The sequence below is a fragment of the Thalia democratica genome, chromosome 6 (assembly GCF_965202585.1).
Source record: "Thalia democratica chromosome 6, ktThaDemo2.hap1.1, whole genome shotgun sequence".
NCBI classification, from domain to species: domain Eukaryota; kingdom Metazoa; phylum Chordata; class Thaliacea; order Salpida; family Salpidae; genus Thalia; species Thalia democratica.
Window position 1 is genome coordinate 4635924 of NC_139170.1, and position 72089 is coordinate 4708012.

A 72089-nucleotide genomic window follows, 5' to 3' on the forward strand; every position below is an offset into this window, starting at 1 on the left:
CCTCTTAAGAGATCATAAAAGAACATATTAGTTTGACACACACTTAAAGAACATCGATGTTAAAGTATGCAATAAATTTATACGAGTCTTAAAAGCTACTGTTTGCGACCAAAACTACATGACGTCATTACGAGATTTAAATATAGATTTCAAAATGCGTCGTTTAAATTTTATTTTAATGCATTTTAGTTAATGCAAGATTTTTTTTTTAAGTAGTTTATAAAAATAAAATTCTAATAATACTCATCAGAGATATATAAAATTTTATATTTAAATTAAAGCTGTTTAAACTTCCTAGAAAGTTGTTTTCGCATTTCGTTGTTGAAATATTATAGACTTAATCGCGCCGCGCAATAGTGTCCCAATGTGCACAAGTGATCTTATGTGCAAAAGTGTCCCCTTGTGCTAAAAAGATGCTGTAAAAGAGTCGGCGTGAAAAGTCCCATCCATTTCAGAAAGTTCTTGTAAAAAAAAAATTCTGTAAGATTTTTTTCTAAATAATATATAATTTACCTTATAAGTAAGTTTAAAGCTTTCAAATTGACAATAAACCAAGTTTACTAAATAGATTTTTATAAAACTTTATATTAATAAGTGAATTAAACTAACTAAGTAAATTCCATGGAGCTAGACTATTTTTTGTAATTATATTAGTTTTGTAAAGCCTCTTTTTGAGACCATAAAAGAATATATAAAGTTGACACACACTGAAACAAGTGCAATGTTGAGGTTTGCTTAAAATTTATACAAGTATTAAAAGCTCCTGTTTGCGACCAAAGGTACATGACGTCATTACGAGATTTGAACTTTGATTCTAAAATGCGTCGTTTAAATTTTATTCTAATGCATTTTAGTTATTGAAAGTAGTTTTTTTAAATGTCGTTTAGCAAACTAAAGTTCAAGAATATTCATCAGAACTATACAAATTTAGTGTTTGATATTAATATGTCTAAAACAGAGAAGTAGTAACTAATATTTGACTTAAATAAATATATAAAAAAAATTAAGTAGTATCGACATTATCATAAAGATTTTTTATATAACTATCATTAAAAAAATAGACATTATTTTCAAATTATTATTAAACAAATGTTAATAAATAAGAATTAATACATGTTCAAAGATATCAACAAAAAAATATATAAACAAAATATGTTCAAAGTCTAAGGAATAAATGTTGCACTTTGTCAGATATTAAACGCGTTTTAAAACACACAATTGCGTATCAACTGTAAGTTCAAGTGACGTAAAAAAGTTTTAAAGATCTAGTTTACAATCAAAGCATTTTAGATTGTTGGTTCGACAAAAACCTTAAATCTTTAACTATAAATTGAATTCATTAATGCTTAACTTAGAATAAAATTCATGAAACTTTTTTATCGTGTATAAAAATCTAACAAACTCATTTGAGATATTTAACTTATTTGTAACAAAATATCGTTTTATAATAAACGTTTATAACAGGTGGTATACTATCAAAATCCACCCGCGTTCAAAATCCACCCGATCAAAATCCACCCGGTTCAAAATCCACCCGATCAAAATCCACCCGGGTCAAAATCCACCCGATCAAAATCCACCCGAGTCAAAATCTACCCGATCAAAACCAACCCGAGTCAAAATCCACCCGATCAAAATCAACCCGATCAAAATCCATCCGATCAAAATCCACCCGATCAAAATCCACCCGAGTTAAAATCCATCCGATTAAAATCCACCTGGTTCGAAATTCACCCGATCAAAATCAACCCGACTCTAAATCCACCCGTTTCAAAATCCACCCGATCAAAATCCACCCGATCAAAATCCACCCGGTTCAAAATCCACCCGATCAAAATCAACCCGACTTTAAATCCACCCGTTTCAAAATCCACCCGATCAAAATCCACCCGATCAAAATCCACCCGGTTCAAAATCCAACCGATCAAAATCAACCCGACTCTAAATCCACCCGATCAAAATCCACCCGATTCAAAATCCACCCGATCAAAATCAACCCGACTCTAAATCCACCCGTTTCAAAATCTACCCGATCAAACTCCACCCGGTTTAAAATCCACCCGATCAAAATCAACCCGAGTCAAAATCCACCCGATCAAAATCCACCCGATCAAAATTCATCCGAGTTAAAATCAACCCGAGTCAAAATCCTACCGACACAAAATCAACCAAAGTCAAAATCCAACCGAATCGAAACAAGCACCTTTTTTATTTATTTCTTTTTAAATCAAGTATCATTTACACAATCTCACCACTCTAAAGTACCAATCTTAAACAAGTTTTATTTAAAAAACACTTATAAAATCTTGTATTTTTGTCCCTTATAAATTGACCTAAGAATATAAAAACTGTACTACAGATTGAACTTATTTTGTGAGGTTTTTTGAGTTGTTATTTGGTATTTTTGCTTATTATAAGGAATTTTTGACAAAAATATTTTTGTTTTTTTGATTGCTGAATATAATTTTGAATAGCTACAGCCGGCAAGCAGCTTTTAAAGGAACTGTTGTTTTTGATATAAGTATAACTATAAGAGCTAATAAAAGTTAAACAACGTCAGGATAAATAAATTAAAATTTTACTATACAAATATGACTATGTTAAAACTTTTAGAAAACTAAAGGATGTGCCAGAAAAAAATAATCTTGTATTATCTCAATCACAATTACCCGACAATCAATTATAATTTACTGTTTCTAAGAATAAAATTTAATATTTTAGAACTTTTAAGTAATTTTTAAACAAATACGTCACACGATATAATTTTTATAAAAACTAAGTATTACAAGTGAAAGCTACCATTTATACTACAATTTAATCCATTTAATTTAGGGGTCAGCAAACTGCGGCCCTCGAAGTGTAAATATGTGGCCCTCGAGCATGTAAATTTGGTCCGCTGAACAAAATAAAATTTAAATTGAAATTTTCAAAAAAAAAATATATATATAATAGTTTGTTTTTAAGTTCCTGAATATTATGCTTAAGCCTTAGATGTGAAAAAAGACAGATAGTAAATCTAGAAGTTTTTCTTTAAAGTTTAGACTTTACTTTTCCTTTTAAACAACAAAAGTTTACATACTTAAATAAATTACTTATATAATATTGCAAAGTTTTTTTAATTGGCAATTTTACATGTTTTTAACTTTTAAAAACACGGTAACTGGGTTGAAGTAACTGTTGTACTTTTTTTGTTTCAAAAAGTTGCAACCCGAAAAACTTTAGATAGATTATTAAGGTATTTAAAGGTTTTAAAATAAAAACTTACACTGTTTAAAATGAAAGTATTAATATTTGTTTATATTTTAACTAGTTTAACAAAATCACTAAAATTTTAAATACGTGATATGCTGTGCATAAAATAAAAAAAGATTTTTTTTTAACTACTAAAAAGAAAATACAAATAAAATAATAGAAATTGATTATAAAAAGTGTACATAATGATCTACACCTGTTTTTTAAGCTTAGTTATTTTCAGATGTCACTGAGAGTTTCTTGTAAATGACAACCTGAAATGGCTATCAACAAAATGCAAAAGACTGAAACAAAAATAAAAATCAACACTTTATGAAACCGAACCAGAAGAGGAAATGGATATCAAATTTTATTAATCGCATTATTGCATCACTGTGTTGTTGTGTACCGTGTTGTTTTCTGAAACACAAAACGTTTCATAGATTGCTTTCTTAATTATTAAACAGATAAGTGGTCATGAAAACTAAAAATTTGTTATTTAATTTAAATAACCTTGTAAATAATGATAGAAATATTAATATGACACAAGTTTTTTAAAAAAATAGTTTTCGACTTTAGAAAAAAATATACATTTTAAATATGCCAGGCCTGATCACTATAAGTAGATAAACGTGACTAAAACAGATTAAAAAAAAATTGAATAAAACAACGGCTCGCGGAAAAAATTGAAACATGAAATTTGGCCCGAGATAAACAATTGTCTGCCGACTCTGATTAAATCCAACTGCATCTTCGTTACTTTTAATTACAAAAAAGTAAAAGGCAAACGTTTAAAATTCATTTAGTTTGGGTTTTTTTTTAATATAATTTTTTTATGTGAAAGGTCTTAACAAGATATTTATCTATAAAAGTATTTTATTTAGTCTTAGCTATAAAAATAATTAATTGTTAATTAAATGACAACTTTGGCGAAAGCCGGTAGAAATAGTTCAGAAAATCTTGTGCCGTGAGGCAAGCTCTGTTTTACATAAAGGTTTGATTATACCTATTCAATCATCAAACCACAAACACTTGTTAGACTCAGATCGGGTCTCAGTCTACCAAGTGCTTGTGGTCTGATGATCTAATTGGTATGATCACCACTTTATGTTAATTATTATTGTAAGTTTATTGTCATACGAAGGACCCAGGCATCAAAACCTAGGCACTTATACTTTAATTAGTTTCTTTGTGAACTATATTTGGAATAAAATAAGCTAAGCTAATTTAAAACTTAAAGTTTGATTTTGAAAAACAGTAAAGTTGTTATTAATTAGACATGAAGTTTTTAAATGTCTTTTTATACCATTTTTAGAAACTATAGTACAAAAAAAAGTTTTGTAAAATTTTTAGATCATACAAATACACACTCTTTTGTGTCATGTCGTATTTATCTATTACTGAAAACTTCAAGATCTTAACGTTTTACATATATAAAAATTTAATAATTTTTTAAGCTGTTTTAATCTTGAAAAGTTATGGTCATGTTAGTTAGACTATGCTTCTAAGCTTTTAATAAAGTTGTAATAACTTACCAAAATTTTACACTACTTGATATTAATTTATCAATATTAAAAATGATATTATAAATATAGTTACTAAGTTTAGATTTAAATCTAATAGGTGTAATATACTATATTAGTTGTTATGCAACATAACATATTAAAGAATTTAATAACGAACGAAAACAAAACTGGTACTGGTATTAGCAAACTGAAGTTGTCTGCTTAAATGCCTAGAAAAAAAACATAATGAATACTATATAAATCTTTAAAATGTTAGTGGCAAAAATGTTTTTTCTAAATCTTCAAAAGAACTTAATTATACATAACACTAAATTTAAATCTTTATGACATACAAATAAACCAAATTAAACATAACAGGTATATTAAGTTATTTGTTGTAAATATATAAATGCAATTAATTATGCATAAAACAAATACTTTAAAATATATTAGTTGTTTGTATTTAATTGAACGTTTAGAAGCATGAAACTTAAGATCGTAGTGACTGATACAAATTTGAAATAATATTTTACATTAGTGATTGATAAATGTTAACTGAATATTTATGTATCATTATTTATTAAAACATAAAAAGTGGGTACTTCAAGCTATACATAAAATAGTGTTAATTGAAATATGTTCAACTGCTCACTACAGTTTGTAATAGCTTTTAAATGTTTGTAAAATTGCTTAATTAAAGAAATCTATTTTTAATTGGCGTATTTATTTTAGTTTTATTTATTAACTTTATCAACTGTTTTATGTGTTGTTTTAAAACATAAGTCTTATTTCTTAAGATAAACTTACAAGCTAAAAATATGTTATGAAGTTTTAATTAAACTTAAAAGAATTAAAATTTACCAAAAAATAAATATTTATTTTCAAATTTAAGGATGTCTGAGATGATTTAACAATGATAAAAGGTATATAAGTTTTGTAAGTTGTAATAAAACAGTATTTAGTTTTACTATATACATAAAACTTTTATATTTTATATCTAAATGCTAACATAACAAATTTTCAAGACAATAAGTAGCTTCAGTCAATTTTTTACAATGAGCTCAACTGTAAGTGACAAAAGTAGATTTAGGTACCTAGTGCTCTATGCCCAGTGTTATAGCTATATTTTTAAATAAAAAGTAGCAAAAAGTTTTTAAAGTTTAAGTTAAACGTTTAAGTCAAAGTTAAAAGCCTTTTGCTATAAACAGTAAAAAATAATCAGTTATAAAAAAGTCATGAACTTCGACAAGTTAAATGTATGTTATTTATCTTCAGCTAACGATTAGAACTGAGCAGTGAAGTAAAATATATTATTAGAATAAGCAAAATAATTTAAATTTAAAATCTTTAGTTTGTGGGATAAAGGTTACTCAACTTTAAATAACTTTTTGCAAGTTACTTTTGAAATTTATGTTTTGTACTAATTTTATCCGTTAGTTAAAAAAATTAATAAAATACTGAGAGTAATCATGAAATGTTAAGTAAATGATTTAGAATCTTACATTGAAAGATTTAAACTTACATAAAACAAATTATTATATATTTACCTACTCACTTTTTTAAATATTTATTTAAAAATGTTACTTGCTGACAACTAGTCTTAAAAATATAAATAACTAATTTGAAGTAGAAGTTCATAGATATGGATGAATAGTATTTTGTTTGGATATATTTACATCTACTAAAAATAAACTTGATCTACTAGAAGTATTACATTTTTTCAAAACAAAAATTGATAAGTACTAATCCATTTATACGATGACTTATTATAAACTACAACATTTCATATATACAACTTTAATTTTTTTTTTTGCTTTTTAAAGTCTTATTTAAATTTATTTAAATTTTAACCAACTTATTTGGTTTGTAAACTTAATTTTTTATTTTTTTTAAATGTTTTTTGTGGTTAAAACAATTTTCTACTACAACTAATGTTTTGAAACAAAACCATAAGATGCAAATATTTTTTCTTTTAGTTTTAATGCTAACTCACAAAAATTTAAACCTTAACCGAATTTAAGATATATATTGAAAAATTTCAAGGTGTTTACTTATACATTTATTATAGAGATGCTAAAAAGCAATTTCCTTAAAGTACAATTATAACATTTTACAACCTAATTGCTTTATAAAAAGTAATCCGTGGTAAACTAGGATCTCAGTTAAACAGAGTTCTGAAAACTTAAACACATAACAGAAAAAAGAAAAAAAAAGATAGATGTATCTCAAAATTAAATTACTGTTGATGATTAAAGTAAAATTTAATTATAAAACTGGCAAACATAATTTTATAAATAAATTCTCTAATTTACATATAAATTAACACTTCTTATGTCATATACTTTTACATCAATTTAAAATTTTACCTGTATTAAACAGAAGCTTCACTTTTTATGAGTTGTTATGTAAACTATTAGCATTTTACAGTTGTGCTTTTATTACGCCTTATTTAAGGCTCAAAATATTGCAAAAAAAAAACCGCATTCCTTTATAAAACTAGTAAACATATAATCAAGCCTCGTAATCTAAAACTTGTGTGAAATTTCTTGTGATGTTATTTCGCTTCAAAAGTAAGTTTGTTTTAATTTTAAATTATTGTATTTGTACAACACCGTTTTTCCATACAACTTCTTCAAACTAGTAATTTTACGTATAAACAGCAGGGGCGTCGCGCGGGGTGTTGCACTGCCGCAACTGCACCACCTTGAAATTTTCTAAGAAAAAAACTAAGTATCTATAACGTTTTCGTTATTTTTTTGAACGAAATCTCTTTTAAAACTTCAATTTTGAAAACGACCATTTTGCCCACTTCACTGCCGCAAACTCTTAGCTGACTGCCGCAAATGAACTTAAAAAACGAGCATAAAGTTATTGTTATAGGAAAATTTATTAATTTTTCAAAAAACATAAAACTTTAATGTCAATTATTTTCCTTATCTTAAAAGCTATCTAAAAATTTTTTTTTATTATAGAGAACGCACCTTTGCCTTTAATTTAAAAAAAAAAATTTTTAATTTGGGGTTGGAATTATTTCATGGGGTCCCTCCAAAAATAAAGGTTTTTTTTCGTTTTTTTTCATCAAATGGTTTTAGAACCAAAAATAAATATTTTTTTTTAATTTTTTTTTTTGATTTTACTTAGTTTGCATGTTATTAAAACTCGTAAATAGTTATTTTATAAATAATGTTAATATCTTTTACGATTTGGCCCAAAATCAAAATGTAGTATATAACACTATCATTTGCCTTGGCCATTTCCTAGATAAAAAATTGATAAAAGGAAAAAAAAAGTTAATAAGAATGTGAATATAAAACAAATTTAATTAAATTATTTTATTTTAATATAGTTTGATGTAATTCACATTCTTATCAACTTTTTTTTTCCTTTTATCAATTTTTTATCTAGGAAATGGCCAAGGCAAATGATAGTGTTATATACTACATTTTGATTTTGGGCCAAATCGTAAAAGATATTAACATTATTTATAAAATAACTATTTACGAGTTTTAATAACATGCAAACTAAGGGAAATCAAAAAAAAAAATTAAAAAAAAATATTTATTTTTGGTTCTAATACCATTTGATAAAAAAAACGAAAAAAAACCTTTATTTTTGGAGGGACCCCATGAAATAATTCCAACCCCAAATTAAATATTTTTTTAAAATTAAAGGCAAAGGTGCGTTCTCTATAATACAAAAAAATTTTTTTAGATAGCTTTTAAGATAAGGAAAATAATTGACATTAAAGTTTTATGTTTTTTGAAAAATTAATAAATTTTCCTATAACAATAACTTTATGCTCGTACTTAAAAAAGCAAAATTTATTCAAGAATTACCGCAAAATCAATATCTTGCGGTAAGTAAGCTAAGTTGAAAATTCCCTAAAACAGGACTTGCTTAAGTATCATCTACAAGCTATTGTAAACATAAAATAAAAACAAAGCAAGCTACTGCAAAGGATAAAACTTGAGTTTATGTACCCACATGATTTTTTAAATTTAACAGATCACTTCTATTAAAAGAATTGTCATAAATTGCATATTTTGAAAAAAAAGATAAAAACCCTAAATCACCAAAGTCTTAAAAATTTGATTTTTTATTTTAATCTGCATACATAAACTCAACTATAACTGATTATTGTTATCATAAAGTTAATAAAATAAATAATAAAATTCAAGTTCTGAAAAAATGAATTAAGAAGTTTATTATAAACTTCTTGTTCACTCTTACAGAAAAATATTTTAGATTTATATTAAATAAAAAATAGTGTTATTGAAACAATCACATATTTAAATAAAGTAAATAGCCTTAATTTAGAAACTTTGATTACTTAGAGTAGTTTAACATTTTAGGAAAATTTAGTCTACCTCTACTTTATATAACTTTTGGTTTAATTTTTTCATAAACAAAGCAAAAATTTTAGATAAAATTGTTGAAACATAGTTGCCTTGCCTCATAATCAGGATAACTTAGAAATGTTAAAAACTCAAGATGACCCAAGATAAATTAAAACAGATCAAATTAGAAAAATATTCAGGCTGACTAAAGCAGTATTAACTTTTACTCTGAAAATAACAAGGTTATTTACAATTAAAAAATAAGTGTTTTACCCCTATGGCCACCATGAAAATTAAGTAACCAAACTTTTACTTCTATAATGGTTACATATTTATAAATTATCTTTAAAATTCTTGAAAAGTTCAACAGCCTCACAACTAAACTTAAAAAAGTTGAGCTCCTGAGAAAAATACTGTCATCAAAATGAAAAACAAATAAATATTAAATAAAGAAAAGATACCCTTAAAAAACTATTGAATTTTAAACCTCCAACAAAAAACATTAAAATTAGAATAAAAGTTAATAAAAATGTTAATGTTTGTAAAAAAAAATGTGCAAATTAGTGAGGAGTAAAGGGGGAGGGTGTATAGGCACTTTATTACATGTTGTTCTTATTTTAACTTCTTCAGAAAGCTAATAGTTACTCTTTAATAAACTTGAAATTTCCAATTAAACTTTTAGTTACAACCAGTCAAATCCAGAGAGTACAATGGTTTATTATACAAGGAGCAAACCAAAACAGCAAAAAATACAATTTTACTGAAAATCTATATTCTCCATCATTTTTAAAACAATTTTTAATTAAACTTTTTCATTCTATTTTTTTTTTAAACTTTATACTTTTGTTGAAGAGAAGTTTTCAATTTTTAAGTATCAATATATATTTTTATATATACAAAAAAAAAATTTTTTTTATAAATTTTTTTTTCTTGGTGTTTTAAATATCTAATTTAGCAATTTTTTTTTTGTTTCATAAAAGAAACATCTAAAGATTTTGAGGCCAACTTATAAAAAAACGATATGATTTTAGTGATTTAATTATTTGTTGTTTGAGTTTATATTATAAAAATAAGGATTCATTTGTACCTCTGACTGTGAATTACCATATCTCAAAAATTTTAAGAATTTTTTATATTGATAAAAGATGACTTGTAGTTAAATTAAAACTGTATAAAGTAATTTCAGTAAAATAATTCTAAAGTAGATGTTAAGGGCATAAAAGGGGGGGGGGGGGGTAAAACGTTTTTTTAAACACTGTTTTAGCTTGTGCCTCCCATTATAAACCTTTTGTTGCCTTTGACTTTGACCGGCTATATCTTAAAACATATACTGAATTTTCAAAATCTGTAAAAAGCATCTTGTAGCTAAGTAAAAACTACATAAAATAAGATCAAATTGTTTCATCCCTCCTATGCCCTTAAAAGCAAAGCTTATCTTCAGGTGTAGCAAAAGTTCAGTTGTTTTCAAACTTGACAGTAAAAACGTATTTTTATTAAAATATTTGATATTTTTTTAAATTCTGCACCCCCTAAAAAAAATACCACGCGACGCCACTGATAAACAGCAATCAGTATTTTACAAGATTTATGCACATTTTTTTTCTGATTACTTTAAAGTTCAAAACGGTGTTTCGATAACAAAATGACACTAAAAAAGCAGTTTTTTATATTTTTATAGTAAAAGTTTAAACTAAGAAGTAACTTCCAACTAATTCTATTAAGTACAAACTCTAAACAATTTGTAATGGATAGCAGAATTCAACGCGGAAAAAAAAAACTTAAAAATATGTGATACTTACTTTTTGATTATTTAACAACTAATTATTGTGTTTTAGCTTTGCTACATTTAAAATAATTAAGGTTTTTGTTTTGATTGAGCTAGTTTTCCAGTCGATAGTCAATAAATTTTTTTTTTTTTAATTTAGGTTTTACACTTTTAATATACTTACAATAATGGTAAGTTTGACTTTAAGTAAGCTCATTTTAAGTAAATGTTTTGGGTTTGTATTACTAATTTGTATTCCCAGATTGTTTCACCGAATTTATACCATGATGTGGGCAGAACATAAACTTTACTAAGCATATAATGTTGATATTTTAAATCAAAATTAAATATCAAAATGATACTTATGTTTGTAAGTAGTTGTTTGATTTTAAAACATTTTAACCTTTTAAAATGATTATTGGTTTGATCCCCATGTAAACCACTTTATCTGTTAATTTAACTTTCTATCGTGCCCATGATGAAGTCTCAAACAGGTGGTAAAAACATATAAGCATTTGCCTTGTTTATCAGGAATAAGTAAGAAAAATCTCAACGAGTTGAAATATTTTTAATCATTAATGTTTTAATTAAAAACTATAAAAAATGTTTAATAGCTGTTGTTTAAAACAAGTAAAAAATAGACAACCCTAGTTGCTGTTGTAAATGACTAAATACTTATATATTTACTACCATTATAAGTAAAATAAATATATGTAGTTCGTAATTTCTTCCCGTTATCTACTGCTACATGTTTCATAATAAATATTGATGCATATTAGTAGGCTTTAAAATATAATAAACAACATCTGATAGCTTTAAAAATATTAAAAACTATTATGAAGCTGCTAAAAATTTAACTTTTAAATCACTTATTTTATAAGAAGTTTATTAATTTATATTATTTGTTGCATTTGTTTGTTCATTAATAATATTATTATCATAAATATTTTATATACATAAAACTTTACTTTAAACTGATATAGTTTTGTTGGTATTTTTAAAGAATACTTAAACTTTTTAGTACTCTAGACATTCAGTTAAAATGATTTTCTTATGATTTATTACTTTTTTATTTATATCGTTGCACCTAGCTTTCAACTGAACCCTAAAATATCACATATATTCAACACCTAAACTAGTTTGGATTGCTTTTATAAAAAAATACTTATTAAACTTAACAAGCTATGACTTGATGCTTACGTCATAACCTAAAAATCACATCAAGTAGCTGTAGTAATTTGTATAAAATTCTAAATACTTTGAGAAACTTTAGTTGCAATACCTGCGGGATTTATTTATAACAGCTTTAAAGTAGCAAAATACAAGTAATTTATTGTAAAGGAATGTAAATATCTATATTATGCTCTTCCTTAGTGTTTATTTACATTTTATATGTAGTATTCATACGACTCAAACGACTTATATGACATTTAACAAAAGTGCTCTTATGTTATGTTTAACTAAATCTATTTATAATTTTAATTAGATATTTTGTTTCATGTTTTGGTTGACTAACTAACTTCTGATGAAATTATAAGGCTATATAAGGTTAAATTTTCTTTATTTTGTAACAATTGTTACCCACTGATGAAAATTTGTTGAAACACATTTGTGTTTAGTAAAATAATTTGTTTGATTTTAGTTAAGTAAAATAGCAGACTAATGTTTAATCAAAAGAAAGCTTGAGATAAGCTCTTTGTTTTCAAAATATTTTTTTATGTTTGTTTTGCTAAAGAAAGAAACAGTTTATCCAAATACCCTGAGCAAAAGAATTACCTGAAACACTCTTAGTAACGAAGTAAACATTTATACAGCTCCTGATAAGCTGTTTCAAACTTTCTTAAAGAAATAAAATACACATTAAAAAAAAAATCATGTGTTTTTGTAACACCTGCCGATGCTTGCTTATTGTGTTATATTAAACAAGATAAACATTTGAGAGTTACTCATCAGTTAGTCAGAACTGAGTCTTAAAAAATTTTCGGTTGTGAATGACTGATCAGTCATAATAATTAGGACAAAACCGGTCTAAGTATACCGAAGTGGTCTGATGATAGAATTAGTGTGATCAATCAAATTTGGGGATTGTCTCAAGGCATACCAAAGTCCATGCTTCTACTCTGCAGATTTTTGCTGATGATTATGTTGATAAGCAGATTATAATTTTTTAATTTAAGCTTTATCTAAGTGTTAGACTATAGCGTTATAACTTTTAGTGTGTTGAAAAATTATTTTATACTAAAACTTTATAAAAAAAATCATCAAACAATAACCGTGTTTGCGAAAGTTCAAGTTTTAGTTTAGTTTCTCAGAAAACTTATGAATTTTATAAACTTTAACAAAACATAAAAACTTAAAATACTTTCAATTTTTTCTATGTTTTTTTTTTCAGCTAACAGCGTCTATATGTAGGTTTTTACATTTTATTTTTATTTTTAAATGTAGAAAAGGTTCATATAATTACTAACGTTAAGTAAAAGTGATGTTTTTGAAACACAACAAAAAGCTTTTAATAATTAAAAATTAAACTTTTTGAATTAAAAATATAAAATTATTTTATAAAAACACTTCATTAAAATTAAAATAACCATTTAATACTTACATTTTTTATTAGACTTAAAGTAATTACATTTGCAATTAAACGTTCACATTTCTCAGTAAATGCTGAATTAAAATATTCTTATTATAAAATTTTACTAATAATAAAAACAGTTTAATTTAAGTTTGTACATAACTGACATTATAAATACCTCGTTTGAGGTTAAAATATTGACTCATTCGCTAAAACTTAAATTCAAAAATCTGGTAACTTTTATTCAACTATTAGAATTTAGTGATTGTAGAAAATTAAACATTAATCATTGCAAACCTTAAATACAGTTATTCTAAAGATTCTACGAAAATGTCCTTTTTATTTAAAATTCAAAGTTATATTTTTCTAACTTCACGATTATTTAATTACCATTTTTCTTATAGTAAACCACATTTTATCAAAGCTTTGATATAAATATGCTCTTTTATTTTTGTGTTTCAATAATTAAAACATTGAGTGAGCATTCATAAAAAAATATTTTCTTTGTTAATCAACAAAATAACAACAAAAAAGTTTTTGTTTTTATTGATCGCTTAAAACTTTATTAAAAGTTTAGTTTAAACTATTATTTTACTTAATTTTTTTAATGATACAGTACTAGATAGATTAATCAAAAAATGTAGTTTGATAGTAACTAAACTATTTTTAAATAAATTTTAAAGGGAACTTTATTTATAAAGTTCTTAATATATTCAAAAACAGTGAGTAGCTGTATCAAATATGTACTTATTAAATATTTGAATTTAAAGTTACGATAAATATCTGTACTACTTCAAAAAAATATTTTCAAATGAATAGTATATGAAGTGTTTTTTTTATAAGTTAATCAGCATACAGCTTTTTTTCTTATTTTATAATTAGTTTTACTAGTTTAGCTAAATAAATGTCTACAGATAGTAATAACTTTTACCACTTTAAATAGCCCCTGTAGTGTATAGTTTATTAAAAAAGTATATTTTATACACGTAAAATAGGAACTTAGTTTAAAACGTAACATTATAATTTAATAACATATAGTTTAAAATACTAGAATAGAAATGTTGGTGATTATTATTTGCTATGATTATCAATAAATGGCAGTTTAAAACAGCATTTGTTAGCTAATCATTATTTGATATTCAAAACGATGATAATTATGTACTCAGAAAAGGATAACTAAAAAGTTATGTGAAATAAACGCATAAAATTTGATTATAGGGTTTGTAAGAGTTTTCTTTGTATCTGAATATTATATTAGTTTGTATAATATTTTAGACTGTTGAAGCGAATACCTGCAAGTGTCAAAGTTAAATCGAAACCTTATATTTTTGGTTCAAAATTTAACTTCATTGAAGAAAAAACAGTTTTTTTTTTTTCAGTGAATGATGATTAAATTAATTTTCGATGTAATGAACTATGCCGGTGAATATTTTAAATTAGTTTATAAAATAAATATGAATTAAGAATTTTTTAGATAAGATCGTAAATTAAAATAACTCAATAAAATTATTTAATTAAACGTATAGTTTTTATTTCAACTTAAATGTGACTGATTTGAGCTATTTGTTTATTAATGATTAATTTAAACCCAAATTTTTTCAATACTTCAAGTGTTTTAACCGTGGTATAATTTTAAATTTTACTTAGTGATAAACATTAGGGAATTATTCAAACTATTTTTACTATCAGATACTTACACAAAAAAAATGGTCAGATTGCTTAATTTAGTATAAGTTGTATAAGGTAAACTAACTTTATTTCTATAAATGTATTTCAAAAACTATAACATTTTTTAAGTTTTACAAATATATTTAATTTTTTTAGATTTTGAATTTAATACTTATCGGCCAATAAATCCACTGTAGAAGTTTTATTTAAATTTTACTTTGCTCTTCTTAGTAGTTATGATTTTAAAAAAGTACTTTAGTACAATTGTCTTTTTATACAACAAAACGTAGGTGCAACTTGTAGTATATGTACAATTAAAATTGACGACTTGATATTAAATAAATGTATGACATTTTGTTGTATATAGAAATCAAAAATTTTAACTCTTAATTTATTATTGATATCTGCACGAACAGTTTACTAACTGTAGAGTTATGGCTAAAATTATCATAAAATGATGAGTTAGTGCTTTTTGATTATGTTAAAACTATACAAAATCGGTAAAAAAATTTAGCTCTTAACAAACTGCATTTATTCAAACTGCAATTGGTACCTAACTATTTGAAATAAAATCTCTGATAACAGCATTTTAAAACTATAAGACATGCTAGGAAATTTTTTTCTAATCATATAAAAATTAATAATCTATGACAAAACATTATGTAAGTTAATAAAACTTCATTGGTAAACTTATACTTTACTTTCTAGAGACTTAACTATAAATTTGATAACAACTTTGAATAAAACCATGTTTAGATAACAATACATCTAAGTTGTTAATTGAATTAAAAATAAAGATAGCTATTAAAATGTAGAAGTACTTCTGCCTATAATGATAAGCAACTAACATATTAGAACGTTGGTTTATTTTTTTGTTTATTGTTTACACAGCTACTAAAAAGCTGTTACAAATTCTCAACTGAATGTTCAAAACATTTAAAAAAAAATATTAGTTAATATATTAGTTTTTAAAACTACATGTTGAAGTTTTATTAAATGACGTAGATATTTTACAAAATTTGTGTAAACTTCATTTAAAAAGAACATTTTTTTATGAATTTCTGTTGTCGTTTATCGTTAAAAAGTATATATTTTATTTTAAACTTGAGACGAGATTAAAAAAAAACATTTATATTTTCCTTTAGGTAGCTCTTATTTTTTATAATTTTTCTTATAAAATGTATGTAGCAACACTTTCAAACTTTTAAATTATGTAGTTACAGTTATATCTTTAGTTATAGTCAAAACACAAATTTAAAAACTTTGTTAATAAAATGTAATTAGAAAAAAGTTATATAACATTAGTCTAAAATTCTTCTTTGACTTAAGCTATAATATACTTACGAGTATTCTTTGATCATTTGTCTTCAACTGTTGTTTTAGTAAAGTTTGTTGCAGTTTCATGTATCTTCTTTCTTCGTGTAAATAAAACTTTAGTTCTCATTTGTTTCGTATATAAATCTATCTGTTCATATAACCTTCTTATTACCTGTTACCCATAAGCACACCAATTGAGATAACTTCATAACAGTAAAAACCAAGAGTTAATATGTAATATAATGAACAGAAATTAATTGACTTATGAGTTGTTACTTTGTTTAGATAGTCTCTAATTTTATACAGCTATTGTTAAAAAATATAAAAATCAAATAACCTCTATTGCACTTTCAAATGCCTAAATACTGTAATTGAAATTTTAATATTTAGTACCATTATAAATAAGATATATGTAGCTCTTAAATTAAATACTTACAACATATTACATTATTCCTTATTGAACGTTTTATTATAAATTATGTTTGTGCATAATACTAGTCTTATTAATTTATTGCATTCACTTATTTTGTGTTATCGGGTGTTGTAATTATCATAGTTAATAAGTTTATATATCTAAACTATACTTAAAGATGTTAAAACTTAACATTTACGAAATATTTTAGCAATCAAAAATATTAACAAAAATATTTACGAAGGACTTTAAATTTCTAGTACTCTATAAAGCTAATTATAATGAGGTTTCTTATGATTAAATAATTTTTTCACTTAAATTGTTGAACATTAGCTTTAGATTAATCTAAAAAATATATAAATTTAAACGTCATTATTAAAACTTAAAATATTTCCAATTACACAAGAAAAATACAATTGAAACTTAATAAACTTTGACTTAGAACAATATGTTAGTTACATGGCTGTAATAAGTTTATTGTGCTTTTTTTTCAATATTTTTTATTGATTGACTATTTTTAAAAATGTTATTGAATAGTAGATGATTTCTCAAATATTTAATAGCGGTTTAAAACTACAACTCTTCCGTAGCAGTATTTTATACAAAACTAACGAATTTATACTAAACTATTTTTAGTTTTTTTAGTATTTTTTTCTATAAATTTTAGCCAAACGTTTTATTTTATCTTTGGTTTGATATGCAATTAACCAAATAAAATATTTAGTATGATTTTCATTGCTGAAATTTTCTTCCAAGTAGCTTGATATGTAGAACTGGATACAAGTTATTTACTGCTATTTTTCTAATGTATAGTTTTACCGAATTATACACTAATCATAACTATATTAGAAATGAAGCGATTGCTTTAGGTAAATATTTATAAATTCTTAATTTTTATTTGGAAAAACTAAAACAAAGTAAACAGAAAATATGTCTAAAACAAATATATATTTAGTTTACTCTAAATGCTTACGTTAAAACGAAGAAACAGAAAAAGTAGTTGTAGTTATACTGATATAAGTAAAACTCTAAATTCTCTTAAAAACCTTAAATTAGTGTTCTGTGTCTCATTTTATACAGTTTTGCATTAACTGTAAATTTATTTATCAATATAAATAACTCTAATGTGCTCTTCTAGAGTTTGTAAATATTAAGTTACATTTTTTTTTATATTCATATGACTCAAATTTAAAACGTCTAATTTTTTTGAAAGACAATTTTTTTTATAAGTTAAGTTACTGATAAGGATTTTTACAATTTTAATAAAACAAAATTAAAAGTCAACTGATGTTTGTGCTCGAAAAACACAAAACTTAACTTTTTTTTTCTAAAATTTAAGGTAACTTCCAGTAAAGAAATTATATTAAGAGTTGTAAGTTTGTAAAGAACAATGTAATTTATCAAAATAAAACTTTTAAAAAAGATAAAACTTTGTAAAATTTTTAATACAAAGTACATGATTACATACACCTAGTTGCAATTATTTTTGTCTAGTTAATCTAATTTGATGTTGTTACAAAAAAGACTACTTAGGCACTGAGCATAAAAATTTTTTTTAAGAATTTTAGTAACTACGTATAAGCTGATCTCAAATATTTATCTCACACTGTATTTGTAATTCTAGTTTAACACTTAAATTTTTAAAAAAACATAATGCAGCTCCTATTTGTGATATAATAATAAAACGTGAATATATGCATCATTTTTTATAATAAATATAGCTAAGACGTGACAGCTTTACTCTTGTTAGCTACTTTTGGCAAAAAATTGTAAATTAGTTTTACATTGAACACTTAACTATTACTAATAAAATAAATTTAAAATTGTTAACTTTTACTTATTTTATCAGCCTTCTATGCTTATTGAAATTATTGCTCTACTTAAACATGACATACATATGTTACAACAACTTATAAGTAAATAAAGTAAATATTAAAAATTTTAAAATAGATGAAAAACTTGAAATGCTTTAAATACCTAACTATGATATTAATGTCTAGAAACCTAAATATGCTTAGTTTATTTAAAAATAATAATAGTACAATAGTCTGTATATAATTCTTAAATATTTTAAAATTTTATTATGAAAAACTACTGTTTCATAGCTGTAACTACAATTAATTACTTGCAAATACAAATGTTATTAATTGTAAAATAAATCACCATTTCACTTTTATTTACTACTAAAGTGAAATCAAACTCATATTCTTGTTGTTAACAAAAAATAGTTTTTAACAAACGTTTATTGTACAAGTCGTGTATTTATAATTTTTTTTTATGGTTTTGTTCAATAAATCTAAGTCACTTTAGAATCAGAAAATAGTTTAGTATAAAAATGAAGTTAATAAGACAGCCTTTTTTCTCTTTAGTAAATAAACATTACAGCTGAACATAAGCTGTTTCAGACGTTTTAGTAACAGTTAAGCTTACAGTTTTTACATAATTATATGTTAATTTTCGAACTTTAATATTGTGTTTTAGTAACTAGAAGAATGCACTATAGAGATAGCTTTGTGGTAAAAAACAAAATAAGTAAGAAAATGTTTAATTTATATATCTGTCTTTTAAACAAGTTTTTACATAATTTTATAGAATTGTGCACACAATTATACGTTTTAAATCTCACTTAGCTGCGTGAATTTTTTTAGAAATATAAAACGTTTACTAAACAAGATTTTATTTCTACTACCGATGAACCTAATATATTAAACAACAGCTAAAAACATTTAAGTCGTCTTTTTTTAAAAATGCTTTAATTTCTAGTTCTGAGTTTTAATATTCCCAATTTTTTTTCAGTTTTTGTCAATGTCGATTGTATACATCAGTTATATGGTTAAGTTGAATTTAGATTAGGCCGAAGTTTATATGTGATTAAACCAAAAATAAATACTACAAAAAAATTTACAAAATTATTTCAAGTTTAGTAGTTACACCATAGTTTTTGTTTTAGAAATTTTAAATATAGTATAATTAATTTGATAATATGTGTATTATTTGGTAACTTAAAATTTCTGACAACAGAAATAAAGGAATTATAAAAATTATTAATACTTTTCAATGCAACCACATAACATCTTTTTTAAAAGCATTTTGTGACATATAAGCTTTTAATAAAATTAATTGAAACTTTAGAATTGTAAAACCTAATTCAAAATAGTTAGTTTATATTTTAACTTTCAATAGTTATTGTTTACCCTATACTAGCAAAGTAGGTCAATAAAAAAAAATTACGTTAAAAGTTCTAAACTTAGCAAAACTAAACACAAAAACCAGTTGTAGTTTTATTTTACAAAATCAATAACTTTTTATTTTGAGTTCGTCTTTAATGTTGAATTTTGCTATTCAACACAAATAATTTAATATTTATATAATAAAGTAAATTTGTGTTTAGTTGTAATAAATAGTGTTTAAACAAAAAATACTATCTGTTTTTATCGTACTTCTATTACCAAAAAACTTTTTAGACAAACAGATAAGCATTAAAATGAACAAAAAATTTTTTTTTTTTAATTTCATAAAATGCCACTACGTTCCTTACGTGTTCAAAGAGATGATATGCAAAAACGAGTATGATAAACACAAAAGTTAAAAACGTAAGAGGTACCCTTGATGCGTAATGACATCACCATATTTTTATCACAAACTTGAGAATTTAACGCTTGAACAAGTTTTTGCAAGTTTAGTTTTTATTACAAACATAGTTTTAAAATAATTTTAAGCCTTAAGTACGGCTATTTAAAACTACAGTTGCAAAAAGCTATTGAGTAAAAGGCAAAATATGAACAAACATAAACCTGTGATATACTAAATTTATATAGACAAACTATTAAAAAATACAAAAAGTATATGATAAAACTTAAGTAAATCTGTCCGTATACTATAAAAAGTATATAAAAACATATTCTTACCTTATTATAAATACTATTTGCAATTTTTATAAACAGTACTAAAAAGTTAAGGATACACACATTCATGTAATTTATTATTTTCTATTATTCTATGTAGTTGAGTTCTAAGTTCAGAGCTCTGTTTAACTTTATAAGTACTTTCAATGTCGTAATAACGTAACTTTAAAACTGTTAATGCAACAAGTTTCAATCATATATATATATATATATAAGTTAATGATATGACGATTTGTATAAATTTGTAACGATTTGACGATTTGTAACCTCTTCCTAGTAATTATAAACATACTTAATCAATTTTTACATACTCAGACTTGTTTTTCTTACTGTTTGAACTAGTTTTGTTTACCAAACAAAAAACAATTTTTATCAAAGTGTAAAATGTTAATTTAAATAGATTGATAAAAATATAAGAACGGTTTTTTTACTGTAGAAAATTAAAAAATATATACATAAATCGATATATAAAAGCAGATATTACACAAGATCATTTAAACTAAATTCTAAACATACATATGATCAGCGTAGCTTAGCACGTCTATAAACAGATTTTTTATAAATATAAACAACAAGAGTTAAACTACTATGTTAATAAAAGATGTATAAAATCAAAACCAATGTATTTATTAGTACAAATTTTTATAATTCTGAATAATAATATTAATTAAAAAAAGAAACTATTTTTTTTATGTAAAAGTAAATGATATTGCCACGATTTGATAAAAAGTATGTAATATGTTTATATGTAATATGTTTATTTAAATAAATAAATAATAAAGTACTTTATTAGTTACTACTCTTTTTTTTATTGTTATAGTCTGACTATTTCTACCTCTTACTAATAACACGGATTTTTAGATTTAAGTAACTAATAAGTGAATGTGAACTAATTTCATAAAAAATTAAAAACCGACTTTCATATATCGTATTTTAAATTTTGTATACTGAAAGACACAATATTTATACCTTTTAAATGACAAAAAAATTGTAGGAAATCTTTCGTTTTTTAGTACGGATTTGGAAAAGGTTGATCTCGCTTATGATTTATGTTCTAAAAGTTTAATGGATTATCAGCATTCAAGGTTATAGGAATACGAATTTCTTTCTTATCATGTTAAATTGTATAAGCTTATTTATAACTTTTTAGAAGCTGTTAAAAATTACTGCAATAGAGAAAAATTGCATAGATGTTACTTTTTGTTAATATTGTTAAAAAAAAAATATTTTATTTTTATTGTGAAATGCTAACAAAACAATCTTTTTTCAAAAGATTAAGCGTTTCTTAGTCTAGGAATTTAATTGCTATTTAAAAGTATTCAGATTTTTTAAAATAAATATTCTATAAACATTTTAATTTTACTTCATATACGAAAAATACTTTTTTGTTTCACAGCTTTTTTTTATGGCATACTAACATATCAATATGCTTTTCATTACAATTCATCAGTATAGTATTCTGTGTAGTTCAGTTTTAATGTTGAACATAAAAACAATTGAATAGAATAACTATTTTTATGATTTTAAATAAACAGCTTACGCATAAAGCAGTAAGTAATTAATACAATTGTTAAAAAAGTAAACTACAGAAAGACTTAACTAAATCGATTTTAAAATAGTTAGATTTTAAAGTTAATTAACTTATAAGAAAACTTAATTACAAAGTAAAACTTTTGTAAAACGAAACATATAAGTGCTTAATGTCTCTAAATTAACTAGGAAAATAAAATATATTCTAATTAAAACAATATACTTAAACAAACTAGAAGATACCTTTTTTTTTATTCTTCAATTAAGTTTAACGTAGAAATAGAGCTAGTTTAAAAAATTTAATTTTAGAATTATTGATAGTTGCAATTTACAATAAAAGTGTCTTTTGTTATTTTTTGATAATTTATATACCTTATAAAGCTTCTACTGAGAAAATTAGTGGATTTAAAAAAAATTAAATGATTAATCTCAGTTTATTATTTTTACACTACTGGCAATTTGTGTTTGCAAGAATGACTAACTTACGTCACTACAAACTTTAAATGTAAAATTTTATTTAAACATTTTTAAAGTATAATTTTTTAAGAATACTTTTATTTATAAAATGTAGTTATAAGTGAATGTTTTTTATAACTTTTAAATCCGAAACTAGTTTTTCGTGAATTTCGTTAATGGATCAAAAGATTTCATTCTAAAAAGTTGAAATATAGCCGAAGTAATAATAATGAAATTAAGTTAAAACTACTAAAAACGATTGATAGGAAAATAATGAATACAAAATACAAAGTTTTGATCAAAGATTTTCATTATATTTTTTATGTCGTTCTATAAACAAAAAAAAAATTGTTATGAAATGTGTTTTTAAGATCAAGGGTGTTTAAAGCAATTCTCAGAACTTTCAGTATAAAATATAACTATAGTTAAAATACAAAAGAAATCAAGCTTTTTTAATTTATTTGTAAAATTAAATTAACATTGTTAACGAAATTTAATTACAATTTTTATAATAGTATTATATTTAAAAAAAAATTATTTAAAGTTTATAATTAAAGTTATACCTAAAGATAAGTTACTAAACAAAAAAAGAGATTTTTGTTTTTAAATAAAAGTCTAGCTCAAATAAGCAAAATGGAAGGAACTTTTTAAAATTATCATGTCCCTAAAATAATTTATTACTTTTATTTTTGCCAACTTACCAATTAAAGCCCTCTGATATTAAAAACTTATGAAATTCTGATCTAACCCAAAAAATAGTATACTATTTTTGATGGTAATATCTTTAAAACTTTTATTTTACACAGCTAATAAATAGCTGTTACAAATTAAAATCTCAATTTACTATATATTTAATAGATAACATTAGTTAATTTGGTACTTTTTGCAACTGTTTATTGTAGTTATATAAAAATACGTAAACATTAAAATAAACTTTTCGTTTCAAGATCTTGAAAAAACTAATACCAATTAAAAAGAACAATATACATTTTTTCCTAGATATTTAATGCTTTATTTTTTCATTTACTGCATTCTCTAAACTAATGTTTTTTTTTTCCTTTTTTGTTTTAGCTCTTAAACAAAATTTAAAATGCTTTTAAATAGTTGTTTTTTTAAGTTAAAAAAAAACAACAACAATTTCTTTCAATAAAGTCCTATTGTATTAAAAACAAAAAAAAAAAGCATTTTGCTTAGACCTTGATGAGGCATAAATATATATTTTTTAAAGGAAATAAAAAATGCTTGTTTTTTTAAATTAGGAAAAAAGCTTTCTAATTAAATTTTTTTTAATTTAATCGAAGTACACTGTTTTGAAAACATAAATTTTAAAAATAGACGTGCTATAATCTATAAAAAGTTTTTTGAAGCTTAAAACCTATTTAAGTTTTAAGGAAACTAGATTATTTTTATATAATTATACTTTTTGTTATGATTTTCTCACTTTAAGTCAGTTTTTAAAAACACAAAAACTTCCTACAAAGTCTGTATATGACATAAAAACAATTTTTATTGCTAAAATGAAAATAAAAACCAGCAGGGTAGTAGCTGTTATTTTATTTATATAAAGGCAAAACTTTTCTTTATTTATATACCAAAAAAGTTATTCTTTATTTTACATAAAACGTAATTTTAATTTTGTTTTACTATTCAGTATACACGAGCACAGGTTAATTTTGTATATTGAAATTTTAACTTTAAACAAACTTAAATTATATTGGTTATCTATCTTTACTTCTAATTTTGTTACTTCAAATTTAAGTCATTTCCAATTAAGCACACAATACATCAATACAATGTTATTTAAAGCATTACTTCTATAATAACTAAATATCACAGCCAAATGTAAGCTGTTTGAAACTACTTTGTTAATTTAATATGTATTATTTATAACACTAGTTGAAGCAAGTTATTGTGGTTTAGTCTTAAACATAAGCAATTTAGAAACAGCTTAAGCAATTATAAAGTAAAAACAATAGTCTATGACTAAAAACTACTGTAGTATTAAAGGGTTCGAAATACTAACACTCTAAGTAACAGTAAAAGTACAGTAATAGTAGTAAGGTAATGATAAAGTTTATCGAGCTAAAGTGATTTATTGAATAAAAACGAAAAACTTCTCAAAAATTTTTGGTTCAAGGACCAGGATACGAAAATAAACGTGTAAAAAATAGAAAACTTCTATTGCACTTTTAAGTAATACAATATTTTTATATCTATTACCATTATGAATAAATAAATATTTGTAGTTTGTACTTTCTTCCATTATCTACTGTTTTATGTTTCATTATAAATGGTGTTCATTCATATAACTAGTCTTTAAAATATAATTAGAAACTTCTAAAAGCTATTCAAAATCTAAATTAGTTTTTCTTTATTTAAAAGTAGTTACAGCTATTATAAAGCTGCTAAAACATTTATCTACTAAACCTCTAATGCTTTATAAAATTGGATTCATTTATTTTACTATTGCATCTACATATTGTGTCTTTACGACAAATGATAAAAATATATTTTATATTTAGGACACAAAACGATTTTGTGAAACATGAATGTTACTAATTTTGAATGGTATTTTGAACAGATCGTTGAAACCTGACAAGAAAACCTAAAATTTTGTCTTAGTTCCGTTATATAAGTCATTTCAACTAGTAATTTTTTAATAACATTAATTAACTAATGGTACTATTTTTAACAGTATAATTATTTTCAAGTTTTTTTTTTCAAATAAATATTCAAGCGTTTTCAATCATAGATGACAGATAATCTTTTAGTAAGTGTTGATACATTTAATTTTACGTAACTACTTTAAAACTTTTACTCAGCACATATTGTAAAAACACAGTAAGTAGCTGCAGTAATTTTTACATAAACCTTTAAAAGTTATGATTATTGTTAGCATCTATATATAAATTTTAAAATCAGCTGCCAATTAGCTGTACTCATTTAGCAAATCTATAACATAATTTGTACCATTTTTTTTATATTTGTGTAGATATATTGAAATATATTTCGTTTAGTTTTATACGTTACTACTAAACTCTAATCAGTATTTTAACAGTAATTGTATTTGTTTAAAACATTAAGAATTAAATAATTTTTGTAAGATAGACTAACTTTAGAAAAACTTAGGTAAAATAAATACTTTTTTTACTTGTGTATGACTTTTTTAGCGGTTTGATGTGTAATAATTAAAATAAGTTTAAATCGTATATATACATCAAACATTTTAAACATTGTTTAAATATATAATCAAGAACATAAGATATTTTAGCGAAGTTTTCCGCATACGACAATTGTTAACAAAAATAATGAAACACTCAACTTATTCAATTTATAAGGTAACATGTTTTTATTAGTATTAAAAGTTGTTACAGTATACAAAGAAATCCAAACTTTTTCTAATTTTTTATTGTTAATCTAAACTATATTAAAGTAACGATTAGAAGTACAAAACATATAAAAAATTAATTTTAGGTTTTATTTGTGATTTTTAGCAAAGTTTAATGCGTTTAAAAACAAAATTAGATAAACAAGTCAACTTTTAATGTAAGAACAGCTAGTCGTAAGTGTTAGTACACTTTTGTGACTCATCAAAACCTGATAAACTTCAAAAGCAAAAAAAATATTGTTTGGATATTATAGTAAAACGTAACAAAAAATAGCATTATAACATCCAAATTTGACCTGATGATTGATAAAGACTATCATATTAACTACATTTATATCAATAGTATATATGTTTGTGATTTTTCTATCTGAAACTAAAACTACTTAAACAGCTTTCTAGTAGCTGTAGATTTATATACTTTCACAAAAATAAAACTTTGTATCGTTTATATCAAATCAAAATGCAAATTTTATTCGCCTATCAGAAGTTAATATGATTTATGTTTTGTGGTATAGTTTTAATAAGTAACACATTTTTAAAGTTAAATAAGTTATTTAAAATACATTTATTTTTTAGCTGTCATCTTTTTTTGATAGTAACTTTTGATGTTTAACAAAATGTAATTAATGTTTAATTACTACATCAATAAAACTAGAATTATTGATCAATATAAGAAAATGAAGTTTAGTTATCTCTCTCATTAAAAATACATAAAAAACAGTTTCCAAAAGACAAATTTAGCACTTACTGATAGTTTAAAATTTTTTAAAAGTGCGTATCTTATAAGTCGTTAAAAAAAAAACGAACATGATTCACAATTTTTTTTATTTTAGTTGTTTTTTTTTTTAAGTTAAAGAACTTTAATAAGCAAGTAGTTCTACTGCTCCAAATAAGCTATTTTACATATTTCAAAAACCTATGAAATTAATAAATAAAATTAACTTAAAATTATTTTCTGATAAATTTTGTATTATGAAGTTTGACGTTGACATTTAAGTAATAAAGTATCTAAACAAAAAATAACAAACCACATAAAAAAGTGATCTTAATTAAAATTATTTCTTTAAGTAAAGTCTTTGCAGTTTTAAGATGAAAAAAAGTCTCAACTTATAAGAAAATTAAATTCAACATTTTTACTGTACGAAAGAAGTATTATCTTTATCCAACTAACTGTCTTGTTCCTACTAACTTTTATAATCTATAATTTTTTATTAGAGTTGAACATTTAAATTTTTTTGTTACTTAAAAAAATAAAGGTTTTAATGAATTAAATAGTCTTTACATATCTGAGTATTAGTATAAATTTACAGCTTCTAAAAGCTGTTTTAAATTCAAAAAATGCACTAAACATTCTATTAATGAAACTTGTAAGTTTTTATTTAAACTTATTGCAGCTAATATTTGTTTCGTTTATATTATGACGTAGACATTTGTGTAATAAATATTTTTACACATTTAACTGCAAAGTGTTCTCTTATTTTGTTTTGCAGAGTAAAACGGTCTTTTTACCACTCAAATGTTTATTTAACGTAAAGTTAGAAAATCGTTTGCATTAAAAGACACTTTTGATTAACTATCGCTTCTTTTAATAAATATTTATATATGTTAATAAGCAGTATTTGTAATAGTATAAATTAGCGATGTACCGGACTCACTATCCGGGTTCGGATCCGGCCTGAAATTGCCATTTTTGTCTGATATCCGGATCCGGCCCGATCTTGATATTAAAAAAGGTCCGAAACCGGTTCCGGCCGGATTCTAATTTAAAAAAAAAAGTCCGGATCCGGTTCCGGCCGGATCCTAATTTGAAAAAAAGTCCGGATCCGGTTCCGGCCGGATTCTAGTTTAAAAAAAAGTCCGGATCCGGTTCCGGCCGGATCTTAATTTGAAAAAAAGTCCGGATCCGGTTCCGGCCGGATTCTAGTTTGAAAAAAAAAGTCCGGATCCAGGTCCGCCCGAATCCTAATTTGAAAAAAAAGTCCGGATTCGGGTCCGGTACATCACTACTTTTTAAAAACTTATTGTATGGGAATTTTGTATATGTTTTAAATGCAGCTCTAATTTAACTAGTATTTGAAGGTCAAATATAAAAACTGGAAAACAATCAAACTTTTCATTAATTCATTGAAAAAGGCGAAATTTCTGAATCTAATGGAACGTTTAATCATCATTCTATTTTTATTTTGACTACGTAGAACAACAGCTTCGTGTGCCTTCCCATGCGGCGTCCCTTGTCAAAAATAACTAATTTGTATATATTAGACAACAGAGCAAAAGCAAAAAAGTTTAACTATTTTTAAGCTAGAGTTGAATTTTAAAATAAACTAATATCTAGAAACTCAGCAAACATTAGTACATATTTAGGTAACTGAAGAAACTTGTTTTAAGTGAAATTTTCAGTGAAAAGTTAACTAAACAAATTTTAGATAAACTCAATTTTTTTTCTAATTTTTCGTGTTAGTGAACTAAAACCAAAAGTAAATATTTTAGATTCTTTTGAAGCTTTTCATATAAATTGTTTGCTTCTTAATTTTTACCATGCTTACTTGCAAAAGAAAAATATATCAAGACTAACTATTTACTTCACTTTTATCACAGCATTGTATTGCGATTGATTGACAAGGTACACTTTTTTTGTGCCTTAAGACCTTATTGAACCCAAATGCTTGCTAGCAAAACAATTTATCTAAAAATCCTCTTTTGAGGTTGTAAATAAAGTTCACGAAGAGTTTGATAAGTTACGTTAATCCTACATAAATATATACAAAGTAGTATATTATAAAATTTGTGTGAAAAGAATATGACGTCATTGAGCATTTTCAAAAACTGCTTTTAAACCTATGATTTAACAACCTAACAAAATTTTGTAGTTTTCCTTTACTAATAAGTCCTCCGTTCGAAGCTGAAGTTAAAGTTTACTGAAATTATTATTGTTATATAATAAAACTAATTTAGTATATTTTAAGCATTAGAGTTTAGCGTTTAGGAGAAAAATTCATGACGTCGTTTCTTGTTCTCTAAATTTGTTATAGTTTTACTTTTATGTAAAACTTAAGCTGCAATAAATCTGTTTTTTTTAATTTTACATTAAATTTTATTTGTCGGATGGTTTTATGAAAAAAGTGTTATAATTTTACCAGATTTATGTACTATAATGTTTTTGACGAATCTAGGTTTTTTTAAAGTAAGTTTTATTACAAATTATAACATATAAGGGGCCTCATAGATAAGTATATTTTTTGGTTGATAAAAACTCGTTAGTTTACTATAACTATGTTTTTAGCTTCCTAAAACTCATAACTTAAAGCTTTTTAAAGTTCAACTAAATCAACAAATAAAACAACAAAATTATCAATCTTACTTCAAAACCAATTGTCTAGAAATCAAAAAACCTTCGCATATTTTAATTGGAATTAAATTAAGTTTAAATATAATTAATAACTCCTAGTTTTATTGTACTAATATAAATCTAAAAATAAAGTGTTTATTTTTTACACTTTTTGTAGGTGGAAGATTATCGCTTAAGCTAATAAATATTCTAATTCTACAATAGCTTTATAAGCTATGAAACTTTGATAATTTGTTTTATTAATATCCATTTCTCACAAAAATTAATATTGATTTTATTAAGAATTGGTGAATAAGTAAGTAATTCTTCAGTGCAAAATAAGTCGATTTATGATGTAACGTCATAAAATAATGTTTGTTTTTTAAGTCAAAACTAAAACTCTAAAATATGTTAACGTAAATCAAGTGTATTATATGTATTTATAAATCAAGTGTATATTTAGTTAAAATAATAGAACAAAGATTTTTCTTAAGTTTTAAATGGGCTTAAATAACAATTAATTCTTAAGATTATGTTTAAACAATTTTATACTTTATTAAAAAATGTCTTTCATATATAAGTGTTTTCATGTGTAGTATATGACACAAAATGTGTATGATTGCAGGTTAATCAATTTAGCAGGTTATCAATAACAAAATATCAATTAACAATTAACGCAAAAGTTATATAAATTGTAGTAGTTGAAATAACATAAAAACTGTTATATATCCAATAAAATTATGAATATAATTTTACAATAGCTAAACAGTTGTTACAAATTTGCAGCTGCAGAAAAAATAAGTATTATAGTAAATATAAGATTATTGTTTATTATATGTACAACGTATCTAAGTATACAAGAACAACCATTATAAATCCGAATGAAAACAAGTTACCTTAACGTATTTAGAACTAAAACGAATTAGCTAGATTTTATAAAACTAATAAAGTTTTTTGAAGAAAAAGCCTTGTGAAAATGCGTTTCTTTTAAAGAGTGTAATATAGAAATTAACGTACATCGTATTTAATTTTTTTTTTAGTAGTTTTTTGGTTAACTTGCTTAGTTTTTTAAAGCCTCGTTTGAGGTAAAAATACTTAATCTAATAAAATGGATATCCTTAAAAAACATCTGGTTAACATTTATTAAACAACTCTTGTAAACTATTTGCGAGGATAACTTATTCACGTCACTAAAAACTTAGAACAAAAATTTGAATTTGAATTCAGTTCAAAAATGTTGATAGATTGTTTTTTTTTTTTTGTGATTTTGCAATAAATGTTTTTATAAAAATTTACGTAGTGCTTAATTACTTTAAAACACTAAACTATAAAATTATTGGCATACTTTTAAATTAATCTAATAGTTTTAGGCAGTATATTTTAAGCAGTTTAAAGGTATTTACGATTTATCGATTGTTAAATATACAGGCTTTAGAAATATAAACAGTATGTACTAAAAAAAAGTTTTTTATAATTACTTTTTTTGTACTTTCAGTAGTTTATATGTCTCACAACAATCAAAAACAATAAAGACTTTCATGATATTAATCAAAATAACTAAATAACAAACAAAATACATTAAAAACTTCATTTTCAATACATTTATTTTGGTTAAAATTGATATCTACTTTAATTTTAAATTTTATAGATAAACCCTTTAGAAAAACAATTAATCAAACAATTAATTAAGTTTATTTTATCTGGAACTACTATTCTCATAACCTTTCAACTATTATTTTAACTTTGTCTTTGACTAATATCATTCTAAAATTACAAGTAGATTTAAATTTCTACACTTTTTGCAATATTTGATTATTTATACTGTTATAAACTATGTTTGATTTTTAAATAAAACAAATGTTTTTTTTACCTTCAGTTGTTTACTGATATGGACGTAACTTAGTTTTCAACATTAAAGAAAATGTAAAATTATTAAATACAAATTTAATATGTTTTTCAAAACACTGTTTCATATGCTTGTTCTAAATATTAAAAGTTAATTAATTAACAAATAAAAGTTTAACTTTATTTTTTTACTAGCAATAATATATCTATCTAAAGTACTAGGTCTAGATTTTTTAAGTTCTTAAATATTATTTGGGCTATTTTTGGAGCGCAGTTTCTAAAAAATATAACTATTTAGTTTTTAATTTGTAGTTAGTTTTTTCAAATAAAGAGTTGTTCAACAACATATTCAAATTTTAGAGTTTATTTTAAAACCTAAACACTGATTTATACATCCCTTGTCATAATTGTTTATAATGCTCCAATAATATAACGTAAGCATTGGAAACTTCAAATTTAAACTAATAAAATTGTACTGAAGAAAAATTCCATCAAACATAGTAAATGTAAGCTAAAACTGAATTTATGAAAAAGTAATGTTAAAATTCAAAATAACAAAAGTTTCCTATTTTATTTTAAAGAAAAAAAACAAATTATTTTTTTATTTAAATAGTAATAATTTTGAAAACGGTTTTTTATTTAAGTTTTTGTTGATACTTTTACTATACTATTAAGTTAAAAACTATATAATTTCTAAACTTTTTAATAAATAGTTATAAATTAAGAATTGGTCTTTTTTAATTTTTCAAACAAAAATTGTAAGATTTATTAAAGGTGTTGTAGCTACTGTTTGTTTTATTTCAATATTAAGTAAACCATTAGATTTTATTTTAAAAAATAATCTTGTGCGAAGTTTAAATTTTATATTACAGTAACTTTTAACAGCTTTCTGTAGACTTTATCCTAAATAAGTAACTTTTTTTTCAAAGCATTTTTTAATACAACTTTTTTAATTTAAATGTATCTAAGCTCGCTAATAACTTACAATAAAGTTCATGTAAGTTTAAGAAAATTTTAGAAACTTAAAACTCTACAAATATATAAGATTTCAATTTTATTTGTAAAAATCTATGTTTTGATAACTATAACTTTATGAATTTCGTTTTAATACATAGTTATGATAGCTTTGTAAAAAATTTCTCAAATAAAAGTTTGTAAAATGAACAAATTTTATATTATTTAAACGTTTAGAACATTAGAAATAATTAAAAAAAATCAAAGTAATGTTTTTTTATACATTGATGCAAAAAAGTTAAAGTTTTAAATCTAACGTCATTAAACTTAAACACAATAAATAGGCTGCAACAACTTTTTAGAGTTTGTATAATTGTATTACTACAAAAGCCATATATGTGTGAATAGCTAAAACTATTTACAAATCCTAACGTTAAGTCTTACAATTTTTTTATTTGCTATGATAAGAATTATAACTTAAATTTTATTAATATCCTCTCTATACTAGCCGGATTCCACATATTTGAAAAAATTTAATAAATTGTGATTGTTTCTCAATTAGCGCATACAACAAAACTACTTAGTTTATTAAAATATTGTATCGTAATACCAAAATATAATTTACAGCAACAAGTATTATAAAATAAAAAAACTTGAATTAAAGTACAGTTTTAAACAGCATTTTAGAAGTTGTATTTTCAATTATTGAAAAGTATATTTTTAAAACAGCTACTAAATACATCACTTTATTAAATGCATACAAAGACTTTAAAATATTTACAATACATATTTAATATTAACAAAACTTAAATGCTTAGTCTAGCATTTAATTTATTTTTTATTGTACTTGGTAGTTTTTTATAACAATAACGTCATTTGAGTTTCAAACATGTAATTTTATTAAAAAAAAAACTTGGTATGAAATACAGATTACATTAGATAAGTCGTTGAGTATTAAGATAAGTATTTACAATGATTAAAAAAAAGCTTTAAAAAACTTTTAGACAATTTTATTGTTTTTTTTTTTTTGTAAAACTTTTAGCCTATGTTTAGGTACTCAGAAATATGACAAAAATTGAATAATACACCAAAATAACAAAATTTATAGTTTATATACACTATATAAATGTATAGTTTTTTTTTTTTTAATTATTCAAAAAACTGCTTTAGTTGATAACTCTTTCTAGTTTTTTTACTTTATCACTTAACTGACACTCAGTGTGCAAATTTTTTATTACATTATTGAACATGTAAGATAAAAACTACAGTTTTATTTCGATATTTATAAACTTTTGGTTTTAAGTTGTTTTTGCTACAAATTTGGAAAAAAATACAAACATCTTGCTATAATTTTTTAAAGAAAAAACAATAATTATAATCGTTGATATGGAAGTCTTTAACAGCTGGGTAGTAGTTGTAATTTTGATTATTAAAAAAAAAAAAGTTTTGAATCAAAAAGTATATTTATTTTTACTGTAAAATAGTTCTAATTTATTTTACTATTTAGAATACATAAGCACAGATTAACTTTGTTTATTAATACTAACTTTTAACAACTTATCAATTCAATCGGTACTTCGAACTTACAATTAAATGATTTTAGAAATTATTTATTTCCAATTGTACCTAAAATATGTTATTTGTAAAAAGAAACATAATTCAATGGCATTTTGAAACTACTTTAAATGGTCGTAATATAAAAATTGGAATGAAATTAATGATTTAAGGAAAGCAATTAAAAATATTTGTACTTAATACCATAGTGTACCAAAAATATTTTGGTTATTGTTAATTATTATTTGTCATTTATAATTATTAGTAAATACAACACACCTATATAATATTGGTTATCTATTTATAATTATACATATTGTTGTTTCTATAAATTTAAATAACTTTTGAATCAGGACAATATTAAAAAGCAAAACGTTTATTAAAGACTTAGACTTATTTTTTTTTAATGTAAAAATCACACCCAAATGTTAGCTGTTTCAAACTGTTCTCTCCTTGAAAAAGCATTTTAAGAAATTTATTATATTTATTTACTGTTTATTTAAGCTAGTTGTTGTAGTTTAGTATCAGGAATATGCATTTTACCAGATATCTGTTAACATCAGATTACTGTTAACAGATTTTAACAAAACACAAAAATAGCAAGAAAATAATAACTTATACCTTGAGTTTGTCATACGTTTTTGTGTTTTATATATATCTACAACTATATATCTTACTTAGCTACATTCAGTTTTTTAAGAGTTTAAAAGTTTTATTTATAAATATTATGTTCTTATAATGTTACCTAATAGCTGTAATTTCTTGGGTCAAGATGTGTTCTAAGGCAGTTGGTGCTTGCCAAATTTCAATATCTTCGTGGGCCATAGGTTTCGTTTTAGTGATACTTAATATTTTTTTGTTTTTAGTTCTAAAAGTTCACAATGTTTGTACAACATCACAGCTACTGAAAAACATCTCTAAATTAAGTAACTTAACTGCACGTTACAAAGCTTTTTTATTATTTGATCATAAATGATATTTTGTACCAAACTATTCTGTTGGACAGGTAATGACGAACCATTTGTAAGTTAAGTATTATATACTAAACTTAAGAGCATTAAAAGTTATTTTTCACAAAGTTTGTGCTAAATGGCAGCTACTAGAAAGCTGTTATAAAATATAAGGCTAGAATGTCATATAGAAGTTCCTAAACCACTTTATTATCAACAGTTTTTTGCTGCTAGCTATGGTTTTATATGTGTCATGACGTAATCATTTGTAAGACTATTACTATATAGTCAATTTAAGAGCATTAAAATTTTTAATTCACAATGTTTTTTGCTAAATTACAGCTAATTTAGAGCTGTTTTATAACTATGCAAACAATAGTTTCAAGAAGTTGGCAATAAATAAAGAATATTTGAAAAAAAAAGTAAATGGATAATTTAACAACAAAGAGACGATATTAAGATATACTGGTCAAATGTTCATTTTTAATTAAAGTCAAGAGGATATTGTGAAAATTAGTTTTCGATACTCTGATTTGAATGTACAGATGGTAGTAAGCTGTTTGAAATTGTCTTAACAGTTAGAGACGTGTATGTGTAAAACGTACTAATTTACATACTATTCTTTAAACTGTTTAATTTTGTTTGAGATAAATGTTTGTGCGGACAAAAAGATTTGAAGACTGTTGTATGTATCATAAATTTTAAAAGTAATATTTTTTAATAGTTTTAATATAGTTATAAATTATTTTTAAACCGTTGGAATTTATTTAGAAAATATAATAATTTAAATGAGTTTAACTATAGCTTAGTTGTAATTTAAGAAATATTTTTTTCTTAATAAGTATAGCAATGAAATTTTTATTGTTCAATAGTTAAATCACTTGATTCAAGTGTTAAAACTAATTTGATTATGTCTTTAGTTCAAGCTAAAGCTACTTCAAATATGTCTGAATTCAACAAAGAAAGTGTAGCTAAGAAATTATGTTTTTAAATAGTGCTTTTACACTTACATTTTTTTTTTTAATCACAGCTACTAGAAAGCTGTTAAAAATTTGCTCTTATAAATTAAACAAAATTTTGTAAAGATAACTAAATTTAAACAAATTTTCTCAACTACCTATTGTGTTAGACGCGTCATGACATAAACTTATGTAGGTATTTTTTTGTTATATTTTATATCAGACACAATTTTGTTCATTTTTATAAGTCGAAGTTTTACATTGTTTTATAAGTTAGTATGTCTAAGAGTTGAATTATCTTACTGGATAAACTAACTATAAAGTCTTTAAAGAAAAATTTCATTAAAATATAACTTAAATCTATTAGTTGATAATTTATAACTAACTCTTTATTACGTAAAAATGTTTTCATATACAAATTAAGTTATTTCTGTGTTTTATATATCGTAGTAGTAAAGTTTTTAAATTGCAACTTACAAATGAGTTTTAGGTAGAAATTAATTTAGTTATGCAATACAAAAACAGATACCTTTTTGTTATATATTAAAAGTACATATTAATGAAACTTTCAGACGACAGGTTCGTTACATAATTTAAGCATTTATAAATGATTTCAGTTGTAAAGTTTTTTAACTTCTTTCGAGATAAAAGTTTTTATTAAAATACGCCATTAATTTTATTGGCCATTTTGAAAATTTGAGTTATTTTTTGCAAGGAAAACTTAGTTACGTCATTGAGTTGTTTAATTTAAATACTTTACTATCATGAATAAAACTGATATACCTACATGCATAAATTTAAATGTGTATAACTAAGTTTGTGTTAGTCTAGTTAATAAAATAATTAAGTCTGAATAAATGTTGGTAATTAATTAAAATAATACTATGCAAAAACGTAGTTTAATTAACTTATTCAAAACAAAAATGTTCAGAAACAATCGGATAAGGTTTTTAAGTATGAAATATAATTTTAGTTTTTCAAATTTTGGTCAGCTAAATTAGCTTTGTAGATTTAAATTAATAAAACTGTTGTTAAATTCAAAGTCAAAGCTTTTTGCTGAGCTGAAATAATAGGCTATAGCTACGTAATAATTATAATCTTTTCATACAAAACTATTGAAGTAGCTTCAATTTTTGATATTGCTATTTTTGTTTTGTTCATTAATACAACGTCAAAATTAAAAAAAATTAAAACATCTAAAATGCTGTTTATGTTTTGCAAACGAGTACTTTTACATCTGTTACAAAACTGTTATACACTGTAAAAAAATACAACAAAGCAAATATTAAAAAAATACTAACTTGAAATTCTATTTAATACATTTAATACATTCTAATATCACTACGCACGACAAAGGTTTTAGCTATTAATATAAACTAGCACTAAACGTTTTACTTTTATTGTTGTAAATAAGTTGTGGAGTACTAAGTAACTTGAAGAAACAAGAAAACTATCTTCACGTGTTGTATGATTTTCTAAGAATAAACAAAAATATCTAGAAGTTATGTTTATGTTTTATTCAGAAATAGAGTGATTGTTGCTTAATAAAATATAGTTATTACAAAATTTAAACCTTTAAATCAGCATTAAAACTTTTTTTCTTAAAAAATAACTTGTATAAAATATTCACAAAAAAAATAAAACTATTGTTTTAACAAAATAATTTGAAGCTTTAAAATGACTTCATAGTTATCTTTGATTAATTGATAGCTTAAAGTAACTAGAAAACTGATAAAGATACGGGTGACAGTGCAATTTAACTTTTTAAAAATAATTTTTAAATATTGTATTGATAAGTAACTAGTTAACTGATACAATTTTAAGCGACAATACACTAAAAACGTTTGCTCAAAAAATAAACTTTTAATAAACTTTTTTTGTTAGATTTTTTTTGTGGTTTTTAAACAAGACGAAAGCGTTTAAAATATTAAATTTATTAAACTAGTTTTATTATCTATTTGCATTTGATTTTTTCTCATTTGAATTTTAAGCAGCCAATATAAGAAAATCAGATTTTATCAAACGTTTTATGAAAGCTAATATTTGTAAATTAATGTCATGATGTAAGCATTTGAAAAAAAAATACTATTCTTTTTATTTGTTTACAGTTAAATTAAACTGCCACTTAAGTCTTAAACTTAAGAACATAAACCTTTCAACAGTTACATAATATTTTTTAAAGTAGCAAAGTTTATTAATCCAGTTAATAATTTACGAAAAAACTTGTTTAGAGTCTTTATTTAAATAACTTGTATTACTACGATGTCGTTTGGTACTTAAACTAGAAAAATTCAAAAAAATAGTATTTTTGTTTAATAAAACTATACTTTGTAACTAACAACAATACCACTGGGATATATAAGTGTGTAATTATAATTTTATATTAGTTAATTTTGTTTTTTTTATTAAGCATGCTTTACACGACAGTTTTTTTCCTTAATAAAAATTATTAAAAAAAACATTTTGTCTTTTACTCAAAGCTGTAAGAGAAACTAAGTTTAAGTACTAAATGTATATAGATCGATATTGATTTTGAAACTTAGTTTTAATTCCAGTAAGTTTTTGTCGAATTTACTTATACGTTTGAAATTAAAATAAATTTCAAATATTTATTGATGCTTATAAACACATAGAAATGCAAGTTAGTATACATGAGCGCTTAGTTTAATTTATATCAATGTTACTTGTTTTGAATTATTTTTTAAATTAGAAATGCAACGACGATGTTTAGATATTTACATTAAAAATAAAACCAACTGCTTTTTCATAAAAAAAGCAAATTTTACTAAGCTCAATTTGAGGTAAGTCAGTGTTGCAATAAAATTATGTAGAAAATTGTAGAACAAATATCATTGAAAAATTCTATTGTTAGAAGAGTATTTTTTGTTTTTAAGTACTACTTGCAACTTAACGAAAGAGTGTTTTCATTTTTAATTTTTTTGTTGAACTTAAAGCTTTTCAAATCTTAGCTCTGATTCTTTTTCAAAATTTGAATGAAATGTAAAACAGTTTTGGATGCTGATATAAAAAATTGCTATACTGTAAATTAAGCAGTTGTACACAGTTATAAATAACCAAGCTAGTAAAACAAAAAGTTATGACTATACTTAAGTTAATAAACTACTAGAAGGGCTATCTTATTGTTTCAGGAAACTTGCGTATTTAGTTTCTGTTTTTTTTTTCTATAAGCATTAATTCAAAACTGTAAAGCTCACATTCGGCATGAATTTTAAAGACGTCGAAGTTTTTATCAATATAGAAATTTTGAAAATGTATACATTAGTGCAAAGGCTTAAATATAGCACTTTGTTTATTCAATTTTTTTAAACACTTATTGCGAGTGCTTACCAATATAGGAAATACTTTGAACTACAGAGCAGGTTTACTTATATAAGACATTCAAATCAAATATTTTAGAACACTTGCTTTTAATGTTGAAGTATTCAGAAACTTTTTTAGTACTATATACTGGTATTACTTTTATACCATGGTTTTCAAGAACAGTTTGTATCTGTTTTTTAAATTTTAGTGAGCCATTTCCTAAGTAATTGTTTTAAAGAACATACTTTGCTCGATTTTAGAGTATTCGCTTTTTGCTGTTGATTAAAGGTTGAGTTGATTATTTTGTGGACTTCAAGAGTTTATTTATTCTATTTTGTATATGTTGTTGCGGATATTGGTGGTTTAACATTAACTTTGTATTTTTTAAAAGTTCTAATAACTTATATATAAATTGTGTGCTCTACTTAGATAACAGTCTAACAGACCTAGCTTTCATGCTTTTGGGCATGCACTTGTGTATTGACTAAGCAGGTCGGTATCTGTTGGTTTTCTATAAACATTTGTGCGAAGTTTGTTTGAAACTAGTTTAACTAATGTATCTAAAAACGGTAATCTGTTATTGGCAGGTTGTTCTAGAGTAGACTTAAAATTTTCTGCAGTGAGTTTATTGCGTAATTGAAGCTATTTAAATCATTGTCATTTTCCATAATTACAAAAATATTGTCATCATATCTCGCGTAAAAAAATTGTTTTTGTTTTGAATTATTTTTATTTATGAATTTTATTTTTAAGCTACAAGCCAATTTGCTGATAATGGCACAAAGGATTATTGCAACGCCGTTTGTTTATTTATAGACTTTTCTTTATAAAGAAAGACACTTTAAGAGCAAGTATTTAAAATCTTCCTTAAAATGAAAGAAAATGAATTAATTTTTAAGGCATATTTTGAATCTGGATAAATCTTAAATGGCTATTATTGTTTGCCTGTTATATTTTAAACTTTAATTGAGATCTTTATGTCAATAATTTTAAACCACAAACAAAAATTACAACAAGTGGTATAGATCTATATGGTATTCAAATAGCTTATTAAGATCATTCATTTTAGTTTGGAACAGCTTATGTAAAAGCTGTAGTTTGATGAGTATTTATAATTTACGAAAAGCTTAGGTAAATTATTTCAAATATTTCTTAAGTGTATTTAATGTTACTTTAATATTTTCTTTGTGCCGTAAAAGTATCTTTTAGATTTAAAAGTTACTTTCTGTTATAATCTGTTCACTATCTGAATACTATTCTATAAATTTATAATGTTTAGTAAACGCTGTTGCTTTATTTTTACACTTTTTATTGTATTCCACTTTTAACCGTGAATTAAAAACGAAAACTCAAAAAAAAAAAAACAATTTACAATTTACTGAAAATAAACTAAATAAATTAGTGGTAAAATTACAATACAAATTTCAAATTGTGACTGCTACAAATAACAAATATTTTCTTTATTTTATTTTTACGATTTCTATTAAAACAGCTTGACTGTAGCTGTGACCATAATTGTATACATTATTAAATATTAAAACGTTTTTACTTTACGTTTGTATTTTTTGTTTATTCAACTAAATTTTTCTTTATTTAACTGTAAGTTGTTGATCTAAACAGTTTAAATAAAAAAGTATGATTAATTTTATCGAAGTTTTTGTACGCTAACGAAGTTTAAAAAGTTATATAATTATTAATTTATAAATCTATAACCTTGTCTGACCTAAAATGATTAATTAAAATATAAAATAAATACCTAATGTCAGTACAGTTTCTTAAAAAAACTACAATGAGAGCAAAAATGTTCAATTATTAAAAAATATATATATCAAAACCAATAAAACTATTATTATAAATACAAATTATTGCAATTATGAAAAAAAAAAAGTAAACATAAGAAAATACTATTTACTGGTAAAAGTGATTGGTGTAGCTGTAATTATCAAAAGAGTATACTTTAAAAACCGTTAAAGTATTTCAAGTTTATTTATAAATTTTCTTTTATTTTAGTCTACCTATTTTTACTATTTTTAAATTAAAAATTTTTCCAATTGTAGTAAATGTAGTAGCGATTATTTCATATTTAAAACTTCAATAAATTAATAGCAAACAGGATTTAAAAATACAAGTTTATTTAAACGTTTGTTAAAACACTTGATCAAAATTTAGAACAGTTTACTAGTAGCTGTAAAAATATTTACTACAATAGAGAAACAATGCTCTTTTGATCGAAATGGTTTGAACAAACGATTTAATACTTTGTCAAGTAAAATGCATTAAAACAATACTTTTAAACAAATATTACTAAGCTTTTCTTAAACTAGTTATGTAATCATTATTTAAAAGTATTTTTTTTGTAGACTTTAAGTTGATTTCAACAATTAACTTACATTTCCAACATAAAAAACTGTAAGCTATTTACAATTTGTTTCCATGACACACTATCAAATCGCATTTTATTTAAATTTATCAATAATACCTACGGTGTAAACTTAATTTTAATTGTTTAACATAGAAACGATAATATAAAATAAATTAATTACTTTTTATAAACATGTAGTGTACAAAGTATTCAATTATCAATATTTACTTTAAAATAAAAATGTACGCAGACTAAACCAAAGCACGTTTAAAAAAGTTAGATTAAGAAGCTATATAAACAAAAATAAAACTTATTTTAAACGTAAAACTATTGGAAGACAAATAAAAATAAGTATTCAAAATATCTAAATATAAGAAAAAATTGGATTAATGAAAGCATTAAACTAAGGTGTGTTAAGAAATAAAATAAATGTTTGAATAATTTAACGAGGAAAAGAGAAATAGTTTTAAAATTAGTGAAAATCGCAGTTTACAATGTATGTATGTTTTTTTTTTGTGTACTTTGTAAAACCTAAGTTAATGTAACAATAGTTAATTTAGAAAGATCTTTCTTGATGATAAGTATATTATTTTCAATTTACTACATGAGAGAATACCTACACTAAGTCACTACAAACTCTTTAAAAAAATTTAAACTTACAGTTTGATGAGTAAACTTTAAAGAAAAACTTTTATTAATAAGAGGTAGTAAACAAATATATGAATAATTTAGAATGTTGAAGCTAGTTTTTCTTAAATCTTGTAAATGGACTAAATTGTTAAATTTAAATAAATTGAAAAATAACTTAAACATTTTTAATGAAATTTTGTTAAAACAAGTTTAGAAAAAATCTGTTAAAAACGAATGCAAGAAATATCAATGAAAAACGAGTATAAAAAAAAGGAAAACAAATTATAAAGTTTGTGCATTTGTTTCTTAACGTGGCAAAATACATATATTACTTGTAAACTAAAACTATTCGGAAATTATCAAATTATGACATTAAATGACGTTCTGATGTATACGATAAAAATTTAACATAATAAATAGCTGTATAAAGGGATATATAATTAAGTATGTACTTTATATATTAAACTCCTAATAATTTTGAAATCTACAAAAGCTTTATACCAGTTTTAAAATTACCTATTTAAAAACTTACTACTGTATAAAGTTGTAAGTTTATATTTAGTATTTTCTGATTTCCTACGATGCCTACATAACCTAGAAAGAGTTAAAAATGTTTTATTTTATAATCCATTAAAATAGATTGTATTGTACATATAAACATTTTAATTTAAGGATTTTATAGTTAAATAACTTTTGCAGCTCGAAAAACTCATAACTCATTATAATATTACTAATATTTTACACAAAATATTTTTTTATTCTAAGGTATAGAAACTGTAGACTTATTTCTTTAATTTAAATTAAGTATCTTATAGCTTTTAAACTTTAAAATGTTGGTTGTAGTTAAAACATAAGTTAAACTGCAAAAACCCTCTAATTTATAAGATATTGATAGAATTATATTTTAATCTTTACAGTAAAACTAGTAAGAAAAACAACTGTCAAAGAAAAACCCATTAAAAGACTAATTTGAATAAAACTATTTAATTTTTAAAGTTAGTCGTTTGGTACTAGGGATACTATCGAAGCAAGTTTACTGAAATATTTTTCATAGTTTTTATAGCTTGAATTATGTTAAACAATAACTATATTATATCTATACAACATTTTGTTGCATTCCAGTTTAAATTTATTTATTGTATTGATAGTTCATCAATGTTTGTTGTTTTATTTCCTTATTTATACTACACTTCTTTAACACATCTAACTTATTATATATTCAAAATATTTGTGAAATTTTTTTTTTAATAATTAATGTTATATTAATTTAATGCCCTAATTTATTCTTTATGTGATACAAAATACTTTTTTATCTAAAATGCGATTGTTGTTTATTGAACAATCCATTTAAAAGTTTATTGAAAACCAAGAAGGTTATTTAATATAAAAAGTCTAAACTTATGACACTTACATAGAATATAGTTTTGGTAGTAATTTAAAAATGTTTTAGTAATCTCTTGCTTTAAACTAATAAATAATTTTTTTGATATTTTTTTATTTGTTAAAACCACACTTGCAAAGTTATACTTACCCAAGGAAATTAGTAGTAACTTTTAAAAAGCTGTTTTAAATTGAACTGAATATATGTAAACTATTATAGTGTTTATTTACATACTTATTAACTAATATATATTAAAATTCAGATTAATACTTCTTAAATATAATTTATTATGATTTAACTTACTGTAAGTTACTCAAAGTTGAACTGTTTGCCATAAAAGAAGTAACTTAATTTAGTTTAATAATAGTCATAATTTCGAAATTTTATTGAGTTAAAAATTTATTAATTTTCGAATTTAAGAATTAAAGAATTGAAGTTTATTTGCAAATAACTTTAGTCAGAAAAAATTTTATTATGTAAAACAAAAGTTAATAAACTTTAAATGTTATATGCTCTCAAAATATCAAAAATAAAATTTACTTTTTTGTACCACATTTTGGTAGAACAGATTTGTTAGTCTAATCTTTGCAAGCACACAGCTTACCATGGCCTTAAAAGGTTGCAGAAATAAAGCATTCTAATCTATGAACAGTTTAATATTTATACAATTTAAAAGAAAGTTCATTAAGTTAAATAACACACTAAGGAGTCACTCTGTAATTATTTTAGTTTATATGAAAATTTTAAAGTTAAATTATCTAAGAATTTGTGCTCACAATCAGTGGAGTTCACTGAGTAGTTTAATTTAAATAAAAAAATTAAAATTTGAAGGAAATTTAAATGCTTTCATAAAAAATGAAAGTTTACGTGTTAAATTTTTTTAGATATGTATTAGTTTGAAAAAAAAATGTTTGTTACAAAAATTCTATATTTTTTTCCTTAGTTATTTTTAGTTAAAATTAAGTGAGAATATTAAAAAATTTTTAATGATATAACGTTTTATATACAAACTTTAAAACCCAGGATATAGTTAACAATTACACTCCGTTTTATGTCAAGATAAATCATATGTTCGTGTAATGTAGATACTTGTTATAAACAACATTTTTAAAAAGCATTAATCAAAAATGAAAAATTATAGTTAAAGGAGATAAAACTAATAATCTTTATATAATTCATGTTGATAACTACGAAAAGTTTTTAAAAATCAAAAGGCTACAACCTAAATTGTCAACAATATCAACGCTGAGGCGGAACTTATAATCTCTAAGAAGAAGATAAAAGATAATATTAAAATATAAATGAATGCAAAGCTTTTATTACATTAAAGTACCATAAAGAAAATTTTCGATACATAAACTCATGTAGATTAATTAATACATACAAGTCTAGTTTAAGAATAATCAACAAGAAAAAACAAGATAACATTCTACTCGAAGTCTTCTGTTTAAATATAACTATAGACCTTGAAAAAGACGAAAATCTACCACTTAGAAAAAAGAACGCCAAGAACATCTACATGAACTTTAATTCGAATCATCCATACCTAAAAAAAATAAATTCCATCCATGATTCAAAAAAGATTTTCATCTTTATCTGAAATCAATGAAATACTTGATAAGATAAAACCTCCTTATGAAAACAAGACTTTAAAAAATGTGGTTTAAAAACATGTTAAAGATAATTATATCGGAGGAAAAAGAAACAAATTAAGGGAAAAGAAGATATTTTACTAAATCCTTCTTTTAGTAATTGCATAAAAACGATTATAGGAACAGAATTTTTAAAGCTAGTATCCAGACATTTTCCAAAATCAGTTTTTTATGGTACTATATTTAATAAAAATACAATATAGATTTTATGTTCTGCTATGTCTAACTTGGAAAAAGAAATGTCCAACCACAATCAGAAAATGCTTCAAAACTTTAATACAACAACTAAAGAAAACATTGTGTCTTGTAATTGTAGATCAAAAGCTAATTGTCCATTTAACGAAGAATTTCTTTCTAAAAGAGTCATATATAAAGCAACAAGTATGCATAACAACAAAGAAAATATTTACATAGGATCAATTGGAAAACAATTTAAAATAGATTATATGAACATACGAAATCCTTTAGAAGCGCAAAAAAGAAGGAAAGTACAAAGTTAAGTATATTTATTCACAAAACCAAAACAAATAACACTGATTTAAAACAAAATAATCAAATGGGACATTTTTCATTGTTAAACCAAAAAAGACCAGGAAAAATTTATACCCTTTGTAATTCGGAAAGACTATAAATAGCTTTTGCAGACATCAACAAACATTTAAATTTGAGATCGGAGCTGATGAATAAATGTAGACATTTCACACATTTTTTTTTTACAATCTTAATTGACTACGTCTAAGTTTAATTTACCTACCTTTGTTTTTAGTAATTATTATATAATTTAATATTTTATTTCCTTTTTGTTTTTGTTTTTTGTTAAATACATTTAAAACATAATTATGAAAACAAATATTTTTTAAACTTTTTATAACTAATGTACATTGTATTTTTAAAATAGGTGCATTTTTTTATAAACTTACTTTATTTTTATTTTATACTATAAACTACTTTGATAATAGTCTTATTTGATACTTAAAATGCTGTTTTATAAACTCATAAAACTGTTTACAAAACTAGCAAATATATTTTCATGCATTGAAGTCTAAAACTTATGTGGAAAATCTGTTGACGTGACTAATGTTATTTAACTGTAACTTTGTTTTATTTTTGGTTTTAATATTTGTCTTACAGGGTTTTTTAGAAATTTAACACACTCTATAACAGTATTTAGTATTTTATTAAATTTTCAAGCAAAATCTTAGAATTTTTAACGACTTTTAGATAATATTTGAATTATCAAAAAATTAAAATGTCTATTTTTTTTGGAAGTAATTATATAAGCTGCAAATATTTAACTAGATTCAAAAACACTTTTTTTGATATAAGCTTTAAATAATTTCTGTTAAACGATGATTTCAACATAGAAAACCAAAATTAATATAAAAAACATAAGTATAAATGATATATGTGACGATATATGAAATTAATTTTTGAGTTTTGATTTTTCAAAAAAAACTTTAAAATTTTGTTTTTTATTTAAGCTATTTAAGTAAAAAGAAAAGGGTAAACAAAAAGTATTTAAAAATTAGCTAAAAAGATTGATGTGCTGTTCATAAAAGAGATTCTATATTTGTTTAAGTATAATATAAAGCAAGGCATTAACGGATACCAACTGATATGCAGACTTAAATAGAGAAGGTAATTCTACAGCTACTGGATAGCTGTTTTAAAATATACAAGCTCAACAACACTAATATTTGTAAACGTTCATGTTTATAAACTATTCATTTTTACTAGTTGTTGTGTTATAATTACGTTTTATTATAGTTTTAGATTACTTGGAATATAAGTTAAGCTTATTTTAAATAAAGGGTTACTCAAAAATACAATAATGTCCCTTTTACGGTATTTTTAGTAAGTTGGGATACAAAATAATAAAAAGTAAGTAAAATGGTATTTTTAGAATTTTAACAGGAAGGGGGCGATAACTATCAAAGCGGCTAAATATTGTCGACTCGCACTAACTATTGTAATAATTTGTAATGAAAGTTAAAAAAGTACTCAAGTATAATTGACGAAAATTAAAAAAAATACTTAAGACATTCTTGTATATACGGATCTGTGAATTGTACACGTTTTTATTATAATTCGTTTAACACTATTTATTAGGTTTTTATTTTCCACTTACATTAATATTTAGTTTTTGTTTTAAAATTTCTTTTAAATAATAGATTTTTTTAAATCTAGTAAAAACATGTTAATATGTTACTAAAAAAAATTTAATTCAAACCTAAGTTGAAAAAAGCGACATCATAAAGAATTTACGAACTAATATTTATGTTTTATTTAACACGATAATTAGTAAGAAATATACGTAAAAGTATTTAGGTATTTTAAGTTGTTAGAATAGTTATGACTATTTGATTTAACTAGAAATTTTTAAGCTTATGTTTAGCGCAACTTAACAGTAATGCTAAAACAAATCATTCAGAAATTAATACCAAATTGAAATTAAAGTCCAAACAAACAACGTAAGATTTTGTATATTTCAAAAAGAACTTCCCCAAGTCAAGCAGCAGAATCAGAATTTTCCAAGTCATAGAAGTAAATAAACAAAATTTTATAAAGCTATCACAAATTAATTAGTTGCTTGCAACGTAAAAAAAAGTATTTTAATTAATCTTCACAGCTACTAGAAAACTGTTTCAAACTAAGACGCTGTGATCTTATCAACTATTGATGAAACTTGTAGGTTTTTATAAAAATTGTTGCAGTTACTTATTGTATGTTTTGAATATTGACTTAAGCATTAAATAAATTGAGTGTTTTATTCTAGTTAACTTTGAAGTGTGCATAAAGTTTATCTTTGTATTTCTCATAACAGATAATTAATGTTTAAGGATCGTATTGAAGTTAAAATGATGAAATATAATGATAGTTTGTTTGTTTTAACTAGATAATACGTTTATATTTCGATTAAAACTTCTATGTTTTTGTGTAAACAATGCAACAAAACGATGAAGGTTTATTTTCCACTATGCTGTTTAAATGGGTTGTAGCTTATATTGCACCAGCTTTGTAAAACTACCCTCCACTGCCCAGTGAATTGATTTTTTAAGTATTTAAGCACTATACTAAGTTTTCAAAAATAATAACTATAAATATATATGTTCTAAAATCAATACAAAGCTTTATTGTTAAAACCTGTGAGTTCTTAGACAACAACGAGTGTCTTTTACAAACGATTTAACCGACAATTTGTCTTTAGAACGTAAATTTAATTGGCTATTCATGACATGAGTTCAGATAGACTTTAAGTTTCTTCGAAATATAAAATTTTTATGCATTATTTTTTACGGTTTACTTCATTTACGAAACAGCGTGTTACTACACTACTTTTAAAGTATTATAATCCTGTAAAAATGGTCTTTCAAAAAATGATGTAACAGATAACTGATTAATTTGATTTTTTGTCAAAAACTTGAAAAAAAAAATCAAAGTGGTATTTACATTTGTAGTCAAGAAAACGTAACCTTATAAAACTGTGTTTTATTTGTTTTGTTATATATAACCTTATCGTAAACCTCCACATTAAATATTTTCTTCTGAACTAATTACCTTTTTTACTCGCTTCTTCAACTACCAACGTCTATATTCAATTTTTACTTGTTATTTTATCAAAGGTTCATATAACTACGAACGTTAGGAACTAACGAAAGATTTTGTAAACAGTAGGAATATTATTGTATTTGACAAGGACTTGGCTTAAATCATTTTAATAAATAAATTAATAAATGTTTGCTTAATGCTTTTAAGCAAGAAAAAAATTGTGATTATTTTACTTATTACTACAAGGTATCTTTTTAGTATGTTACTCCTCATGAATAAGCTTATGTATGAAAGCTTTAGTATATATACAGCTACAAAAAATGTTACTCATACCTAACTTACATAATAACATTAGCTTAAAATGTTTGTTTTATTTATATGCACAATTTGTATTGATTTATAATAAATAGCTACGTCATCATATTTTATCGCAAACAGTAATTTAAAACTCTCTAATAGATACAGACAAAACTTTTATTTTCTACTAATAAGAGTTTGATGTATTTTGACCTTTGATGAGGTTTTACTATTTGAGACATCTTCTACTTGAGTTTGCATCTACTAGGTACGCACTTAGCTCTAAATTACATTTTAGAAAAAAACGTTATGCTCAAAATGCCGGTAGCTATTCTTTAAATTTTAACTTAAATTTTTTTTTTTTTTTTTACTGAATAATATAAACTTACTAAACGACTACAACAATTTATAAACATATTTGAAAAAAGCATTTTAAGTAAGCCTTCTCTTCGCAAAACTAGACATATAGTTAACAATTTCAGCTAGCTTACTAAAATTCTAAATTGATCTAAGAATTATTATCTAAAGGAAAAGTCGATGCATGTAATACTCATTGAAGTAGGAAAACAATTATTCTTTTTAAAAATGTTTTATACCTTCTTTGTTTAGGTTTGAAAAATATAGGTCAAAACTTTGTAAATATAGTTAATAAAATAAACAAACATTAGCTAATGCCTACAACTTGATAACATTTACGTCTATTAAACTATTTTAAGGTTAAAAAATACACTTTTACTTCATTTTAGTGCAAGAAATGAAAATCTATTTTAATATTCTTTAATTCGAAAAAAAAGTTTATCATCAACAGTTAGTATCTAAATTAGAGTGTACAAAAATTACAAAAGAAAATTGAATATATTACGAGTAGGTTTCTAAAAAATACACTTTTCTTATTTAACTTATTTTATATATTTCAAGTGACATATATAAAGAATTTTTTAAAGACACAGCAGTAATTTGTTTTGTTACAAAACAGGATGTGTCATATCAAAATTATAGTAATACAACAGGTATATGCAGCTTAAACTGTTTCATCTGTTTGTTTTCCTAATTGTAGCGGTGTATTGCAATTAACACTTGAATCTAATAGCTTGTAAATTAACGTAACAAAATTAGAACGATGCATTTATGATGTTCATAAAACTATTAGGTGTAATATTAATTTCATGACAATTTTTTAGACTGTATCACAATATTGTGGACTTGCATTCTAATATAAATTAGTTGAAATTTAACTATAATAGAAAATACAACAAAAACAAACCGTTGTTAATCTAATTAGTTTTTATAACAATTTTTAAGCAATATTATAAACGAAAATAAGACAAGTAAAAACAATAAGTACTTGTAAAGTTGTTACTTATTATTTAACAAAAAGTCTACTAGTATTTTGTTCTACAAATATTTTAAATGTTTTAAAAAGTATACTTTTAGTTTAAAATAAAGAGCGGGATAAATATTTTTGCAGTTATTGTTGATATGTTACTTAAAATTGATTAAATAAATATATAGCACGGTTAAAAGTTAAATGGCAGTTTTTATAAAGATTAGAATCAAAAATATATAAATTGGAAAGTTTTCATGCATATTTTGCTTAAAAACTATATTTCAAAACGTACTGTACAAAGCTGCATTGTGAAAATAACTAAAAAAACTATACACCTCTCTTATTTTTAAGTTATGATTTATTATTTTACTAACCATTTATTTCTAGCTGTTAAATTAAATTATGTGTGCTTTTTTGTGTAAACTAACTAATTTAAACTGAAACAGTATTACATGATACTGTTTACACTTTAATTATTTTTTTAAGTTTTTTAGCTGATCATTTAAAGATTGGAAACAAAAATTAATATTTAAAAACAAAAAACTACTATCGATAAAAAACTATTAGAGCTCAAGCAGTTGTATTCACTACTAAATGAATTCTGTTTCTATTCTGTGGTAAGATATAAATCTACTAATATTTGTAATCTAAAAAACATGTTCTTAAAAATTAGCTTAAATCACATTTTATTATAATTTCATAAATAGAAAGGCACTTATCACATGAAATTAATTTTGAGTTAGGAAGGATAACTATAATTCCCATTCTCAACCCTTTTGACAATGAAATAAAGTATAATAACACACAACTAGTAGCTACAAAAAGAAGTATATAATTATGTCTAAATATTATAATTTAGCAACGGATTTTATTGATGAAATTTTAACGGCTATTAAGTAGCTGTTGTATGAAATATTAAACGTAAACAAGCATTAACAAGCTGATAAACAATGAGTTATTAAAGTCAGTGAAGCGATAATGACAAAACATTTACTTTGTACAATTTCAAATTAAAAGCTTTAATAACCTTAAAATAACATTTAATCACAAAATAATTCTTGACAAAAGCCTTATGTTTAAACAAGTTGAATAAACTTTAAACTAATAACTCTAAGCGTTCTTAATTTGTACTACTTGTTAAAACTTGTGTACTTATATTTAAGTCCAACTCCAGAAATTAGTATAAAAACATTGTTTTTAAAATTAAGCAAAGTTGTTTTTAGTACTTAAATTGCAAACTATTTGATCTGCTTTAAAAGTTTTTAGACAAAATTGACTCAAAAAATTTAGTTTAGTATAAATGTTAAAACTTGTACTTGTTATTTTAAAATTAATTTGTTTTGAACTAAGTTTATGTTCAATGATTAATTTAAAGCCCTTTTTTATTCAATTTATCTCTACCAAAAATACCTATTTTTACAGCTTTAAAGTTTTTTTTAGTTTAGTTAAAATACTTTAAAAAATGTACGATCAATGAATGTCGATCAAAACAATTAAAATTTTTTTTAGGCAAACATTTCAAAATTTACCCATAAAAAATATAGGAAAGAAATAGAATAAAATATAAGTTTTTTTTTTACAAACTAATTCTTTTAAACCTACATTTTATATTCTAATAATAAGAAAAATAGCTTTAAATTGAGCTAACAAATAATGTTACAGTAACTTGCTTTTATGAGCAGTAAAGTGCTCAGAAATAATATCTGTATAACCAAATTAAAATTGTTTCAATAAACTAATAATACAATAAAACACCTAGTCAGGTTTCAGTAACAATTTCTTATGAATATTTTACTATACTCTTATTAGTATAGCACAAAATACTGATAATCTTTTCAAATTTAGTACATATTAAGTTGATATTATATGTTTTGGTTTTAAAAAACAATTGGAGATATTATATGTTTTATTATTATTATTGTTGTTATATTCATGTTAAAACTCAACTAAAATTTAAACTTTGCCTGAAATTCAATATTTCTTTTAAAAAACAATCTTAATATTAAAATTTGATTTGTTTAGTTTTTTAAGTAAAAATTCTGAGTAAATATTTGTTTTTATTTTAATTAAATTGCTTAAATGCTATTTTCTTTACTGCCAAACATCATTTTAGATTTATTTAAACACTGACGAGGTCTTTGACCGAAACTTAGTTTGTAAAAAAAATTCTTGAAAGAATAAATTCATGTTAACTTAAGATAATCTAGTTAATAAAAGGCCGTTAGTCTTTTTTTAAAGAACAAAGCATAATTTATAAATTAAAATAATCTTAGATATACAATAAGTTAAAACTCTTTGGTAAATCTACCATTATTACAAAACTGTTTCAAACTAAATTTAAACCAATTTAAATTATTAATCATAAATTTAGTGTTTGTATAGTACTTGTTGCATCTACTTATTGTTAGTTTATAAATATGACGTAGTATTTAAAAATAGTAATCATAAATATGTAGTATGCTTTTTTACGACACTCGCAATTAGAACGTTAATCGAACATAAATTTGATAATTTGTGTTTATAGTTTTTTTTAAATAGCTGTTCTATTAACACAAGTATTTAAAATGATTTACTTATTTTAAATTTTGTTTCGAGCATTTAATTAAGTTTTACATTTTTTATACATAGTAAAAAATATCAAAACAGTAATATAAATTTCTCTTTTTTCAACAATGTATATACCGTTGTAAAACTTACACCACTGTCAATTAAATTTTAGTAAAATTAATTATTTTATACTGTTATTGTAGATACTTAGTTTTTTTTCAAGTTAGAATTTTAATAATACTTGGTTTACTGTTTAATATAAATGTGGAATCACAGCTATGAATAGCTGTTTAAAATTAATCTAAAAACTTATTGACCTCATTTTAAAAACTTAAGACTATTTACTTTAACCATGTCAGATATCTATTATGTGTATAACATAAGCGTTTAAACAATATTTTTTATTTAAATCTAGCGGTAGATATTTAGTAAATTGAAGTTTGCTAACCTAAAATAATCATAGCAAACTTAAACCTCAAAATTACAAGTTTGATTTTTTTAGAATTAAATGAAATAATAGGAAGTAAATAATGAAAATCCAAGACATTGTATTTTAAAACTTATACGTTACTAAATAGTAAGTTGTAAAAGTAAAACAAAATTTTGTACTTTGTATGTCGAGGTTACTCATTTTATTTTTTAATTTGTTTTACAAACGTATTCAAAGTTTCATTTTTTCCGGAATCATCAAATTGTACAAGCAACCATCCGTTACAGCACATTTAGAGTGAACTGCAAGAAGTTTTCAAAATTTGCTAAACGATTTTAATTTGGTTACGCTTTAATATGCAGTTAAACAACATAAACAAATTAAAATTGCTTAGCAAGTTTTTTTATTATTTAGCAGGTTATTTGTTAGTCTTTGTTTTAAATGTTTAAATAAAAAGGAAATTGATTCTTAAAACGTGGTCGCAGAACGAGGAATCAACTAAAAAACAAGATTTCCCTAAAGCTAGTGTCAATCTGGCTACTGTCAAAGTTTCTGAACCTCTTACAAAGGTGATTTCACATAAAAGTAGAGACGCAAGTAGCGCAGAGAGCATTCGAAGGTATCAAAGCTCTTTTTTGACGAAAATATAGAAAAGTTAATAAAATTTGTTATAAAAGATGTTATATATAAAAAGAAAGAATATCAATCTAAAATTAAAAATTAAAAATTATTAAAAGCAGCTTAAAAACAGCTTAATATAATTATTAGACTTGCTAAATAATTAATGCTACTGAGCAGCTGTTTAAAATTGTTTCGAATAAGTGATTTATTTTGCTACGATTGTTTTTGATCTTATATGCAAATTATAGATAACCATCAAAGTAAAAGAAAATATATTAAAGTAAGCTTTGCCATCATTATGAAAATGCTTAAATCAAATTTTTTCAGCTTTGTAGTAGATGTTATTAAAAGTAATAATTGAGAGTAGATGACTACTGTTACATTACTGTATATTACTGTGTTAATAAAGTACATAGAACAAGTATTTTTCTATGTTGAAGTTTTGTTGATGAGCTGGCAGCTTCTATAATTTAGTAAAACTTTAGATACTATAACTCTTTCTAAGCTTCACAAAGAAAGCTTTAAGTTTAAAAAAATATACATAACACAAGTTTAGTAAAAAGATTACGTGTTTAAACAGTAGTAGTTTAAACTGTTATCTCAACGCTTGTACAAATTCACAGCTACTAAAAAGCTGTTTCAAACTAGAAACAAATGTTTGGTTAATAAATTTCGAAACCAGTCGATATTTAACAAATTTTTGCTGCTAGCTGTTATGTTGGAAGCATCATGACGTAAAGATTTGTAAGAATAATATTCTTAACTCCAGTTGAGAGAGTTAGAATTTTTGTTTCACAATGTACGTCGAAAAGACAAATAATTAGAGCTAATAAGTGTCTATGAAAATGAGCTTAAGATATCCTGATGTAAGCGTACAGATTCCCGTAAGCTGTTTAAGATAGACTTTTCAAGTATAGGCATTTATTATTGATGAGTAATACTAACTAAAATTCTAACTACTCTTTTAAAATGTGTTGTGTTTGACATTAGCGTTTGTGAGATCAACTTTAAAAAAAGTTTAATTGCTTATGTGTTGTTATGAGAGCTATTACTTTTTACTTCCGAATTGTTTGAAAATGTAGTTTTCAAATAGCCTCACTTATGGCTTAAAACATTGTAAAAAAATTGTAATCGTAGTTACATAAACTAGCACCAATTTATTAAAAATATTAACCCAAAATTTTATGTTTAAAATCTGGTGTCGTAACTACTTATATAAAAATCAAAATTTTGTTTGTTTTAAGTTTTTGATGTTAGTCTTACAGCGTTTTTGCATGCTACTTTCTGAAACAAATAGATTTATTTGATAGTAATTTATCAGTAACAAAATTGATAAGTAAAAGTCTTATAAACTATTTTCAGTAAAAACTTGTTTTTAAAAACTTACTTACCCTGCTAAAAGTAGGTGGTGCGTAATTAAATTTGGCTCGATTGTGCGTACTTTACAGTAAATTCGAACTAAAAGAATTCGTAATCAGTAGGAAGATTGTTGTGTTTGACAAGGAATTGACTTATATCAGTTTAATAATTGGATTAATAAATGTTTGGTCATTGCTTTTGACCAAAAGAAAATTGTGATAATTTTACTATTCAATAAAAGGTAAAGTTTTAGTATGTTACTCCTCATAAATATGCTTATGTATATAAGCTTGAGTATTTTACAGCTACAAAAAATATTGTTCATTGCTAAGTAAAATATTAACATTTATTTTAGGTTTTCGTTTAATATATATGCATAACTTGCTTTGATTTATAGTAAACAGTGACGTCATCATGTTTTATCGCAAACAGTAATTTTAATCTTTCGAATAAATAGAGACAAAACTTTAATTTTCTACTAATAACAGTTGGCAGTACTTTGACCTTTTATGAGGTTTTAATACTTGAGACATCTTCTACTTGAGCACGCATCTACTAGGTACGTACTTAGCTCTAAATAACATTTTAGAATAAAACGTTATGCTCAAAATGCCAGTATGTGTTTTTTAAATTTTAACTTAAAAAAATAATTTTTTTTTGTGAATAACTTAAAAAACTTACTATACGGCTACAATAAATTATAACTATGTTTGAAAAACGCATTTTTAGTTAGCCTTCTCTTCGTAAAATGAGTCATATATTTAACATATTCAGCTAGCTTACTATAATTCTAAATTTATCTAAGAACTATTATCTAAAGGAAAAGTCACATTGAAGTAGAAAAACAACTATTCTTTTCAAAAACATTGTATACGTTCTTTGTTAAGGTTTGAAAAAAATAGTTCAAAACTTTGTAAATATAGTTAATGAAATAAACAAACATAAGCTAATGCCTACAACTTGATAATATTAACATCTATTAAACTATTTTACAGTTAAAAAAATATACTTTTACTTCATTTTAGTGCAAGAAACACAAACCTATCTTAATACATTTTAAATCGAAAAAAAAAGTTTATCACAACTTTTTATCTACAATAGTTAGTATAGAAATAAGAGTGTACAGAAGTTTACAAAAAATATATACCTATTATGAGCAGGTTTCTAAGAACTACACCTTTCTTTTTTAACTTATTACATCTTATTTAAGTGACATAAAAAAAGAATATTTTAAAAACAATGCATTTATGATGTTCATCAACTGTTAGGTCAAAAATTAGTTTAATGACAATTTTTTAGACAAATTCAAAATATTTGCAACTTAATATAAATTAATAAAATATTAATATAATAAAAAATACAATAAAAAACGGTCCGTTGTTAATTCAATTAGTTTTTATAATAATTTGTAAACAATATTTTTAAAAAAATAAGACAATAATAAATAATAAGGACTTGTAAAGTTGTTAGTTATTATTTAACGAAGAGTCTATTAGTATCTAATCTACAAATATTTCTAAATGGTTTAAAAAAGTATACTTTTAGTTAAAAATAAAGAGCGGGCTAAAAATTCTTGCAGTTATTGTTGACATTTTACTTAAAATTAAGTAAATAAATATACAACACGGTTAAATATTATCTGTTAAGTAGATGTTTTTATAAAGATTAGAATCAAAAATACATAAATTTAAAAGTTTGTGTTCATATTTTGTTAAATAAATATATTTTTAAAAAGTTTTTTTGGAACTGTACAGAGCCACCTTGTGAAAATAACTAAAGTATTATATACTTTATACTATTCTTATTTGTAAGTTTTTACCTAATATTTTGCTAAATATTTATTTCTATCTGTTGAATTAGTTTATCAATGCTTATTTGTGTAAACTAACAAGTTTAAACTGAAACATTTTCACATGATATTGTTTAAACGTTAATTGTTTGTTAAACTTTTTAAGATGACAATTTAAAAATTGAAAACAAAATTTAATATTTTTTTAAAATACTACCATTATTAACAAGCTATCAGACTTCAAACCGTTGTATACATTACTAAATTAATTTTGTTTTTTTCTGTAGAAATATATAAATCTACTAATATTTGTAACTTAAAAAAGATTTTCTTGAAAATGAGCTTAAATCATACTTTATTGTAATTTCATAAATAGACAGGTATATACTTATCACATGAACTTAATTTTGAGTTAGGGAGGATAACTATAATTCCCATTCTCAACCCTTTTAAAAATGAAATTAAGTATAATAACACACAACTAGTAGCTACAAAAAGAAGTATATAAGTATGTCAAATTTTTTAATTTAGCAACAAATTTTATTTATAAAATTTTAAACAGCTATGAAGTAGCTGTTATATGAAATATTGCACGTAAACAAGCATCAACTAGCTGACAAAACAAACAACAAGCAGTTAACAAATTCAGTAAATAAATTATGACACAACATTTATTTCGTAAAATTCCAAATTAAAAGATTTATAAACTTTAAAAAAATCGTTTAATCACAAAATATTTTGTGACAAAAGCTTTCTTTTCGAATAAACTTTAAACTAATAACTCTAAGCGTTCTTAATTTATTCAGTTCTTAAAATTCACTTGTGTACTTATTTTTAAATCCAACTCAAAAAAGTAATATAAAAATGATGTTTTTGAAATTCATAGTAGTTGTTTTTAGTACTTAAATTGCACGCTATTTGATCTACACTGCAAATTCTTAGACAAACTTATCTAGTAAAAATTAGTTTGGTATAAATTTTGAAACTTATACTAATTCATTTTGAAATTAATTCATTTTGAACTAAATCTTTGTTCTACAATTAATTTTAAGCCATTTTTTATTCTACTTATCTTGTTCCAACAAAAATGCCTATTTTTACAGCTTTAAAGCTACTTTTAGTTTAGTTAAAATACTTTAACAAATAAACGATCAATGAGTGTCGATCAGAACAATTATAATAGGCAAACATTTTAAAATTTACACAACGTGTTGATAAAAAATAAAAGGAAAGCTTATTAAGGAAAAAGATTGAATAAGAGTAAGTTTTTTTTTTTAATTCAGTTTTTATTCTATGAACCTACCTTTTGTGATTTATTTATAATAAAAGTAAGCTTTTAATTAAGCTAGCAATTAATATTACATTAATTTGCGTTTACGAGCAGTAAAATGGTCAGTAATAATATTTACATAAACAATTAAAATTTGTTTTGTTAAACCATAAAACACCTAGTCGACTTTCACAACAATTTCTAATAAAAAGTATATTATTTTTTTTATAGTATAGCACAAAATACTGATATTCTTTTAAAATTTAGTATATATTAACTTAAGATCATTTTCTTAATAAAAGGCCGTGTGTCTTTTTCTAAAATTATTTTTACAGTTTATAAATTAAAATAATTCATAGAAAAACAAGAAGTTATTACTTTTTTGTAAAACTACAATTAGTACAAAAGTGTTTCAAACTATAACAAATTTATATTAATATTCGTGAATCTAGTGTTTGTATAATACTTGTTGCATCTACTTATTGTTAGTTTATAATTATGACGTAAGCATTTAAAATAAATTATCACATTTGGCAATATGATTGTTTTACTTAATACAACTGTATTTACACTTTACTGTTTCAATAAAATCTGTTATGATAAAGTTTAACATGTAACTAGTCTCTACTTAAGACTTTGTATTAAGTGTTGACAAGTTTACAATTTTAACAATTACATGTAGATTTAATAGTTTCTGTAATAGTATCTACATATAGGTAGAGCTACGCGTCATTTAAAATAAGAGTAAAAGATGTTGAAGGTGCTTAAAAACTAAGACTATTTTACAAAAATAACAATGTTTTAATTTAAATTAGCTACGCAATTAAACGTGTAACACTATTAACTAGATAATTAACTATAAATATATTTATTTCGAAGTTAAAAAAATATGTACGTAAAGAATTATAATCATCTACTATGCTGTAAAGTTAACATTCATTTTAGCTTAAAGTGAAATTATAACTGATTTATATTATAGTGAAATTTACCATGCCAATCAAGAATCTATAAATATACAACTTGTTTGTTAGAGTTAAAACTTTAATTACTTACAGTTTATTTAGCACAACTAAATTCGATCAATTATTTTTTTAATAATTTAATCCTTGAGCAACAGTGGTTTAAAATTATTTTTATATACCTTATTAAATCAATTAAAGCACGTAATTCATTAAGGATCATAATTTTTATGACTTTTATGATAATAAAACTTTGATTAAGTAAGTTTTGCATACTTTTACCACGAAAACCACCTCAAAATTATTTATAATCTTCTACGTTATAAGTTTTGACTATTAATTTTTAAATCACACAATACTATCTTGTTGTAAATTATATAATTTGTATTTAATTGTTCTAAACGATTGTCAATTTTTTTAAGTATATTCAATACAAGTTTTTTATTCGTCATTTAAAGAATAATATCTTAGAAAATACCGAAAGTAGTCTGTAAAATAAAAAAAAAATTTAATCAAAAATTTAAAGAATACGTAAAAAATATTTATATAGTATCTATACTTCAATAACTTATTATAATTAATGTTAACTTTTAAAACTAGTCTTTAGAATGTAATTAAAATCCTCTAACAGCTTTTTAAAAGTGTATTTGATTTGAATTTTATTCAAATAGATTAAAAGCTAACCGAAATATTTAAAACGTTATACGTACAAAAAGACCTATGTTTATAAAACTCAGACTAATTTATAGTAATTGTTACAACTACATATTGTGTGTTCATTAGTATTATAATTACATAAAGTTTAAGTTTTTATGCATATAACTTAATTTAAAACTGCTGTATTGTTGCATGTAATTATTCTATACTGGTAAAATAAATGATGTGTTTTTTTGATTTAGTACTTTTTTAATAAATTCATTTAAAATTAGCTTTAAACTAAATGCTTTAAAAACACAATTAGAAACGTCATATTCAACTCACGAACTAGTGTTGAATGCCTTAATTAACAACTAATGAAACAAAACAAACTATGACATAAATTAATCTTTTAATTACTTGATCATTTTGTGTGTGTTGGAAATTTTACATTGTTCTTTATGAGAGAATAATGTACAACTTGTGAGCCTTATATGTTGCTTAATTCTAACAAACAGTTGTTGTTCCGTTTCTTCAATAAATTGAGTTTTCAGGTCACCTGGACATTGAAACTTGTAAACGATGTAAAATTTATCGATCCGAAATTTCAAAGAGAAGTAGTTTCTAACTTTAACTGTTTTTGAAGGCTACTTTAATATTAATACAAACTGTATCTAAACTTTTTATTATATTTTGTTATATTTCCTCTACATTTTTTGAATAGTTTTTTATGTAAGGAATTGTTAAATACTGTTATCTTGGAAGGTGTGGTTTATCTTTTAATTTTTCATCAAGGTCTTATGTTTACAATTAAATCTAGTACATCGAATAAACTTCCATTTATTGACATAAGTATAAATTCAGAAGAGAGCAGATTTATTACCTCAATTTACAAGAAACCATCAAACACGCTGTACTAAATTTTTACTCTTGCACCCAGCAATCATAGAAGAATATTTGATTAGAGGTTTCCTCGTCAGAAACGAAACATTAGTATCCGAATAATTACAGAACCAGAAAATAAACAAACAAAGGACTTTCTATTAATTATTAATTAGCGGTTGACCAATTTAGTTCATAACTAATAAAATTGAAAATCTACGAAAATCAGAAGATAAACTAAACTTCCTAAACAACAATAATTAATAGTTCCTGACACAAAAAAGGTTTCAGAAATTTTTAGCAGAAATATAAAAATAATCGTTGGAAAACAATATCAATATTAAAGTAGTCTTCAGAACAGCTAAAGTTGGAAACTACTTCTAATTGAAAGATCGGATCGATAAATTTTTCAGGAGCTGCATCGTTTATCAGTTTCAATGCCCAGGTGACCTGAATACTCAATGTATTGAAGAAACGGAGCGACAAATGTTTGTCTGAATCAAGCAACATACAAGGCTCACGAATATTGCAGTATTCCACATATACAACAATGTATAACTTTTCAAATCACAATTTTCAGTTGTTTTGATGTAATTAAATTTTGTAAAAGTCTTAATACTTCATTAGCAGTAAAGGTAATAAGAGTTAATAAGTTCCAACTCTAACTTAATCATCAACTAGGTCCTGGTAAAGGATCTAGAATTACACTTTTAGCTTTTAAAAAGACTATTCTTGTTCTAATTATCTTTTTTAGTTTTTATGATTAATTTGATTAGTTTTATATTGATTGTTACTTAAATTTACTCTTACTTTGTTTGATTAATTTCCGTTGTGAGTATTTATTTTTTTTTGTACAGTTAGTTAAATTTTGATAGCACTGGTCAAACTAAATTGCTTAATAGAAAGTTTTTGTTTATTAGCATTAAGTTGATATATTAAATCATATAAACATATAAATGTTAATTTAATCAACTATTTACGCTAACAAAAGTTTCACTTATTTTAGTACTACTTAATTGAAAATTTATATATCTAAATCACCTACGTCATAAAATTGAAAACACAACAAGTAGCATTGTCAAGTAATATACAAATTCAATTGGTTTTAAATAAGCTTATAAAAGGAAACCCTTAGTTTATAACCAGCTTTCTAGTAGTTGTGAAAACAAACAATGTAGTTTAGATTAGACCACAGTATTGTAGGTAAAACAAGAAAGTTTTACGTTAAGAAAGATCGTTTCAAAATAAACTATTAAGTAATTTTATCGTGTTAAACAAATCGAATTAGTTTAACAAGATCAATGAAAGAACAAGAGCATGCTTATTTTGTTTGATTATAAAAAAGACATTGTATATATTCCGAGGATGTACTAGTGAAACAAGACCACTGACTTTGGTTAAGTTTATGACATTTAAATCAAAAGCTTCTATAGTGTAAGTATACCACTTAGATTAGCTGTATTTGGACGTGTTTGTATTAATTTGTCTGGGTTTTAGAAAAATACCACTAAGATAAAATTTCTAAAATAGAATTATAGTAGACTATGCATCATTTTTTTGGTAGTTTGTCTATATAAAGCCTCGTTCGAGGTCAAAATACTATTTTTTTTAAGTTAAGCATCTTTGTTGTTTTTTGTTATAATATTAACATATTTACCTCAGATGTTCTTGTGCTAAAACTTTATTTCAATTAAAGGCGTTTCACTGCTCTCAAATAAATTTAAGAACAGATCTACGGAGTCTATAAAATATTAACACACATTAGAAAAAAAAACAGAAAAATCATGTATAATTATGTATAGTGTTTATGTAGGTAGTAACTATTAATGAACTTAATGGTTTAAAAACAAAGTTTGGGATAAAAACATAAAATTATAAAATTGTCTATAAAAAATACATATTTAATAAAAGTAGGCACTAACCTCAAAAAGCTCTAAGAATAAAGAGTTTTTAAAATGAAAATTAAATTCAGTTGTGCAGAAATGTTACGTCATAATAAGTTTAACAAATTGGTCAATAATTTATACAGCTTAAAAACATGAAGTATTAAGCTTGCAAGTGTATGTAAATGTAATGTGAGTGTTGTGAAATAAATTAGTACATAAGCAAACAGAGTTATTTAAAGTAGAATCGTCGGTTGTGTGGACAAATATTCGATAAGTCTTGCCGCTTATTCAGAAGTAGGTCTTTATCTTCTGCTGCAATTACTGCTCTTTCTGTATTGCAAGTTGGATAAATTCTACTTACTCCGTTGGATGCATGTTTGATCTTTGAAACAATACTCCACTCCATGTTTGGCCTTTTACCGTACCTGTGAAAAAAGCTCCAGACATAATCCGATAAACGCGTGCTTTGTTTTTTATATATATTTTTAAAAGTATGGTTATGGTTAGCATATTTATCATTGAACCTACCTGCTGTACTTCCGATATAAATTTTATCTGGGCCCTTACTTTCAACTTTAACTTTATAAATTACACTTTTTATTAAACAATTACCTTTTAATGGGCAGTTATCTTTGTTTAAATTACGGCAATTGCATGTTTTAGGTATATTACTTAACTTATTACTATTAGGGTTAGTTGGTTCTGAATATTTATTTATATTTTTATTGTTATGCATTTTGCTTATACTTTTAGCGCTATTATCACTTACTTGTTCTAAGTTTTTTTTTTTATCATTTTAGAAATACTTCTAGTTATACGTTGATTATTATAATCTACACTATTGTTAGTACTATTGATATGCATATTTTCATTATCATTAATATTAAAGTTATCATTACAGCTTATATCTTTAATGTTTAAAGTTTTAATATGTTTTACATAATTGTTACCATAATTAAAAATTTTACTATTAGGATTATCATTATTATTATTGTTATTATTACTATTATTAAGATTATTATTTTTATTATTACTGTTATAATTAATATGATTAGTATAATTAGAAATATTGTACATATCTACGTTATTACTAACTTTATTACTAGAATTACTAATTGTATTAGCTTTGATATGTCTATTTTTAAAGTTTGAAATTACTGTTTTGTAGTGCGATTGTATTTAATAATTGTGTATTAAAATAATGATTCTAGTAATTCAAATATTCAAAACCAACTAACCCTAATAGTAATAAGTTAAGTAATATACCTAAAACATGCAATTGCCGTAAATTAAACAAAGATAGCTGCCCATTAAAAGGTTATTGTTTAATTAAAAATGTAATTTATAGAGTTAAAATTGAAAGTAAGGGCCCAGATAAAATTTATATTGGAAGTACAGCAGGTAGTTTCAATGATAGATATATTAACCATAAACATACTTTTAAAAATACATATAAAAAACAAAGCACGCGTTTATCGAATTATGTCTGGAGCTTTTTTCACAGGTACGGTAAAAGGCCAAACATAGAGTGGAGTATTGTTTTAAAGATCAAACATGCATCCAACGAAGTAAGTAGAATTTGTCCAAATTGCAATACAGAAAGAGCAGTAATTGCAGCAGAAGATAAAGACCTACTTCTGAATAAGCGGCAAGATTTATCGAATATTTGTCCAAAAAACCGACGATTCTACTTTAAATAACTCTGTCTGCTTATGTACTAATTTATTTCACAACACTCACATTACATTTACATACACTTGCAAGCTTAATACTTCATGTTTTTAAGCTGTATAAATTATTGACCAATTTGTTAAATTTATTATGACGTAACATTTCTGCACAACTCAATTTATTTTTCATTTTAAAAACTTGCCTATTCTTAGAGCTTTTTGAGGTTAGTGCCTACTTTTACTAAATATGTATTTTTTATAGACAATTTTAAAATTTTATTTTTTATCCCAAACTTTGTTTTTAAACCATAAAGTTCATTTATAGTTACTACCTACATAAACACTATACATAATTATACATGCTTTTTCTGTTTTTTTTTTCTAATGTGTGTTAATATTTTATAGACTTCGTAAATCTGTTCTTAAATTTATTGAGAGCAGTGAAACGCCGTTAGTTGAAATAAAGTTTTAGCACAAGAACATCTGTGGTATTTATTCCGATAATCTTAGCTTATCAGGATCTCCAGGATTTAACGACTTTTAACGTTACATCTTATTAACATATTTTATAAGTTATTGCTATTAAGGATTGTTTTTTTTCGTCAATGTAAAATCAAAATTTTTACACAAAAATTAAGTATTAACTAAAAAATTACATAGACAAATGTAAAAACGTTTCAATCTTAGACTTATTTTTTATTTTATCCATTTAGTTTTTGCGATTTTTTTACAGCACTAAAAGTGAACTTAAGTTTAAAACAAAAGTATTACAGTTTCGTATTAAAAATGTTTAAACGTTACTAATGTTATACTTTAGTATATTGTTAATGTTGTTTTTAGTCCGTAGATACATAGGTTTTTGCTGAAGTTTGTAGTCAAGGTTGCCTTACAAATAACAAAAAAACTTAAGTAATATACTACAAAACATGTAAAAATTATTTAGTGATGAGATTAAGCTTGATACAGTTCGTTAAACTAATTATTTAGTAAAAACGTACTAAAAATCCAATAACTAATTTTTTTTTTAATTAAATTAAATAAAAATATTTAAATATTAAAATTTAAAATAAAAGCATTTTTTATTTTATTTTTTTCTGCGACATCTGCGTTTTTTATATCAATTTAATTTTCTTAAAAAAACTAAGCTAAGTCAATGTAACTTATTTATACATCCAACAAAAGATTGGATACATACGTTCATGTTATACTTTAATAATACGTAACAGTGTTAGTTTTGATAATAGCTCTGAGCTAATTAAATTAGCTTATATTCTTTTAGTATATTATTTTTTATTTTAATATAGAATAATTTAAGAAAAATAATCAGAGAAAACTAGCTAAAAACTGTGAGTTAAAATTAGTTTGTATAAAATTTATAACAATAACTACTTAATGATACACAATAAATATGAATTAAATTAATAAAATAATTTTTTGTTCTAAACCTATGTATCTACAATCTTTAAAGTTTAAACTAAAAGCTAATCAGATATGTTAATTAAAATTGATTATAATTTATGACTTAAATATTTATTCTATGAAAGTTTTTATTTTATATAAAATAGTCAAGATTTTTTCTTACTTTAAAACTATATTTACATTATAACTTTTTTGAAAAAGATAGTGTTTAAATTAGATTCTTTTTATGTCTAATATCACCGATGTAGACTTTTGTTTTCATTATTTTTTCGTCTGACGAGCTTTTGTTCAGCGAAGCGGAGTTACGTGAATAAATTAAACAAAAAAACCTTTACGTTTATAATAAATGAGTTTAGAAAAATAAGCTTTTAAACATTTTCGCATTTAAACAGCTTTGTTAGCTCAAACACTTAAGCAATTTTAAAAGCTCAATATGGTCTGTAAAAATTAGTATATAAATGTACTCTAATATCAAAATTTTTACGCAAGTAAATATTAATTTTAAATATCATTGTAGTTGCTGTAAAATACTTTTCATTGACGATAAAAGTATCTATATTGATGGTATATAAGTTTATCTTTCACACGAAACGAATATACTTATCGTAAAATGATTTATACTTGAAAAACTTAATTATGTTATGCCTCATTTGAGGTTAAAATATTTGGCTTGTTTAATGTGAAAAAAATTTGATATTATTCAATTGTTATAAATACATATCTATAAAGTTACTATTTGTGGGTAAAAAATGTTGACGTCTAGATTTTTAAATTTTATATCCATGGTATTCTTTTAAACTTGTTACTTCTAAAAAAACCTTTATCAAAGGTAAAAACAATAACACATTAAAAAACTTTTATAAAGTTTTGAACTCTATTAAACTTTCTGATTAATGATCAAAATAAAAAATAATTATACCTAAAAAAAATAAAGTTACTACTATTCAGCTCTTTAGATTTTTTAATTAGCAAAAATATGCTTGTTTGAATGCTTTTATAAAAAATTGACATAAAGTTCAGACGAGAAATTGACGGAATTTATTTTTGCTCGTTGTTCAAATCAATAACAACCTTAATAATAAAGTTTAAGAAATAAAAACTTTTAACTGATCGATTAAGAAATATATTAAATAACTTTTAAAGAAAGTTATTAGTATTATAAAAACTTTAAATCTTTATAACAAAAATCAAAACTAAAACAAATATGTTAGGTTTAAATAAATTTTCAAATATTTTTTCTTGGACGATGCTTACTTACGTCATTTAATTTTACTGCTAATTTTAAAAAACTATTTTTCAATAAAACTTAACTAGTTATATTAACACTTACATTACCTGATGCAGAGAAAATTTTAAGCCTCACAAAGGCTGTTAAACAAACAGAATCTGATGGTATTTACTTCGAAATAATAAATATGTTTTTTATCTGTTATTTTAAGTGCATTACATCTAAGTAGTGTTAATTTATTTATAATCGTTATACGAATTTTATCGTTTTTTCGTGCTTTTAACCTAATAAGAAAACTTACATGCTACTCTCAACTGAAGAAATATTTAGTAGTAGCTTGGCTTGTAGTGTTAGAAATTTTTTTTTTACTTTGCTTATTTTTAAAATTTTATAATTTATACTAAATATATAATACATCATCAAATATACTTAATTAAATAAAACGATTGCACCAAATAAAGAGTAATTAATTACAAGTTGTTTATATTAATAAGCTAAAACTTTATCATTTAGAAAGCTGTGTAAAATCAATAAAGAATTATTTTCTCAAGAGATTACGTCATAATGTAAAAACACAACAAGTAGCTGCAGTAATTTCTACATAATTTTGAAAAGTTTTCAAAATGTACAAACAATATTTTAAACAATTTATTTTAAACAGCTTTACAGTAGCTGTTATACAGCATATTTAGAAATAGGTACGTAAGTAGATCTAACATGCCCTTTTTAAGGTCAATTCAATAGTTTTTTTTTTTACATCTTAATGTTTACTTACATTTTATCTATAAATTAATATGACTCCAATTAAAAAAATAATTTGTTTTTTACAAACTTTTAATAGCTTTGATAAAAGTTTTGTCTCTTTTAAATTTGTTAAGTGTACTGTGCTAACTAAGATTTTTGTTACTTAAAATAAAGAGTAGTGAAATCGATTAATGTTTACTGTCGTTAATCACTAAACATTATTCATTTCTGTATATGACTAACTACAAATAAAGTGCCTGTAATTAAAACTATAAGTTAAAAAAGACCACGACAGTTATCATATATACTTAAAGAAAGAGCTATATATATATAATATAATACATAACTATGAATATATGTTTGTACAATTTTAAAAAAAAAGCTAACTAATTTGCCTCAAATTTTAAAAAAAAAATGTGATAAAAACTAATTACTTCTAAAAATTCTCTTCAACATAGTTTTTGTTTCTGAAGTATTCATAATAAGTCTAACTTTTATCATTTTTGTTAATCATTAAGTAGAAATATATTTGTTTATATTTTTCAAATTGACGCTAAAATTTAATATTGAAAACGTATTTTAAGATTCATTGTATTTGTTTTAAAGATTAAGAATTATAAAGACTACTTTTTAAACTGACTAGCTTTGGCAGGAAAAAACTTATGCTTTTTCTTAAAAATTGTGTCTGACTTCTTTGAACTGTTTGAATCGTAACAACTAATATAAGTTTATTTTGTTATAGAACATCAATTACAATGAAATAATTATAATATAATTTTTGAAAGACACAGCAAAAGTTTGTTTGAAATACAAAATAGGATGTATCATATTTAAATTACAGTCTCACAACATCTTCTATAAATATACTTTTACAACATGTAAAAGCAGCTAAAACTGTTTCCATTGTTAGTTTTCCTAGTTGTAGCGGTTTTACTTTGATTAAGACTCAAATTTATTGGCCTATAAAATTACGTAAGTAAATTAAAACAATGTTTTTCTGATGTTCATCAACTATTAGGTCTAAAATTACTTTTATGACTATATTTTAGACGAAATCAAAGTTAAGTTTATCTGATTGAAATATAAACTAAAATCACTTAGTTAGTAAATTATAAATTAATTTTTTTTTTTCAGCGACATGAAAATTGCTTTAAAATAAGAAGAAGTTAGATATCTACATTGCAGTATGGTATAGTGGTTGGTGGCCTTTTAAAAGTTGTGAGCGAAACTTTGTAAAAAAAAAGTTGCTTCTGGTTTGAACTATAAAAAATAGCCCGTAAATGTTTAGATAGTTTTGATAATAGTATACAAACAATATTTTAACTTAAATAAGACAAAAAATAACCACTTTTAAAGTAGTTGTTAGTTTTTATTCAACTAAAAGTCTACTTATATTTTTAGTAGAATTTTTTTATATTCGTTTAAAAAGTATAATGTATTTGCAAATAAATCGAGGCTTAAAGATCAATTAGTTATTTTAGGTATATAACTTTAAATAAAGTAATAAATTTATAATTTTATAGCACGATTTAAAAGTGATCTGTTAAACGGCCACATCAGCCTTTTCAAAGATTAGAAGCAAAAAAAATGTTTAAATTTGGAAATTTTGCATTCTTTTTTTTTGGAAAAATATTGTTTGGAAAAGATTTTATTTAATTGTACAGAGCCGTATTGTGAAGTTATCTAGAAAAACATAAACTATATATTATACTACTCTAATTTGTAAGTTATGGTCTATTTATTTTGCTAAACATTTATTTCTGTTTGTTGAATTAGTTTTTGTATGCTTATTTGTGTAAAATAAATGGTTTAAACTGGAAAAGTTTTATATAATATTGTTTATACTTAAAATATTTGTTAAAATTTTTAAGCTGACTATTTATAAAATCAAATGTTAAAATTAGTTGTTGTTTTTAACTAAAACTACCATTACTAACCAGTTATTACAGTTCAAACAGATGTACTCAATATTTAATGGATTCTGTTATAATTGTACAGTGATATATAGATCTGTTATTATTTTTAAAATAAATAAAAAGTTGTTAAAATTAATCATAAGTTATATATAAAAAAAAATTTTTCAACAGATAAGTACTTACTTATCACAAAAACTTAAACATGTTTACACAACATAACGTTGTGAAACAAATTTATTCGGTTAGGTACGCTAACTATATTAGTAAAACCTTTATAAATGAACTAAAATTTAATAAAACACAACTAGTAGCTGTAAAAAGAAGTATATAAATATGTCTAAATATTTTAATTTACAACTAATTTATTGATAAGACTTTAAACAGCTATTAAGTAGCTGCTATATAAAATATTACACGTAAACTAGCATGACTAGTTTGATAAACACCTAGTTATTAAAGTAAGTAAATTATATTGGCAAACCATTTATTTAATAAAATTTAAAATTAAAAGCCTTATAAACCTTAAAAGAACATTTAATCGCAAAGTATTTTGTGACAAAGGCTTTCTATTTGAATAAACATTAAACTAATAACTTTAAGCGTTCCAAATTTATTCAACTTATTTAAAATCATTTGTGTACTTATATTTAAATCAAACTCCAGAAAGTAGTATAAAATTGGTGTTTTTAAAATTCAGAAAAGTTGTTTTTTGTATTTAAATTGCAAACTATTTGATCTGCACTACAAATTTGACTCGTAAAAGTTAGTTTGATAGAAATGTTAAAACTTATATTTGTTTTTTTTAAACTATCTTGTTTTACACTAAATATACTAAAACAATTTTATTTTAATTTTTTTGCTATGATCAATTTTAAAGCCCTTTTTTATTCTACTTATCTTGTTCTAACAAAATTACCTATTTTTGTAAACTTACTTTAAGTTTAGTTAAAATACTTTAACAAATAAAAGATCAATGATTGTCGATCAGGACAATTATAATTTCATTTAGACAAACATTTTAAAGTTTACACAATGTTTTGGTAAAAAATAAAAGGAAAGCTTATTAAGGAATAAAATAAAATAAAGTTTTTTTTTTGTAACTTAATTCTATTAACCTACATTTTATATTGTGTTAATAACAAAAGTAAGCTTTAAATTGAGCTAGCAATTTATGTTACAGTAAATTGCTTTTACGAGCGGTAAAGTGCTCAGTAATAATATCTATATAACCAATTTAAAATAACATCTATATAAATCAATAAAATTAAAAACTATAAACTCCATAAAAAACCTAGTCGATCTTCAGTTAAAATTTTTTATACTATATTTTTTATATTATAGCACAAAATACTAATAATATTTTCAAATTAAGTATAGATATTCTTAAGATCATTTTCTTATTAAAAGCCCGTGAGTTTTTTTTTTTTTTAAACATAATTTATAAATTTAAATGATTCAAAGAAATACAATAAACGTACTCTTTTGTAAAACTAAAGTTAATACAAAACTATTTCAAACTAAATTTAAACCAATTTACAATATTAATCGTACATCTAGTGCTTGTATAGTATTGTTGCATCTACTTATTGTTAGTTTATAAATATGATATAATCATTTAGAAATAACTATTACATTTTAATACGACACTCGCACTGTAGAACGTTAAGTGAACATCTATTCGATAATTTGTGTTTAAAGTTTATTTTAAAAACAACTGTTAGAATAAAAATTTAAAACAATTTTTCTTTAATGATTTACTAATTTCAAATTTTGTTTCAGCATCTAATTAAGTTTTATATTTACTTTCTTAAATTTTTTAAACATAATAAAAATATTAAAACAATGATATAAACTGCTCTTCTTTCAATTTTTATTTTTTTCGAAAAACAGTGTCCATCTCTTTTTTTAAATTTAATTTTGATCGATAAACCAAACCTAAGTTTTTTAAAACTATTTACGTACAAAAATTGTAATCAGTTTGATTGTATAGAGTTTTAGACAACTGATGAAATTTCTTTCTTTTAATAACATTTTTGCATAACCTTTTATAATTACCGATTTTATTTAGATTTGAATTACATTACATATTTCTAAAATTGATATTTTATTTATTTCCCATTTGTAACTAAGTATGTAGATGTAACTCATTTTAATTTATATTTTTTTACACGAACATTTTCAAAACTGCACCTTTGTCCTGAAACATTGTATTGTACAAGCAACCATCCCTTACACCACATTTAGAGGGAACTGCAAGAAGTTTTCGAAACCTGCTATACGATTTTTTCGGGTCTATTTAATCACTGCATATTAAAGCGTATATATATTTGTTAGTCTTTATATGTTTTAAATTTTTAAATAAAATGGAAAGGACATTAACTCTTAAACCGTGGTCGCAGAAAGAGGGATCAACTAAAAATCAAGATTTCCCCAAAGCTACTGTCAATCATGCTTCTATCAAAGTTGCCGAACCTGTTACAAAGTCGATTTCACATAAATGTAGAGACACAAGTAGCTCAGAAAGCATTAAAGGTATCA